Below are 70,633 nucleotides of genomic sequence, written 5' to 3'. Positions count from 1 at the left end.
GTCCAGCAAGAGTCCTCTGTGGAGGGTAGTGGCCTAAGTTCCAGTGATCACAGGGCTGGAGTTGGAGGGAAAATGTCTGGCCGGGGTGGGCAGAGGGATGGAGGGTGAGGAATGTGATCAGATATCAAAGGTGGCAGTTCTCGCTAAACTGACTTACCAGGATTCTTGTTAAAACTGGATTTGTTGTGTTTTCCTCTAATTTCATCTTGAGGTTTCTCTAGATATAAATCCTAGCCCTGCCCTGGTGGGTCTCCAGGGGAGGAGGTGGTGGATGTTTACAGTCTGCCTTTCATGGGATACTTACTTATTCTGGCAGATGGCTTAATGCCCAAGTGTTCGACCTGTGGCCAGGGGTCCCTCTCACAGCAAACTTGTTTATGCTAGCAGACATTCTTGTGGCTCTCAGCTGACCTATATCCAGTTTATCCCCACCAAAATAAACTCTTTGTAGGAGAGCCCTGACCAGGAGGAGAATCAGGTTTGGTTGTGTCAGTCAGATGAGACACAGAAGAAGATTCAAAATAGATGGTAAAGCCAGGTACAGTGAAGCACGCTTGTAGTTCCAGCTATTTGGGAGGCTGAGGTGGGAGAGCATTGCTTGAGCCCAGGAAGTTTGGGGCCAGCCTAGGCAATATAGCAAGAGACCACATCACTAAAAAAAAAAAAGAAAAAAAAACCAAAAAAAAAAAAAAAAAAAAAAAAGGATAATGAAGCAACATACAACTTACTACAGGATTTTATAACATCAAATAGTAATTCACTACAGGATTTTATAAGAGAGTACACAGATGAGCCTTGGAGAAGGTTCAGAAGCTCAACTAAAATTTGGCCATAGAAACCAGAATCCAGCATACTCCTGACATTTTCTTGCAGGAATTTTCCATTCACTGACCATCAAATGTAGGAAGTCAAGGCTTGAAGGAGATATATCAAGGATTCAAGGTAACTGGATGAAAGATCAAAGGTGGCACAAGGAGGAAGGAGGAGTAGAAGTAAATGGAAAGAAGAAGTCTTAGAGGAGCAAGTTTGGGGAGATCTAAAGCTTCACAAAGAAGCCAACGAAGTTCCACAATATTCTTTGCAAAAATCATGCCAAAAAAAAGGAAATGGAGGCTCAGGCCTGTCATCCCAGCACTTTTGGAGGCCGAGGTGGGTGGATCACTTTAGCCCAGGAGTTTGAGACCAGTTTGGGCAACGTAATAAAACCCCATCTCTAAAATTTAAAAAAAAAAAAAATTAGCTGGGTGTAGTGGCACACACCTGTGGTCCCGGCTACTCAAGAGGCTGAGGTGGGAGGATCACTTGAACCCAGGAGGTGAAGGCTTCAGTGAGCCATGATTGTGCCACTGCACTCTATCCTGGGTGACAGAGTGACAGCCTGTCTCAAAAGGAAAGAAAAAGAAAGAGGAAGGAAGGGAGGGAGGGAGGGAGCGAGCGAGTAGGGGGCAGGGGGCAGAGTATCTAGTCAGCAGGGGTTTGAGAAGAGGAGTTTCAATTGACTGAGAAGTTCCCATAGTAGAAGCAGGATCCAGTAAGGAGCACAGAGAGATCTTAAAAAAAAATTACTGGGATTTTGACTGGAATTGTATTATATCTACACAGTAATTAGGGATATTAAGTCTTCCAATCCATGGAAATGGTGTGTCTCTCCATTTATGTTGCCTCTTTAGTTTCTCTCAACAATGTTTAGGTTTTATACATATTTTGTTAGATTTATATCTAATTATTTCATATTTTCAGGTGCTATTTTTAAAAAAATTCGATTTCTTAAACTGACATCATGAATACACAGAAATATAAGATTTTTCCATATTGACATTGCAACCTGAGACAGCATTACCCTCACTAGTTCTAATAGCTTTTTTTTATGGATTCCTTAGGGTTTTCCTACATACATGGTCATGTAGTTGGCAACAAGGAGAGTTTTGCTTTTTACTTTTTAATGTTTCTGCCTTTTTTTTCTTTTTCTTGTCTCATTACATAAGTTAGGATTTCCAGTTCCTCATTGAAGAGGTTATGAGACTGGGCATCCTTGCTTTGTTCCTAAACAGGAGACGAAAATATTCAGTCTTTTGCCATTAGGTATGATGTTAGCTCTGGATTTTTTACACTTTTATTTATTTATTATGTTAAAGATGTCTTCTACTCTTAGTTTGCTAAGAGTTTTTTTAAACATCAATGGGAATGTTTTCAGAATCTTTGCAATTTTTTTCTACATCTATGGAGATAAGTTTTTGTTCTGTTATGGTGAACCACATTTGTTTTCAAATGTTAGCCAACCTTTAATAACTGAGAGAAATCCACTTTCTGTATGTTGCTAGAGTCAACTTACTATTATCTTTATTCTTGAGAGATATTGATCTGTACTTTTCTTTCTTTGTATAGTTTTGGTATTGGGGTAATGAAGACCTCATAAAATAAGTTGAAAATGGTTCCTTCTTCCTCTATTTTCTAAGAGTTTGAATAGAACTGGTATTCTTTTCCTTCACCAGTGAGACCAGTTGGACCTAGAGTTTTCTTTGTGGGGAGGCTTTTAATTAGAAACTTAATTTCTATAGTAGCTATAGGAATACTTGGATTTTCTACTTTTACTTTAGTTAAATTTGATGAATTGCATTTGCTATGGTTTGAATGTGTTCCCTCCAGAATTCGGGTGTTGCTAATGTGATAGTATTAAGAGGTGAGGCCTTTAAGAGGTGATTAGGCCTTGAGGGCCTCTCCCTTGTAAATGGGATAAAGGCTCTTAAAAAGTAGCTTCATGCAGCATTTGGCTCTTTTTGCCCTTCTGCCTTCTACTGTGTGAGGACACAGCATTCCTGCCCTCCAGAGGACACAGTGGCTAAGGCTCCATCTTGGAAGCAGAGAGGAGCCCTTGCCAGTTAGCTGGTGCCTTGATCTTGGACTTCCCAGCCTTTGGAACCATGAGAAATGAATTTCTGTTCTTTTAAAAATTACCTGGTCTCAGATATTTGGCTATAGCAGCACAAATGGACCAAGGCATGTGTCTCTCAAGGAGTTTTTCCATTTCATCCAAGTTGTTAAATATAGGTGTCAGGTTTTTCCTAATGCTTCCTTATTAGGCATTTTACAGGAATCTGTGTGATATCACTTTGCACTCCTGCTATTGGTAATGTGTATCTATTCTCCCTGTGTCTCTTGATCACAATAGAGGCTTAGCATTTTTACTGATCTTTTCAATTAACTATTTCCTTTTCAATTAACTGTTTTATTTCCTTGATTTTTATATTAATATTTACTGGTTTTGGCTAGGCACAGTGGCTCATGCCTGTGATACCAGCACTTTAAGAGGCTGAGGAGGGAGGTTGGCTTGAAGCCAGGAGTTCAAGACCAGCCTGGGCAACAATGTAAGACTTCCATCACTACAAAAAATTTTTAAAAATTAGCTTGTTGGGAGGGCATGTGCCTGTAATACCAGCTACTTCAAAGGCTAAGGCAGGAGGATTGCTTGAGCTCAAGAATTCAAGGCTGCAGTGAGCTATGATGACATCACTGCACTCCAGCCTGAGCAACAGAGTGAGACTGTCTCAAAAAAAAAAAAAAAAAAAATCATTGTTTTCTTAGTTCTGCTTACTTCAGTTTTAATTTACCCTTTTTTTTCCAAGTTCTTAACATAAATTGTTAAGGTAGAATATTTATTTTAGAGCTTTCTTCCTTTTTAATATAAATATTTAAAGCAAATTTCCCTCTAATCATTGCATTACCTGCAATATAAATTTTAACATACCATGTAACCATTTTTCAATTGATTTAAATTATTTTCCAGCTTCCTTTTTTTAATTGGATCTCCCTGTTGAACCTTTGCTATTTGGTGGTATACTGTTTTGTTTCCAATTATTTGGGGATTTTTCAAATAGAGAGGTGTAGAGAAAGGAAGACCTCCACAGGGCTCACTCAGTTTACTCCTTATGCCTCTGGGCCCCTCTCAAGGATTCAGTAAGACCATGACTTTTCTTTTCATCTGGCAGCTCATGTTTCAAAGCCTAATTTTTTTCCCTAAGACCCAGGTGTGATGTCTTCCTACTGAGGACACTTTGAGGCTGGCCACACCTTGAAGGGCCAAGTCTTGCTTTGCTTGTGACTTGCTTTTTCTATGGACAATGGGAAAAAGTGCCAGCAGAGGGGGCCAGTGGTGCAGGTAATGGGACATCACCATCCAGCTTTAGAATGTCCAGTTCCGGCTGACCTCAATTGTAACCAAGCAACCATGCTATTCAACCCCAAGGACCAAAAGAGCCACTTTTTGTATACATTTGAGGTGGATAAGACTTCTGAAATCATTCTGAGACTACTCATCATCCTCACATTTATTGAGGGGTCTGCCTATTCTGGACGCTGGGATTGGTATAGAGACTCTAAAGACGAAACTTACAGTCTAATTGTGGAGTCAGGATATACATGAGAAAAGAGAACCACCTGTTCAAAGAGGTGGAGTCAAAATTAAAATAGAGATAGGTAGAGGGAGAGAGAGAGAGAGAGAAGATTGGTCAATGGATGCCTGAAACGCCCTGCCCAGGGACTCTCACTGAATTGCTCTGGAGTCAGACTCTGGCATGGATAAATGTTTAAAACTCCCCAGATGATATGTTTACACTTAGCAATTTAAAGTTTGGTAACTAATTTCAAATTGGCATTTGGACTGGTCCAGAAAGAGTGTCACACATCCAACTCCTGAGGTTGTGGATGTTGCTTAGATGGCTTTTGTTGTATATTCTTTGGTTCCAATCATTTGTCCATTCGGGTTTTGAAAAAAATACTGACATAGGTTGCATTATTTCTTGAACCTGAGTTAAGAGTAAGCTAAGAAATCCTTTTTAAAAAGTATTTCAGGTCAAAGGGATACAAACTCTGTTAGGGACCTGTCACAGGAACCTTGCTTGCAGGGGTGATTTATGTCTTGGCATGTTTCCAGGGATAATGAAGGTGCAGAAATACTGGTGGTTTGCACAGAAGGTAGCTATCTGGAGACAGGCGAGCAAACCAGAAAGGCATCTTCTCCTAAAGGTAAAAATAAAAAGCAAGCAAGGCCATAACAAGATGAACTGAGACACACCTAACTGGGGAAAATTTGTTACCGGGAAATTTATAAGAACAGATGGCCTTTTGTGAATGTAATCTTTTTGCTTCTGATTCATGGGGAAGAAAGGCAGCAACAGAGACGGGCACCAGGAAGACTGAAGGGGCAAACCGGAACATTTGGTAATGGTCCCAGACAGTTGCCCCCTTGAAGAGACAGCCAAGCTTTTAGCTGCAAGCTGATAAAGATACCAAAACCAGAGCTTTGAAAGGGGTGAAGCCAAGAGGGTGAAATCTGAAGTCTGATGGTGGTGGTGGGGGTTTAATATATGAAAACAAGTGATAGAAAGATGCAGGGATTTCTTGCTTTTCAGTTGTAATGGGGAAAATGGCTACATTATTTAGGAACTGTAGCTTTTCAAAATTAGAAGGAAAGCCCTAAAGTAAGTAACAGATTAAGAAATATAATATGTTAATAATGGCCATCTATTTTCTTTATTAAGACTGGGTTCCAGGCCAGGCACAGTGGCTCACGCCTGTAATCCCAACACTTTGGGAGGCCGAGGCAGGTGAATCACCTGAGGTCAGGAGTTCAAGACAAGCCTGGTGAGACCCCATCTCTACTGAAAATACAAAAAAATTAGCCAGGCGTTGTGGCGGGTGCCTGTAATCCCAGCTACTCGGGAGGCTGAGGCAGGAGAATGGCTTGAACCTGGGAGGCGGAGGTTGCAGTGAGCCGAGATCATGCCACTGCACTCCAACCTGGGCAACAGAGCGAGACTCTATAAAAAAACAAAACAAAACAAAACAAAAAAACAAAACAAACAAACAAACAAAAAAAACACTGGGTCCCAGAGCGAGATAAAACATGAATTTCAGTTTAGATGTCATGAGCAAAACCAAAGCATTCTATGTGTTTTCAGCATCTAGTCATTGTGTTTCCCAGAGCAGACACCAGGCTTGGCAGGCACAAGATGCTAAAAAGTATTTGTAGAATTTAATTGAATTGTGCAGAGTACTCCAACCATAAGTTTTGGGTTTGAGCAGTGGAAGACGGCATCTGAACTTTCAATTTTTCAGCAAACATGGCAAGTGACAGCAATTGCAAATGCCAAGAACACAAGCAACTATTACCGGCGTTTTTCAAACTGTTTCTCAGAATGCACCTCTAAAGCGATCTCTGTGTCTCCGGCAGGGGGCGCTTTAGGATTTCCTTAACACAATGGGTCTGCAGGATACAAGTGAAAAAACCGTTTGTTTAAGAGGCAGAAGGGCAAGACCAGGACAGATTTGTGTTCTCAGACCTCCTCCACTGCGGCTCTGGCAAGGAGAAGGTGGAGGAGGCGCTGCAGGGAAGAGCGAATGAAGAGTTCCGACCACTCCAGCGCCTGGACCTGCTTCTTGTCATAGGAAAAGACCCCCGATTGCTAAAGCCCTCGGGCTCTGACAACAGGTACTGCTCTAAGTCATGTGTCCCACCAGCTCGGGGACGATATAAGGTCATGCCTTTATTAATATTTTATGCGATATAATTCTGAGCCCCATTTCATCACGACAAGTCTTTCTCCTCTCCCTTTTTCCACCAAGACTTGCTTGTCCTTGGGGCTGCCCCTCACAGGTCTGCTCTGCCCCTTGAAGTGGAGGATGTCACCCCTCCATGGCCTGGGTTCCCAGTGTCATGGCCCCTGTGACGGGGCTCACCCACGTCCCACAGTCTGGCCCGTCTGGGATCACAGCGTTCGGGCAGTTAGAGATGCTTCAGTAGCGTTCATCTGGGAAGAAGCCAGGAGCCCTTTCTTCTGGAAGGCTTCTTGGCCCCAACACAATCCACCCCTCCCTAGCAATCTCAGTGGGGAGTGAAGGGTCTGGCTCCGGCAGAAGAAGAATCCTGACTTGGCTTTCCTCTCACTCATTGAAAGAGGTCATGTCGGTGTTTCAGGGAGACTCACTGTCTCATCTGCTAGAAATAGAAGTGGCTGGAGTCTTTTAAACAGAAATTATCTTGCTTAAAAGAAATCAAGTTCTGCCTCTCAGGGTGCCCTGCAACATTTTCATGATGGTTCCATCAGCTGTGTCTTTTCTGAGTGAGAGAGAGAGAGAGAGAGAGAGAGAGAGCGAGCACAGGCAGCTTTGCAGAGCAGAGTGGCTGGATGGGAGCCCGGATCCAGGAGGTGACCCTGCTGTCCTTTTGTCCCCTGCAGAAAGTGGGCAGTGGGGCCTCCTGCCTTCCTGCTTTGGGCCCCCTGAAGGGCTGTGCTGTGTGAAGGTGACCTGCCATGGGCCCGTCCAGAGATGAGAGGGGACTGCAGTGACCTGCCTGGCTGAAGCTAGCTCTGGGTTCACATGGACAATGGGTGATGGCAGGTTGCCCTGGCTGGCGGAGTGGTGTGTCAGGGAATGGGGGCTCTTGCAGGGCTGCTGGGTCTTGCATCTGCTCCTGCCCCTGAGTCTCAAACTCAGAAGCTATGATTTCTAGGCCCTGTTCTCAGACTTGACCAGAACATTCTGGAAAGGGGAGAGATGGGCAGTGAGGGAAAGGAAAGCTGGTTCATGTGCTTGGATTTGGTGCCCATATCCCATCTTAAAAATAACCTCCTGCGTTTCACTGTTTCTTGCACCTTCCCTCTTTCTTGGCCTTCTCCCCATTTCTCTCTCTCCCTTCCTCTCTTCCTCCCTCTCTCTCTCCCCACCTTCTGTTTTCTATCCCTGGTGCTTCTGACATGGGCTTCATTGCAGGTTTGAGACAGGAGTTGGGCAGGGCTGATTTTGCAGGGTACAGATCACAAAGACCCTGCTGATAAAACGAGATGTGGTCAAGAAGCCGATCAAAACCCAGCAAAACTAAGATGGGAACAAAAGCAACCTTTGGTTGTCCTCACTGCTCATGATACGCTAATTATAATGCATTAGCTGCTAAAGGGACACTCCCACCAGCACCATGACAGTTTACAAATGCTGTGGCAATGCCTGGAAGCTACCCTATATGGCCCGAAAGGGGGAGGAACCCTCAGTTCTGGGAATTCCCTGCCCCTTTTCTCGAAAACTCATGAATAATCCACTCCTTCTTTAGCATATGATCAAGAAAGAACCATAAAAATAGCTAAACAGCAGACCTGGGGCTGCTCTGTCTAAGGAGTAGCCACTCTTATTCCTTTGCTTTCCTAATAAACTTGCTTTCGCTTGACTCTGTCAGCTCACTCTTGAATTTCTTCCTGTGCAAAGCCAAGAACCCACATGGCCTCCCAGGCTGAACTCCAGTTTGGGGGTTTGTTCTGTGACAGGTCTGTCAAGGGGAACAAAGCCCAGAGCAGATTGGCAGAAACATGGTGCTTTTTACCCAGCGACTCAGGTGTGTGCAGACACCGTCTGTGGCCACACAGGGGCAGCAGGACATTGGGCAGAGGCTGTGCCCGTGCCACCTCGCCGGAGGAGGCATCGTCCCTCGTCCCGTTGGCACAGCCTGAGGCTTGGATGCAGGGTGAATCCAATACGGTGCAGGCAAAGGTCGGGCCTCACCCTTGTCTGACTTGCCCTCTATCTGTGAAAAGGTTTGTGCGTTCCCCAACAGATGTATACATTATACAGCATGTCTGTACCAGTGTATTACACATATTTAGAGCACATTGAAAGCAGAAAAAGAGGTTTAAAACATTAATAGAAGTTCTCGTCTTTTTGTGCGTGTGTGACAGGGTCTCATTCTGTTGCCCAGGCTGGAGTGCAGTGGCGTGATTGTGGCTCACTGCAGCCTTGACCTCCCCAGGTGCAGGTGATCCTCTCAGTAGGATCTGTAGTCCTCAGTAGCTGGGACTACAGGCACATGCATGGCTAATTTTTCTACTTTTTGTAGAGATAGGGTTTCACCATGTTGCCCAGGCTGGTCTCAAACTCCTGGGCTCAGGTGATCTTCCCACCTCGGCCTCCCAAATTGCTGGGATTATAGGCAGGAGCCACTGCACCTGGCCTCTTCTTTTCCTTTCCCTCCATCCTGCATCATCTTGGTACTGCCCCGTGTCTACACTGCAAGTCAGAGTCCACTGGTCAGGGTGTCCTTAGGGCTGCAGGCTGATGGGGTTTTGCAGGTCCACTCTGGATGGGGTGAGGAAGAATGACAGGCAATCACTAAGATCCCATCTGGAAATAGTCCAGTTCTCCTCTGCTTGGGGGCCCGGGCTAAGCTGGTACTTCTGTACCCTTTGGAGGTCAGGTTTGGCCATCTGACTTGTTTAGACCAAGGAAATGTGAGCAGAAATGACGTGAGTCACTTCCAGGTGGGGGCTTTAAAAGCTGGGGGTGGGGGAGGGAGTCGAGGAAGAGGGGACAAAGAGGAAAAGCAAATATCCCTGTTGGCTGTGACTGCCATAACAAAATACCACAGACTGGGTGGCTTAAATAACAGACATTTATTTCCTCACAGTCCTGGAGGCTGGAGGTCCAAGATCAAGGTGCTGGCAGGGTTGGTTCCTTCTCAGGCCTCTCTCCTTGGCTTGGAGGTGGCGTCTTCTCCATGTGTTTCCACGTGGCCGTCCCTCTGTGCGTGTCTGTGCCTTAATCTCCTCTTATGCAGACGCCAGTCAGATTGGATTACGACCCACCCATATGACCTCATTTTACTCAAGTTACCTCTTACGTAGTCCCATTCTGAGATGCTGGAGGTCAGGATTTCAACATGTGAATTTTGGGGGACATAATTCAGTGCACAATAGCAAGTGAAGCTTTATTGCCGGTGGTGGCAGCAGGCAGAGGTGTGGACAGTCCTCTTGAGAATCCCAGGCTTTCCAAAGCTCTTCCAACTGCAGCGATGCAAAAAAGGTGCCCTGCTGAGCTGGCTGAAATCCGGGCAGCTTTGGGGATGAGCTCTGTGAGTCACCTCTTCTCACAGCCTCTTCCCAGACACTGCCTGTCCCTGCCCTTCTAAGGGTTCTGTGAACTCCTAGTTCCTGAATCAGGTCCTTTCCTTCGTGGAAGACTGAGGGGGGCTTCCACTTTCTTGACCAAACCCAGACTGGTACAGAGGCAACAGGTTGGAGACACATTTGTCCTGCTCCAGGCTCAGGCGCCCCTCCCAGATGAGGTCCAGAGTGCAGTGGGTGGTGGTGCAGAGGTGAGCTCCCTGAGAGCCCTCCCTCCAGGCCTAGGCCGGGCCCATCTGGGTGGGTGAGTCTCTGGGAGAGAGACAAGGAGTATGGCTCGTCTCTAACTCAGGTTTCCCTTGGGACTCTGGCTGTTCTTTAGCAAATGCCCCTTTCTTAGCTTCAGTAGTCTTTGCATGGAGAAGGGGGTAAGGAATGAGCAGTGCAGGGCTCTCTGTTTAACAAATGGTTCAGGAAATACCCTCTTGTCCTGCAAACCTGCACTGAGCCTCACCAGATTCTTTCCTGGTAACCACCCTGCAGGCCGGAATGTTCAGCATCGATTTATCTCCTTGCAGTGAGTGGTGGATGACGGATTCCTACAGCCTGCAAATGCCTTTATTTTTTCTGACTAAAAAATAAAAAAATAGACAAGGGTGGGGTGTGGTGGCTCATTCCTGTAATCCCAGCACTTTGGGAGGCCAAGGTGGGTAGATCACTTGAAGTCAAGAGTATGAGACCAACCTGGCCAACATGGTGAAACTCCATCCCTACAAAAATACAAAAATTAGGCAGGTGTGGCAGTGCACACCTGTAGTCCCAGCTACTCAGGAGGCTGAGGCAGAAGGATTGCTTGAACCCAGGAGGCAGAGCTGAGATCCTATCACTGCACTCTAGCCTGGGCAACAGAGCAAGACACTGTTTCAAAAAAAAAAAAAAAAGATGAGGTCTCCCTGTGTTACCCAGGCTGGTCTTGAACTCCTGCGCTCAAGCAATCCTTCAATGTCAGCCTCCCAAACTTCTGGGATTACAGGCATGAGCCACCATGCCTGGCTCAAACGCCTTTTTCCCCTTTTAATTAAAAAAAAATTGATGTATAATAATTGTACATATTTATGGGGTACATAGTGATGTTTCTGTACATTCCATGTCTAATGATCAAATCAGGGTAATTAGCATATCCATCACCTCAAGCATTTATCCTCAAAGAAATGATAAATGTTCCAACACATCTGAGGTTTCTCTTCCTGAATCAGTTTCCTTTGGAGACCGCCTAGCTGTCTCCACTGCTGTTTGCTTTGAGCCTATGAACAGGGTACTTAAAAACAGCCCTGTCTGAAACCTTCAATCTGCTGAGCAGCTCACATCAGATAGGGCCTGGTTACGACACTCCTGTCTGCTCTGGTCACTGCCAACCTCCTCCTCTTCTGCCCGCCCAACTCCTTCCCCGAGTCGTCCAGGCCACAGACTTCAGGCTTTGACATGGAGAAGAAGCCCGTGGGAAGTGCTTCTGGTCTTGAGAAGTCAAAGGGGTGTGTGTAAACAGAGTTTACCCCCTTTCCAAACATAAGAGAGATGACATCTCTGAGAGGTCAAGGAAGCCACAGTTTGACTGATATCACCAGCCATGGGGCAGGGCACCTGGCTACTCTCAGCAGGGTGCCAGCAACTAATGTGGCAGCAGGCCGAGTCTCTGAATGGAGAAGCTGCACCACATCTGAATTGTCGCTCCCACTCTCCCCATACTCTGGTCACCACCTGTTCAGTCTCGGTCTCTCCTGGACTTACCCTGGCAACCCCAGGTCGTGTGGAGACGGCTGGCCACGCACCTACCTCCAGCTCTGTTGGCTCTCCTGGCCCGTGGCCTCTCGTCCCTCTTCCCGCCTGACTCAGTCCAACACTAAGACTGCTCCTTTGCAAAAAAAATTCACTTTTGCTGTTTCTATCCTCTGCCACCTGCTTGGCAAATCCTATCTCCCACTGCCTGCCTGGTCTCTGTATTGGAACGTCTGTATTGGAACTTGTAAATATTGCTGAAAAAATAAATCACTCCACCAGGCTTGCTGGACACACCCCACATTTATGACCACAACCTCAAGTGGGCAACCCCGCCACCAGACCAGACAGTCCATCTTCCCTTTCCTAATTAACTCACCCGTTCTCAGGTAATCATTTCAAAAATGTCTTTGCAGACCTCCGATATCCCACCCCCTCCAACTCACTTCCCTATTTCACAGACAAATAGGCTCCCTTCCTCTACGCCACTGATGTTGTTATTGAAAAGGGGTCCTGATCCAGACCCCAAGGGAGGGTTCTTGGATCTTGCACAAGAAAGAATTTGGGGTGAATCCACAGAGTAAAGTGAAAGCACGTTTATGAAGAAAGTAAAGAAACAAAAGAATGGCTGCTCCACAGGTGGGGGCTGCTTGACTGGGCACATTTATAGTCATTTCTTGATCCTATGCTAAACAAGGGATAGATTATTCATGGGTTTTCTGGGAAAGGGGTGGGGAAATCCTGGAACGGAGCAGAGGGTTCCTGCCCTTTTTAGACCATGTAGGGTAACTTCTGGCCTTTGCCATGGCATTTGTAAACTGTCACGGGGCTGGTAGGAGTGTCTTTTAGTAGCTAATGCATTATAATTAGCATATAATGAGCAGTGAGGGTGACCAGAGGTCACTTTCATTGCCATCTTGGTTTTGGTGGGTCTTGGCTGGCTTCTTCACCACATCCTGTTTTATCTGCGGGGGCTTTGTGACCTGTATCTTGTGCCGACCTCCGATCTCATCCTGTGACTAGAAATGCCTAACCTCCTGGGGATGCAGCTCAGCAGGTCTCAGCCTCATTTCCCCCAGGCCCTGTTCGAGCCGGAGTCGTCCTGGTTCCAACGCCCCTGACAGTATCAGTGACGGGCACCCCTTTAGCTGCACCCTGCACCCTGCCTTCTTGCCCCAAGGAGGAAGTGCCCGGCCCTGTTCTCGGAGCCCGGTCTTCACTCGCACTTGCCGGGGACTCTCTCCCCTCCTCCAGAGCTGCACTGCTGTGGCCATCCTCTTCCCTGTGCACATCGTCTCCCTTTCCACAGGCACTGACCTATCTCAGATGCCAACACCTTCAATATATTATACGTTGTGCTGAGAAAACCCCAAGCCACTCTCTGGACCTTATCTATGTCCTTGTCCAACTCCTTGTCTCTGCTCCCTTTATGGCACATTGATGCAGCAGGATGGTCCTTATTTCCAGCCTCCATATCCTCACTTCCTACCTCCTCCTCAACCCTGGCCTTACCACTGTGCTGAGATGGCCATCTCCACCATCACTGCCATCATGGGGGAGGCGGGGGGCGGGGGGCTCCCTCTTGCTGAAGCCAGTGTCCACCTCTCTGTCCTCTTCTTCCTTGATGTCTTAGCAGCATTGGTTTAGACGACTCTCTCATTGAAACAGTTTCTTCCTAAAGGCTCTCAGATGCCCTGCTTTTCCTTCTACCTTACTAGCTGGATTTTTTGTTTTGTTTTGTTTTTAGTTTTCTTTTTGATTTTTGAGACAAAGTCTCCTTTTGTTGCCCAGGCTGGAGTGCAGTGGAGCGATCTCAGCTCACTGCAGACTTAACCTTCTAGGCTCAGGGCCCACCTTAGCCCCCGAGTAGCTGGGACTACAGCTACCTTTTTTTCCTAAGTATCCTCTGACCATGCCTCTTTCTCTGTCAGATCTTTAAATGTCAGGGTACCCAGGCTGCATGTTCACACTTCCACGAAAGCAAGCTGACTCAAAGAGGCAGGGGGCAGAATGGGGGGACTCGAGGCTGAGAGCAGGGGATGTGCTGGTGCAAGGGCTCAGGGTGTCAGTTAGGCAGGAGGAATAAATAATGAGCATTTGAGGTGATGGCTATGTTAGCTTGTTTCAGTCATTCCACATTGTACATATAGCAACACTTTGTACCCCATGAATACATACAATTAGAATTCGTCAGTATCCAGTGAAAGTAAATAAATGAATAAACACACGTTGGAGTCCCGAGGTTGCCGAGTGCAGCCTTCTTCTCTCCTACACTGCTTTCCCTTTTTTTTTTTTTTTTTCCTTTTTTTTTTTGGACAGTCTCGCTCTGTTGCCCAGGCTGGAGTGCAGCAGTGCGATCTTGGCTCACTGCAACCTCTGCCTCCCAGGTTCAAGTGATTCTCCTGCCTCAGCCACCCAAGTAGCTGGGACTACAGGCGCCGCCACCACACCCGGCTAACTTTTGTATTTTTAGTAGAGACGGGGTTTCACCATGTTAACCAGGATGGTCTCGATCTCCTGACCTCGTGATCTGCCCACCTAGGCCTCCCAAAGTGCTGGGATTACAGGTGTGAGCCACCGTGCCTGGCCGGTACAGTACTTTTAATATTATCTAACATCTGAATCCAGACTCCCAAATGTATGTCTCCAACATTGGCCCTTTCCCTGAACTCCAGGCCCTGTGTCCAACTCACTCCCCACCTGTATTAAATCGACATTTAAATATACCATGAACCAGCATCACTGCTGCCACCCCTCCGCCCCCATTCATTCTGAGTGAATGGCACCCCCTCTTCATCCAGCTGCCGACCGGAGGGTCATCCCTAGTTCCTCCATTTCCTTCACACTCCACATCTTAATTGTCCCCAAAGTATGTCCCCAAAGATGTCCCTAAGCAAATACCCATCGGACCACTCCTCACCCCCTCCACAGCTACTGCCCCATCTAGATCATGCTCACGTCCACTGCCCATGCCCCTAACTGCCCTCTGGGCTCCACTTCTGCCCCTCCTCTCCACTTACTCTCTACACGGCAGTAAGTACTTTCTACGTCGATCTTATGAAAGTTTAAATCACATCACATATCATTCAAAAACCCCAGAAAACTTCCTACACTACTAAAATACAATCCCAGCTCCTGACTCTGCCCTACCAGGCTGGAGAGCCCCCGCCAGCCTTTGCAGCCGCCTGCTGCGCTGGCCTCCCTCTGCAGACCTCGGGGCCTGGGACTGTCTTTTCCTTCCTGGAGCACTGTTTTTCCTGACCTCTGCACAATTGCCACTGCTGCCGGAATAGCTCTTCTCCAGGAAGCTTTGACTATCTGGGAAAAGCACCCCCCCGCCACACGGGGCGCTGTCTCACATTTTATCTTCTCCGTGGCACTAATAATGGCTGGATTTGTTTGGATGTCACATTCTCTTCCCTCTGGGCTGAAAAAGTGCGTGTGTGGTCCCACTGGCAGGGTGGAAAGGCCCTGGCTTCTTGAATGCCCTTTGAACCACATGGTCAGGGCAGATGGCAGATTCCCAAGTACCCACTCCCCACCCACCTCACACCCCATGCTCCCCCCAGCAGCTTATACTGTGTGCTGTGTGTGGAAAGAGACATCACAGGCACTCCTCTTGGTGTAGGCAGGGGATATCATCTCAAGGAATAGACAGAGATCTGCAATTGTTGTTCAGTTGTTCCTTCTACAAAATGGGATTATTGACACCTGCTTTGACCCTCTGACATAGGCCTTCGCTGAGAACACAGAGATGGGATCAATGAAAAACAGTGCCTTCCCTTGTCTGCTTTGTCTTCCAAAGGTTTCTCAAAGTGTCTTTGGACCACCTGTGTCCATCACCTGGGGCGTTTGTGAAGCCTGGAGCGACACAGCCAGAATCCCTAGGGCTGGAACCCAGTACTTCTCCTGGGAATATGCATTTGTGACAGCAGCCCAGGTGATTTTCATGCATGCTCGATTTTGAGGTTTAAGAGGTGCTTTAAGTGGCTGAAAAAATTTCAGGCAATATGATCACCTTTGGAAAAGGCCACTGGAGGAGAGTAGGTTTACTTTGGCTCTGGCTTCAGTCAAATTCAGGAATAAAGACTGCATTTTTTAACTCTACATCAGCTCGCCTGTGGAACTCCTGATGGTAATAACCACCAAGTAGCTTCCTCAAGGGAAGACACAAGAAAGCAAGAAGAGTGATTTGGGTGAATCCTTTCTTTCATCCCATGCCTCCATCTGGTTGCAAAAATCCTTCCTTCCCTCCCTCCCTCCCTCCCTTCCTTCCTTCCTTCCTTCCTTCCTTCCTTCCTTCCATCTGTTGTCCATCCACCCATCTGTCCATCCATCCATCCATCCATCCATCCATCCATCCATCCATCCTTCCTTTCTTTAAGTGCTTGGCCCTGTGTGTGCTATAACACGGAAAAGCTAAAAGGACAAGCATTTTTCTCTCCTTTTTTTTTTATATGGGTATCTTCTATTGAAGTATTTTTATTTCACTTTTTCTAACAGCAATATAGAAACAAATAATCATAAAAAATAAAAGTATAAATTGTCCATCGATTATGTAATAGCACTTGGTATTGCTACAGGGAGTGGGTCTTGGACTCGGTCAGGCATTGTCAAGCCTGCCCAGGCCCTCCAGGCCTCTGTGATGGCTACTGAGCCCCTGAAGGCATCAGACATGACCACACACAGCAGCGTTGGTGGAGACTTCACGTTTTATGCCCGGGGATGCTTGGGGATGCAGAGAGATGGATGGATAATGAGTACAACTGCAAACAGCACTGTACACATGGTGAGCCAGGAGGATGGGACGGAGGTTAGGCCAATGTTGCTGCTGACTCAGAGACCCACGGAGAGCAGGGACTTCACAAAGCTGAATGAATGTGGTTCGTTGTGTTCACTGTGGAAAGTAAGGAAGCCAGCCAACACTGGATGATGCTTAGAAAACATCGCTGTCCCCTCCACTTCTCATCTGGGGTCACCTCCTCATCCTATAATAAAGTTCTCTTAGGATAAGCTGAGCAAAATAGCTCAGACATTTAACCTATCCCCAAACATGTGTCTTGATCTTAGTTTCCTCCCAGAGAATGAAGAAAGCAAGCAAACACTGGGTTACCCGAGCAACTAAATCACTCAGTTGCATCCAACTTAATTGGATTGACTATATTCAACTAAATCTTTCCGTTTTAGTTGAACCCAGTGGTTTCAGTTACTGTAATGACTGATCTCTAAAAGAAAGAAAAACCTAATTTGGCATTTTTTTCAGAATATGGGATGGGCTTTCCTGCATGGGCTCAAGGATGTTTACGGTGTGTTCTCTGTCGTGTGAGTGGGGGTGTGTGTGTGTAGGTCAGCCCGAGACCTCAAGGGCTCATCTGGAAGGAGGCTGGCAGGAAAGGAATGCCTCTTCAGGACTTGGCAGTGTTTGTGCCGAGCTGTGAGGAAGGACAGCAGTGCATGGTCCTCAGGCCTGCAGACTTCATTGCATGGAGCATGGCAGACAGTAGATCTCGGCTGTGTTCTACCTACTTTGAAGGAAGCATAGAACTTCTGGCTCTTTGAAATTATAAAAAAGAGACCAAGTTCTTTTCTGTCTACTAGAGATCCTTCATTTGCATTGTCCTACTCTCAGCCCACAAAAGAAAAGGAACCTCTCCCCTATGTGGGTCATGATGTGTGGATGGACACGGGCCCCACTGAGATTACACAGGAAGAAGTCACAGTAGACAGAGCAGCCAGATGCCGTGCATAGACCATGGGACAGTGATTAGTGACACATGCCCTGTGGGGCCACTGTCCATGCCTTGCTCCACATTGACCCAAATGTTCTGAATTGCAATACTCTGGGAGATGTGGTGGGGGCTGAGGTGGAGAGTAGAGGGGTTGGCAGTGTGCGGGTTTGGCAAAGCATCAAGACCATCTTTGGGGTTGAAGTTCATTGACATGTGATCTACTAGGCATTATGAACAATGGTTTCACACATCAATATTCTACAGCCTGAACAGCTGTGCAACCTGAGGGAAGTCCTTCTCCCCCAAGTTTCACTTTGCTCCTTTACTAATGAGAGGACTCGACTAGATGGCATCAAAGGTCAGAAACACTTCTGATCTTAGGATTCTACCAGTCTGGCCGAGGTATGACCCCAGGTTGACCTCCCTAACCTGCTGGGGTCTTAACTTGCTGATCCTTAAGCCTGTTGTGAGGGATAAACTCTTAAAATCAAATCCTACACACTGTAGTTGACCTACACAAGTGGCTTCCCTATTTGGACAAAACTCAGTTATTAACAAGTGAACAACACATCAGTAACAGTCTTACTGGATTAAAACTAGTTGTTTAGGTCAGGCACAAAATCTAAAAGGAGGCTCAGGATGGGCCTCTGGGCTCCCTCGATTGTCTTTCCGGAGAGGGCAGTAAGGTGACACCACCAGAATCCACCAGGAGGCCCCGGTCACGCCCCTCCAGGAGAATTCAGTTATGGGAAATGCATTCAGGACCTGCCTGGTTCAGTCACCAGTGGTCTCCTAGGCTGTCACCCTGGGGTGTGGGTGGCAGTGAAGAGGCTCTTTGGAGATGCATGTGGCCAGGGGAGACAACAGGGACATCTGTGCTTGTTGCATCCAAGCTACGCTAGTGCCCCCATCACATGTCCCAGCACACGCCAGAATTTACAATTTACACAGCCTTGTAGTGCCAGGGTGGGAGACTGACAGCAGCCTGGGCCTCAGGCTCACCAAAGACTGGCTGCCAGCCATCGGGGCTGCATCTCCAAGTGCCCATTTGTCATAACTTTCGATTTTCCTTTCCTAGTAGGTCCCTGTCAATGTTGCTGAGTCATGTACTTAGGGTGAATTTGAGACAATACTTAGAGGACAGCAACAGCACGTGAGACAGGCACATGTGACATATCTAATTTCCCCAAGGCTCTTGCGGGAGAGCCTTCTGCAAGAACGACAGCTTTGTGGGGTAGCCTCCCTTTGGGAATCCCAGTTCATAGCACCAGTGATTCCAGGAAACAGGAACGTGACCACGGAGAGATGGATTATGGTGGGAACCCAGGTCTCATTTAATATCTGGTTGGAGCGGCCCTTCTGCAGAGCTCTTTGGGTATTAAGCAAGAGCCAGTCACAGAGACACTGGCACCCACACACAGGGCCCCTGGGAGAGCACCACTGAATAGGTCCTGGGGCCCTTGAGTCGCCAGTCCCAGGGACCCCTGCCTCTGGGAGACCCACTGGAGTAACTTGGCCTCAGCTTCCTCCAACACCCTCCAGCCCAAGCCCTCCGCTCCAGCCCCTCTGCCCAGTCTGAGGGCTCCTCAGCAGAGAGAGAACCTCCGAGAGTTGATGTTCATCTTGGTCACACCAATAAGCTTGAGTGGAGTGGAGAGGCTGAAGGAGGAGGCAAGAGGGGAGTCGCAGAAGAGGTCGGCCAGCTCGTCCCGCTCCTCCAGCTCGTAGGTGGCGTCGTTGAGCATCCTCCTGTGGAGGCGGCAGGTGTGCTCGATTTTCAGCTTGTTGATGTCGCTGCGCAGGCGCATGAGCTGTCTGGCCAGCTGCTGGTCCTGCAGCCGCATCTCTGTCTGGAAGGGAGGGGGAGCAGGCAGGGTTAGCAGAGAGTGGCTCCAGAGTCCCTGACAGGCACAGACTGGTTAGCGGGGCCCTGACTAATGTCTTAGATCATTAATTGGTCCGTCTAGAAATATGAGCACTTTCCCTGCTCAGGGAGGTGAAAAGACACAGAAAACAAGGTGACAAATGAAGGTGTACTTGCAAAACAATACTTTGTGCTAGGCTAGTTGCTATATCTAAATCTTTCTGAAAGACATGCATATTAGTCCTGGCTTGAGGATACTTCCAGTGCCTTCTCATTGTTTAGAGTTGCATTCAGATGAAGAGTATAAAGGAAAGCATAGGGTGACAGCTATCAAATTCAGGAGCATGGTTGCCTCTAGGTGGGAAGGAGGGACTGTGATTGGGAAAGGTATATGGGGGCTTTGACTGTGATGGCCATGTTTTCTTTCTTACGCTGGGGAGTGTCATGTTGTTACATTACTCTTTAAACATTTTAGAATGCCTGAAATATTTCTTAGTAAAGCTTTGAAACAGCCAAACAAAAATTGGTTCCTAGGTACTGGATGTTTTATTATGAAACAGTTCTAAGCCCTTTGGGTCTATTAACATGCAACAGTTAACCATCACTACAACCTGTGAAGTGACGTCACCATCATCACCTGCAGCTTATAGAGGAGGACGCAGAGGCACAGCCAGGGAATTAGCTGTGTCAGCTCACAAAGCTCATCCACAGCTGAGCTGGGCTGAGGAAACTGGACAGCTGGACTCCAGAACCCAAATGACTGACAATTAAGTTCTCCTGCTGCTCAAGGACGAGCTGCAGTATGGTGTATGGAGCTAGCTGAGTGCTTAGTGACCTTGTAGAAGGTTCCTAATATTTTTACTGACTTGATGTTTCCTACTGACGTGTAAACAAAAAATAAAATCCTAAGCCCCCCCCAACTGACTGAACAAGCCCCCTCTTAATCAAGAGGACCCCAGAGAAACCTGAAAACTGATTTCCCAGCAGTGATGGGATGGAGTTCAGACATGCTTTGTTATACCCACCTTGCTTTTGGAGTTTAGGCACAGCAGATCGGCATTAACATTGAAACAGATATCATAAGACTGACAAAACAGACTCTTTGTGGCAATAAGATACCAAATTCCTGCCTCTGGTATAGCATCATATAACAGATAGCAAACCCTGAAGAAAATACAAATATTTTACCCCAAAATATATTTCTTTGACATAGTTTGAAAGGCCCTGCAAAGCCATCTCTTGTGGGAGATATTTACATCTGTAGGGCATTTCCATTAATACAATCAAGACTTCCCTTTCTAGGCCTTTCCAAGATCTAGGAGAGATTAAATGAGAGTCTGGCAATTTTAAGGTCTGAAAAGAGACTTTTACCATCTATTTTCTCTAAAGGCTTCTAGCTGGAGGCTTCATCTACATAACAAGAACCTTGGCCTCCACAACCCTCCTTTGTCTTAAACATTTCTTTCTACGGACTTCAAGTCTTTAGATAAAACTTAACTCTTTCAATCAACTGCCAATAAAAATATCTTTGAATCTACTTAAGACCTGTAAGCACCCCCACCCTCCAAGCACCTTCAAGATATCCCACCTGTTTAGGCTGAACCAATGTATACCTTCTGCGTATTGATTTATGTCTTTGCTTGTAACTCCTGTCTCTCTAAAATGTGTAAAAGCAAACTGCAACTGGACCACCTAGGGCAAGCTTTCTCAGGACCTCATGAGACCGTTCCCTGGCCCCTGGTCACTTATATTGGCTCCGAATAGACCTCTTTTTTACAGAGTTTTTTCTGTTAACAAAGAGATGTGATAATAATTTCTCACCTGGCTTCACACTCCCAGTTTCCCAAACCCACTGTAAACCAAAAGTGTCTGAGACAGGTATCAACAATTTAGAAAGTTTATTTTGCCAAGGTTAAGGACGCATGTCTGGGAGGCAGGTCTATAACTTTCCTCAAAGATGATTTTGAGGGCCTTAATATTTAAAGGGGAAGGAGTGAATATTGGGGGAAGAGGAATAAATTTTTTAAAGGTGTAGGTAGATAAGAGACAAACGATTGCATCCTTTTGGGTCTTTGATCAGCCTTTGGTTGATCAGTCTTTGATCCACCGAATACACAATTTACCTGTGTGTTTAGAGTAGAGGAAAAGTCACTTATGCCTTAGTCTGGCTCACGGAATCTGCATTTTTATAGAAGATAACATAAACACAGGGCACGTGAAGCAATCAGATATTCATTCGTCTCAGGTGAGCAGAGGGATGACCGAGTTCTGTCCTTTGTCTCACACCTGAGAAGATCAGCTGTCAATTTCCTTTGCCAGGGTGAAATTCAACAGAACTGCTTTAGGGTACAGATCTGGGGGCCCAACAGGGAAGTTCCTTGTGGGTCATTTGTGAGGGAGGTATGTAGGTTTTATCTTTGCAGCTCTCTTATTTAGAAATAAAATGGGAGGCAGCTTTGCCTGATGCAGCTCCCAGCGTGACTTTTCCCTTTGGCTTAGTGATTTTGGAGTCCTGAGATGTATTTTCCTCTCACACCATCCACATGTTTAAGCCTGATGGGCCTCACAGCCACTCCTGAGGTACCAGCAGGACAGTCTGGGTCCGTATTTTACCAGTCAGGATGCTAGCTGGAGCTCAGAGGGCTGGCTTCTCAGTTGTGACATGGTACAAAGGGACTGGCTTAGTGCAGAGCATCTTCTGTAAGCAACACTTTGTCACTGAGACAGGTTGCCAACTGCTCCTACTTGACTCGAGATCTGAATCCTTCTCACTATTTCCTCTGTCTGCACTTGTAAGTGGTTATTGTTTTAGTATTTCTGCGACGTGCTCGGCTGTGCCATTTACCTAGTGCCTGGAGCCAAACCGATTTAGAAAAATGAGCCCTGAGATGCCCTGCAGTTATGCAAATGAAGGCAATGTTCTCACTTTCTCCCTGTTAGGTTTATAATAGAGCACGTTGCAGGGTAGAAAAATGAAGGGACCTTGCCAGCGAGCATCTCTATGTTCTTTTTTTCTCTTTCTCTCATTTTTTATGCACTTGTACAGATCTCTTTTCTCCTGTTTTCAGATATGAGAAAAATCAAGATAGAAAGTCTTACTTGGGAGCCAGCAAGGTATCTGATGGCAAAATTGGGATTCAAGTTCATAGCCACATTCATTAGTTTACTTTTCAATCCTTGGACCTCAAGGATTGAATAAACTCAAATTTACTGCCAATTAAATTCTATTGATCTAGAATAGCACCAATTAATGATGATAGGGTGGCTGGTCATTTGTTTTTTTGTGGTGTCCCTAACTGAGCTAGGTGCTACCTAAACCCTTCTGAAGGAGATGGGGGTCAAACCTGCCTGAAAGATACTGTCTGCGAACACCCATTGCCTAAATACAGTCATCTGTCACTTCTCTTTGGAGTGTTCTGTAATTTGACAATAGATCTTTTTGAAAAACTAGGAACCCTGTGCCTTAGATTTGAGCTATGGCCCCAGGAATTGCATCTTTGGTGTGAAAAGATCCTTTAAAGTCGGGGAATTGGGGGTGTGGCCAGGTGTCTAAGACTGTGAGATGCAGGCTGTGGTGGACACATCTCTGTGGGGCAGCAGGAAGGAAGGGGCTGTTTTTCTGTGGCTGACAGATCTGGTCAAAGGTCAGAGAACAATCTAGGCTTTAAGACCCATCAGAGGCAGCTAGAAAGAGGGCTGACGGTAAGGCCTGTGTCAGTTTCCATGGACTGGACAAAGGCCGCCTGGATGGCGTTGCCTTGCACGCCCCTGCTGTGCAAATGCATTCAATTCTGTGTAAGGGTGAAAAGAGAAAGCAAGCTGCAGCTTCAATAGGGATGGCGATTCCAGCCAGTCTCCCTGCTTGGGCCCTGAGAGAACACGAGGAGGGGGCTGGGAATCGCAACTTCCTCAGTGGGCTTTGGTTCTAAGGGCATCTCATAGCGTGAACATCTCGCTAGGATGCACTGTGGGTTCTAACATTTAGATGCTCACAATATACACTGTGTTGGGACCTCTGCACACAAATCAACAAATCCCTCTCCTGCCCCAAAGAACAGGGTTTGTTCCCGGGCTGCGGGAGCTCTGGCTGTGCTGGGCCCACGCTTGGCTGCTCCCTGGGCCACACAGGCATTTTGCAAAGGTGACTTTGCACCTTAAACACTAACTTGAGCCCCGATTAAGAGGTCACTGTGCTGTAATTGAACCAAATCCACACGAGTTTGGTTTTTCCCACAGCCTCTGAAGAAATCTGAGCAAAGTGTACAGGACTAAGAGGCTTAATTTGTTTCCAGAATTTTTTCTAGTTGTGATAAAATCCATACAATATAGAAGTTATCATCTTGACCATTTTTAAGTGTACAGCTTGGTGGCGATTAAGTACATTCACATTATTGCGCAACCTCCATGCATCTCCAGTGCTCTTTTCATCTTTCCAAACAGACTGCACCCATCAAACACTAACTCCCCATCCCCCTCCTCCAGCCCCTGGCACCCACCCTTTTACTTTCTGTCTGTATAAATATGACTCCTCTAAGAACCTCACAGAAGTAGAATCACACAGTATTCGTCCTTTATGACCGGCTTATTTCGCTTAGCATAACGCCCTCTGGTTTCTGATGACTAAGAAGCTTTTCATAAATTAATCTTTTTAGAGATTTGCAATGAACATATGTCTTTGCTGGTCCTGTGTGGAGTTAGTCGGGAGGATGGCGGTTGCCAGGGAAGGCACAGAGGGCTGTGCCAGTTCAGGAGAGCAGGTCTGAGCCGGGGCTGGAGTCCCTCCTCCTGTTTTCCCTTCAAGCTCTGCCAAGGGGCCCCTTGGAGGCGGGGATGACAACACAGCCCTGGCTGTGACCACACATGTTTGACACAGATTGTTCCATCGTGTTTTCCCACAACTCTAGATGGCAGGTATGATTTCAATCTGTCTTACAGACAAGGAAACTGTCTCAGCGAAGTTAAGGAACTGCTCAGGGCCAGCCAGCCTATGAATGGTGGCATCTGGACCACACTTGGGCCTGTCAGCACCCAGAGCGGGAGGACTCTCCCGGGCTCCTGTCTGCTCAGAGGAGAGCTGGGCCCAGGGGTGGCAGAAAGGGAACATCCACAGCCCTAGGTTAGAACCCAGGTTCAAACTGAGCTCCACTCCTTACTCCCTGCCACCTGGAACTTCTGTGTCCTCATCTGCAGAAAAGAGATAAGGCCTCTTCTCACCTCTTCCAAGGACAATGAGAATGAAATTCAACAACAAATAGCACGCCAGAAAATATGAACCATGCTGGCCAAATCAAAGGAAGAGGTGCTCCGTCACTTAAGTCCTTTCTCTCCAGGCCACGGCACAGAACATGGAACCCGGCGAGGACCTCCCAGTTTTAAGCCCTCATTAAAGAGCCCGAGAAGCTGGCCAAGGTGGCTCAACTCTCAGTGTGGGTTTCATGCCGTCCCTGGCAAAGGCTCTACCATAGGATGTGCCGATTTCCAGTCCCCGCTCCCAGCGTGGCCTGGTGTCTGTCTGAGAACAAAAGCACTTGCTGAATTCTCAGAGGTGCAGCCTGTAATCCCAGCAACCCCATAATTAGGGCACAGAACTTGTTGAAAGGGAAGAGATGTCATTGGTTGGGGGCTGTCAGAGCACTGTGGTGACAGGGTGTCCCCACCAGGGTTGGAAGAAGTGACGGGTGGCAGCCACACGTGGCCCCTTTGAAACAGCTGTGCTTGTGATCTGTGCTACAGATGTTTGGTTTTTTGAGGCAGACAAGAATACTCATTAAGATGTGAGCCACTGCACCTGGGTGAAGTGTTGAAATGTTCTAAAATTATATGTGATGATGGTTGCACAACTCTGAAAACACGAAAAACCACTGAATTGCACACTTCAAACGGGTGAATTGTATGGTATGTAAAGTTTATCTCAATAAAGTCTTTTTGAAAACATTTTAAAGACCAATTAAAAAAAAGAGAGCGAGTGAGCCAGGTTGTTTCTCAAGGTAGAAGGCAAACCCCCGAGGGCAGGATTAAGTCACTAAAGACAGTAATTAAATGGCTCTGGAAGAGGACAGAGATTTCCTTACTTCCAAGCTTTACTTGGTGAGGGGAGGGCATGGCAAGGGGGCTGGAGGAGACGGGCAAGGAGGCCCTGGAAGAAGGGCCCAGAGAGGAAAAATGCAAGGGGAAGGTCAGCTGAGGACATTCAGGTCATATTAAAGTCTAATGCATCAAGCCAGTGGTTTGCTGGGGGGTCTCTCTGGACCTGGGGATTTTCCTGGGGAGTCAGAAGAGCTCACTCCTACCTTGGAGGTGGGTGGAATAAAAAAAGCCGTAGAAAAGGTGTGGGAAACAGCATGGTGGGTCCTGGAAAGTTAAACAGAATTACCACATGACCTGGCAATGTCACTCCAGGTACACACCCCAAACAAAGGAAGGCAAAAGCTAGAACCAGCATTTGTACATCCATGTTCACAATCGTGAATAGGCAGAACCAACCCAGTGCCCTCCACGGATGAATGGATCCACGCACTGTGGTCTATCCATAAAGTGGACTATTATTCAGCCTTGAAAAGGAAGACAGCTCTGGCACATGCTATAATATGGATGAAGCTTGAGGACATTATGCTAAGTGAATCAGCCAGACGTAAAGGCCAAATACCGTAGGATTCCACTTAGAAGAGGTTCCTAGTGTAGTCCGATGCATAGTGATGGAAAGCAGGATGGTGGTGCCAGGGGCTGGGGAGAGGGGATGGGGAGTTAGTGTTCAGTGAGCACAGAGTTTCCATTTGGGAGGATGAAGTTCTGGAGATGGGTGGTGGTGACAGCTGCACAGCAATGTGAATATACTTAGTGAACTGTACATATACAATTGTTAAAATGGTACATGTTATATTATGCATATTTTACCACCATGTAAAAAAACAACAGTAGAGTCTGCAAATTTAGAGTGATCAGTTCAACCCAGTTTGCCCAGGACCTACCTGGCTCTAGCACTGAGAATCCTGCATCCAGGGAACCTCCTTAGTCCTGGGCAAATAGAGATGGCTGGTCAGCCTGCCTGTAGCAAGCATGGCTGCAGGCGCTGGGGAATGCGGGCCCAGCCTGGACAGCTGGAGGGTGGTCTCAGTGGTGCTGTCTCTAGCCTGAGTGGCACTGGAAGCTGACGAGACCCTGAAGAGTAGTCTGAGAGGTAGAAGGGCCTCTCTGTGGGGTGATTGGAGATGGAGGCCACAGAAGGAGGGTATTGGACCAATTGGCAAAAAAAAAAAAAAAAAGAGTATTTTGTTGTTTGCCAAAGGCCCGAGATGCTGGCTGGGGTGACTCAACTCCCAGTGTAGGTTTCATGCTGTCCCTGGCAAAGGCTGTACTGTAGGATATGCATTTGGGAAAGGCAACATTTGAGTGGCATTTGCGTCCTTACTCAACATCCCCTGGCTGATCTGTGTTCACTTGCTTGGTCTAAAACACTGAGTGATTTCTTCATATTCAAGGGAAGCAAATACTTTTATTCTTAGTCGCCAATGAGATCTGCTCGAATACTTTCTCTGATCCCAGGGACTGATGTCTATGGGTCTAAAACCACCCAAAGATTTTAGGAATTAAAATTTTAAAAAAGGACAGGTACTATCATCAGAGCGAAGAGGCAACCTACAGAATGGGAGAACATTTTTGCAATCTATCCATCTGACAAAGGGCTAATATCCAGAATCTACAAAGAACTTAAACAAATTTACAAGAACAAAACAAACAACCCCATCAAAAAAAGGGCAAACGATATGAGCAGACACTTCTCAAAAGAAGACATTTATGCAGCCAATGGACACATGAAAAATGCTCATCATCATTGGCCATTAGAGAAATGCAAATCAAAACCACAAGGAGATACCACCTCACACCAGTTAGAATGGCGATCATTAAAAAGTCAGGAAACAACAGAAGCTGGAGAGGATGTGGAGAAATAGGAACGCTTTTACACTATTGGGAGTGTAAATTAGTTCAATCATTGTAGAAGACAGTGTGGTGATTCCTCAAGGATCTAGAACTAGAAGTACCATTTGACCCTGCAATCCCATTACTGGGCATATACCCAAAGGATTAAAATCATTCTATGATAAAGACACATGCACACTTATGTTCATTGTGGCACTATTCACAATAGCAAAGACTTGGAACCAACCCAAATGTCCATCAATGATAGACTGGATTAAGAAAATGTGGCATATATATACACCATGGAATACTATGCAGCCATAAAAAAAGGATGAGTTCATGTCCTTTGCAGGGACTTGGATGAAGCTGGAAACCATCATTCTCAACCAACTATCACAAGATCAGAAAACCAAACACCACATGTTCTCACTCATAAGTGGGAGTTGAACAACAAGAACATATGGACACAGGGAGGGGAACATCACACACCAGGGCCTGTTGGAGGGTAGGGGGCTTGGGGAGGGATAGCATTAGGAGAAATGCCTAATGTAGGTGACGGGTTGATCGATGCAACAAACCACCATGGCATGTGTATACCTATGTAACAAACCTGCACATTCTGCACATGTAACCCAGAACTTAAAGTATGATAAATAAAATAAATAAAAAATAAAACAAGACATGTAATCGTCAGACCACTGGGAGCACAAGGAGCAACTCTATGAAGGCATTACCTTTAACCCACCACGGTTTCTGCTTCCTAAAATAAAGGCAATGCACAGACCGCCAGACAGGTCCTTCCCTTTCCAACAAAAGTCTTACCTGAAGCCCTATTAATAATTTGCCTTTCTTCTGTCATCTAATGCTTCCATTCTCTGAAGAATGTGGCTGTGTGCACTTTGGCTTATGGAACCCTCTGTTCTTTTAGTTTGGTGAAATAAGGGTTGTGATGGCAGCAAATCTGAAAGCACGTTTGGGGCAGAGATTTCTGGATGCATCTTTAAAGCTGGCTTGAGAGAAATCCCAGTGCACAGGGGCCAGCCAGAGGTGAGAGAGCGCTGTCCTGGACAGCATGGTAATTAGCCCAGAACTGGGCAGCAGACAGAAACCCAAGGTGGCGAAGGGCATTTTGTCTGGTCCCTTCGTCTCAGGCTCTTATCTCTCCTATCCCAGCCTAATAGCTATAATGAGTCTCTGATGCATGCTGAAAAGAGGCTGCGTGTAAAATCCAGGCTGTTTTTGCCAGCTGTATGTGCAGGCCCAGAACATGTTCCACTGTCCCACGATTTGGGAATGAGACTCACAGTTCTTGAACCCTGGAAACAATTTGTGTAATCACTTTCCTTATCTTATTTAACTTCACCTGCAGGTCTGCCTTATTATTTTCATCAGTGTTGTGTAGGAGAATCCACTTAGAAGCCTGGGTAAAATTGTATTACATGATGTCAGGTTTGGTCCCTGAGAAAGAGCCAGATGAACGCTGGCAGGAAAGAAAGCAGGAGTGCCCTTCAAGTGCGCCGCTGAAGGGCAACCGGAGGTTCCGGGGAAATGTGAAGAAAGAAACGCAAACACCCCTAGGAACCAGGCTGGTCTTGTGAATTGATTTCCACGGGAAGGCTGGAGCTTGTTTCGCAGAGGTCTCTATTCTGGGAGGCTGTAGCCCAGCGGGAGGGAGCTGGAGCTGACTCTCCTGGCGAGTGGAGGCCGCACGCACGTTCTGCGGCCTGGGGCCCGCAGGGCGCAGACTCTGAGCCTGGCTGGTCCTGGGTTCTCTTTCGGGCCCCTGGCCAGGGGCTGTGGGTGGGAGGGGGACAGGTGCAATGGCTCCTGTCACTGGGCTGACTCAGCATGCAGGAAGGAGACAGCAAGATGACTCCATCTGAGCCAGTCCTCCAGGGATCCTCCCTGCCAGGGGCTCCTGTGCCCCCTGGGGAATCATGAGTCTACTGGGAGGGAGAGACTACAGCCCCAGAGCTGGGCAGAGAGCAGGAGGCTCTTCGGGCCCTGCCGAGGACTCCACAGCAAGAGCCAAGCTCTACCCCTGTGATGAGGCCTTTGATTTTTCAAACTTGGAAGGTGTGCGCCAAACTACACCTTCCGGGGTGAGGCTGGCCTTTGGGAAGGACAGGGGTGCATTCTGAAGAGCCCGTGATCTGCCGCTAGGGGCTCTGGGTTCCAGGCCTAGTGCAGCCTCTGATGACATGAGGGACTCTGGACAGGCGGCATGTGCCCTTCGCAGAGACAGGGTGGTGATCACCTCCCTCCCCTCCCATCAGATTGCATCTTGGAAGTGAGGGGGTTCTGGAAGCTGTACACCCAAGAAAGGCATTATGTGCCCGAGAGAGCGCAGGAGAGATGTGACTGCTGCTGGCAGGGTGATGAGAGGCCCAGATCAGTGTCACTGGCACCCACCCCTGCACCTGGGTCCCCTGCACCTCAGCTCCCAGCATCTGGGACTCCTCTCTGCCTGCCTCCCCCTCACTCAATCTGTCTCCACTCAAGAGGCTGATGGGCAGGTCTCCTCACTTCTTCAAACCTTTCAAGGTATCATGGGACCCTCCTGTTCCCTTGACCTCTCCAGCCTCCTCTCTCCCACCCTGATGCCCGTGCCCCCGCAGGGCAGCCACACTGGGCTCTGTCCCCTCCTCTGTGGTCCCTTCTCCACCTGTCACCCTTCAGGACCAGCTCAGCCTTTGTCCCCCTCCCTGCAGAGGGGATGACAGCCCCATGGGCGCCTCCTACCACTGCCCCTCCGTGCAGCCTCCACCATGGCACCTACGTGTGGGCATCCGTTTCATCTTTTATCATGTGTCTCCCACTAGATGACAAAACACCAGAGACACAGACTGTGTTTTCCAGGGGCCACCACAGTGCCTGGGGCCTGCTCTGGTGATCAAAAGCCATTTGTTAGATGAATGAATCAATGAATCATTCCATTACTTAAATTTCCCCAGAGCCAAGTCTTGATTTTCCACACTCCATTACCCAGTACCTGTCTCCATGGCTGGGACAGTCCTAGAGAAATCACTCCTCCCTCTGCTACCCGGGCTGACCGCTACCCTCTGGGATCTCCCGCTGCCCCCAGCCCTGTGGAGAGGCAGCCAGTAGAAAGGACAGAGGAGCAGCCCCTGGTTCAAAGTCCTTCTCCACAACTCGCTGGTGACGCCATCCTGGGCGAGCCACGCCACACCTAAGTCTCAATCTCCTCATCTGCTAAATGAGCATAATAGTACCCACTTATCGATAATAATTGACAATAAATAAATGGGCACACTACTGATCACTTGTGAGAATTAAATAAGCCCATATACACACATTTAGAAGAGGACATTGAGTTCCAGAATTACTAGTTCCACTGTATCCCGTTTTCATACACAGAACCACACAGCAAACCCTTCAATTACGTTTTCACTTCCCATGTGGTGCTCGCCCCACCTCCTGGCTGTGGGGTCCCTGTGGGAACCTTTTTTGCTACTCACGGCCTGGCTCAGCGCGGTCCCCAGCCCAAGCTTCACCTGCCTTTACTGAGTGCTCCCTTATCTCTGACGACTGTACTGCCCGTCGCACGTCACCAAGCATGTTCCGGGGTTGGGTAGGGCTGTGTTATCGTCTCTATCACCAAGTGTTGCCAACGTCAGAGAGCCGGTAATGCCAAAGCACTTCAGACTGGAGATGCGGGGGGGACCCTCCTGCTCAGGGGTGTCCTTAGCTTGCACATAAGGAGGGCCAGGCCCACCACTAGGGACCAAGGCCTTCCTCAACTTCCCTGCCACTCCTCTGGAGAGCAAGTGGGGGCCCCCGTGAGGCCAAGCAGCCAGTCCCAGGACTGCTGCTCCCGCCAGGCTGTGAGCACGGCCCAGGCATGGCTGTTCCTGGTGGGACCCTGGCAAGACCTGCAGGAAGACCTGGCCCCCTCACCTCTGTGCGCTCGGCCATGCTGCTGGGGGCCTCTGGGCCAGTCGGTGGAGGGAGAGAAGACATCCCTAGCAGGGGCCGCCTTCTTGCTCTGACAGGAGCTCCCCTGCGTGGCCTTCTCAACTTCACCTGCAGGAAGGCCTCCCCCATCTGCAGGCAGGAACTGGAGCTTCATCACATGAAACTGGAAGCTTTAGCCAAGGTGACAACTGTCCTATGGAAACAGAGGGCCTAAGTGCCCTGGGGTCACCCAAGAGCCCTCAGAAGACCCTGGGGCGCAGCTGGTGGGATTTCTAGGCTTTTCTCGGGTTCTCTATCCCCTGGTTTGGAAACAGATGTAGCGGAAGCTTCACATCTGATGCTGAGCGAGAACCAGCGAGGAAGGTGTCAGCAGGCTGCTGACCTCGAGGGAGGGAGAGCTGAGGGCAGGACATGAGCTGCTGGAGTGGGACCCTGTGGGAGTAATTAGGGGTCCCAGGCACCTGCAGTTGCTATAGATTCCCGCCTGCACCTCCAAAGGGAAGTGAAGCGAATCTATTTTCTGCCTCACCCTCCAGGCTAGTTTGAGGCTGCTTTGTTCTCCGAAGTCACTTCATACTCCATTACTCGGGTACCTGTTTTCTTGGGAAGAACATGCTTTGGGCTTCAGCTGCCAGGGGCCTCACAGTTTCCTACAGCATTGTGGGTGAATCCAGACCCACTGCAGGGCTTTGAGGTCAGGCAGATCTGAGTTCAAATTCCTGCTCTGCTGGTTGATCTCGGGCAAGATTTTTAACCTCAGTTTTCTCATCTGTGAAATGGGGATAGTAATCGTGCCTACCCAGAAAGGTTGCTGTGGCTATTGAATGATGTGAGGCGTGTGTATAAACATGTGTAATACAGCATCCAACCATCCCAGGGCCCCAGCAACTGCTCAGTGCCCTAATGCTGCTCATTCCCCTCCTCCCTGCTCAAAGAGCTGCCAGGTAGGGATTTATTATCCTCATTTTACAACCACAAAACCAAGAAGGCTTGGTTAATTGGTTTACCTAAAGTCACACAACTAGGATATGGTAGAATCTGACTTGAAGTTGAATCTAATTACAAATAGTATGCTTTTTCGACAGCACTCTTGACCAGTTAATGAGCCAGTTGCATTAGAATCACGTGCAGGTACTTGTTAACACCTCAACACCTACCCAGGTTTATGGAATCTGAATTTCCATGGAGGGCTGGGAGGGATCTGCACTTTTAGCAAACGCTCTGATTGCCTCACCCCATAGTCCCTACCCCATATTGTGGTGTGCTGTTATAATGGGGAGGGTGCCCATCAGAGGAATTGGGTATATTATTATAGAAGAAACGTGAATGGGAAATAAGAAGCTTAATGCAATTACATGGACAGGCATGGATCTGGCTGCCGAGCAAGTGAGGAATTTGCATACTTCCCTTTGGTTAATTTCATCATCCACTCAACACGGCCCTCAGCTCACCAGATCATCTCAGAACTCAACTTTCTCATTTAACCTCAGTTTTCTCATCTGTGAAATGGGGATAGTAATCGTGCCTACCCAGAAAGGTTGCTGTGGCTATTGAATGATGTGAGGCGTGTGTATAAACATGTGTAATACAGCATCCAACCATCCCAGGGCCCCAGCAACTGCTCAGTGCCCTAATGCTGCTCATTCCCCTCCTCCCTGCTCAAAGAGCTGCCAGGTCAACTTACTGCATCTCTATTAAAACTTTTGTCACACCGTGCCGCTGTGTTTATGTGCCTGTCTTCTCCTTGGAAGGGAAACTCCACAAAGACAGGAACCCTGACCCATCCACCTTGGCCTCACCCCACCCCAGCGTGGAAGCCAGGCGGCTGCTGAATGGACATGGGGCTGGATGAAAAGACTCCCACCTGCCTCTCACAGCCCCAGGATCGCTATTGCAGTGCTATTGAGCTGCTGTTCCAGTGAGGTGCTGCCGTGGGGATCCTCCAACTCCCTTCTCCTTGACCCTGCAAGACAGCCAGGAAAGGGAGAGCGGGCAGGACCTCCCGGTTGGCGTCAGCTGCAGCTCCCTGGCCAGCAGTCCCACCTCATCAGCTCTCACATCCAACAGGAATGTTGGGAGACTGAAGGCCTTATTTTTTTAATTCTAGGAGATTCTATGCCTTAAAAAAATCTGTAGAGTACAAGGTGAAAAATGCACACCGAGTACATTGGCAAGGGAGAGAAGAGCCTGGCGCTGGCGCTTTTGTTTCTTTGCTCTTTTAATATTCTCTTTTCCCCTTGATGATACATGATATATTCCTATTTTAGGAATTTTGAAAACTATAGAAACGTCAAAAGAATAATATTACCACTCAGAAATAACGATCATCAAGTTATGGTGTATTTCCTTTGCTGGTTCTTTTGTTTATAAATTCTTTAGTAACTCCCCGAAAGGCCTCATCTGCCCAGATGAATAGAACAGGAATCTTCCTCCTGTAGGGCTGGTGCCAGACAGGCTGAAAGCCCCGGGCTATGCAGAGAAGACTGAGCCTTGGGTGAATAGAGGCTGGGACTAGAAATTCTCCTGTGAACCAAATCCCTGCTCAGCCAGTGCCTTGCTGATGGCTCTGAGCAACTTGCTATCTTCATCCTGAAACAGTACAGCTGCCCAGCCCCTGCTAAATGGTTACGAGGCATTGCTAGCAACCTCCTGTGTGACCTTTTGCAAGTATCCTGTTCCGAAGGGTTGAAGCACAGGCTTTCTGGCAGCTCAGGGCCTCCTGACTTGGACATCTGATGTGCCTAGAGCAAAGGAAAGAGATCTGGATCCAGAGCCGAGTGATGTGTGTCTGTGTCGTGGCGTAGCCACATCCTTGCATATGACCTTGGTCAAGCCACTTTAAACTTTCTGTCCCCCAGTTCTATCACCTTTCTGAGCCTCAGTCTTTCCTCTGTAAGATGGGAATAGCAAATACTTCCAAGTCTTCACAAAGGATAGTGTATATGGAAGTCTCCCTAGATGGGGGGTATCAACCTGGCTGCATCGCCCATTTCCCATCAAAGGACGCTTGGTGAGTATGACCTGCCATTTGGCCATACTGCTTAGCACACACGGATGACACCAGCCTCAGAGGGCTGTCCCTGGACATACCACTCTTTTGCATACCAAGCACGCAGCACGGGCAACAGAGGGTTAACGGGGAAAGGGCGCTCCCTCGAAGCCAAGTGGTGCGTGGGGTGGGGGGTGGGGGGGTAGGCGGGAGGAAGGTGTCTGCAGGGATCACACACCTGTGTGAAACTAAAAGAAAACTACTGGTTGGTGCCCAGGGCTTCTCACTACAAACTGCCCATTAGGAAGCCAGAATGTTTTGGTATTCATTCTGGCACTGCATAAACCATGCAGAAGACTTTATTGCCCTTTTTCTCTGTCTTCCAGGTTGGCAAAGGGAACTTGTGGGTGTGACTGAAGAGAGAAAACAGAAAGGAGGGTCCCTGCTCCCCTGTGCTGAGTGCCCAGGGCTCCATCCCAGGGAGTTGGCTGATGGACCCAAGCCCGGGCAGAGGCGTGTGCGAATGCTCTGAATTCCCGACTCAGCTAGAGAGGAGAAAATCCCACAGCTCCAGGTCATGCTCCTTCTAGCTCCCCTGCTTCCTGAAGCAATGCCCTCCCCCCACTCCCAACCAGGCTACTTGGCTGCCTGGAAGGTGAAAGCTGGGGGCTGTGACCTTCTGGTGACCTGAGCAGCCTAGAACTGCAGCTGCACAATGGCAACTCCCTTAAGCCAGTGTCCCAGAAGCAGAGAGACTGGGCCTCGCCTGGAAGAGTCAGGTGGCTGCAGGGCTGCCTGCCACAGCCAGAGAGCCACACATCTCCAACTCCGCCCAGGGAGCCCAAGGTCAGCCCGTCTTAGCTGGGAGTCGCTCTAAGAGGCTTGGGGGATCTCCACCAGCCTTGTATCCCGAACACATTAGCCTGAAGGAAAATCTGATCTACTTGCCAGTCCCTGGGGGGCGTCAGGAGTGACAGTCAGTTCCTTGAAAGCTGAGAGGGAGAGCTGACCCCTGAGAGTTGTTAGGATCCTTCCCAGCCTCAGAAATCAGCCACGGTCAGGTAGTCAGTCTGCCTTTTAGCTGGTCTTGGAGGAGGCGGGAGCAGACTAAGACGATGCTTCCAGACCCAGCACTGCCTGCCTCTGGATGGGGTGACATTGACCACTGCCTCCTGGGAGAGCTGCTAGGTGGCCAGAGCACAGGTTAGAGTCTGCCTTCTCCTGTGGTCAAAACTCCCATTGAGCTATGGAAAATATCCACACGACTAAGGGAATTGCAGATTTCCAATCGATTTCCTTGGCCACGTGAGAACAAACAACACATTTGCCCTTGAGCCTAACAAATCTGTAGGAAGGGCTTGCCTAGGAGTAGAGAAAACCTGCTTCTGGGCTTAAAATACAATAAAAAAGGTTATGCACATCACTTTTACTGAGTTAAAGAACAGCTTAATTTTTAAAGGTGCCTTCAGTGAGTGAAGACGATGAATGAGGGAAACCATGGCATTAAGCTTAACGTTTTGACTGAGACTTAAATAGAGCAGAATGTGTTTGTTCTCAAACGTTGAACTCTCAGTTTTCAATCCAATCAAAGGGTTTTGCAAGTTGCTGTCTAATCCTGGCAGCAGGCGGAACCGCACGTCCAGCCTGCCTGCCTGCCAGTCTGTGTCTGGTCTGCTTTGGGCCTCAGAGTTGCAATCTTCTGAACGAGTGTGGTTCTTGGACCACTCAGAGTGCGATGCTGTGAGTTCGTTCACTGAGGCCCATTCACCGATGGAGCCCCAAGCCACATGGGCAGCTAGGACAGAGACAGGGCTCAGAGAGCTCCCTTTTGGGGATCCCTGGGTCTGTCCTCTGAGGTCCCTTATTGATCCCCTGGCCCTAGTCTTGCCCTCCTTTCATTCCCTGATACTCTAAGTGTGGCCCAGGCACTAGCAGAATAGTGTCAACTTAGAGCTTGTTGGAAATTTGAAAGCACAGGCTCCGTTCCCAACCAAAGGGACCAGAATCTTCATCTGCACAAGAGCCCCAGTGACCTACAAGCATGTTAGAGTTTGGGAGTCAATGCTCCGAGAGATTCTCTAACCTGCAACCAGTATGGTTTCTGGAGCATCTCCTTGGTTGCTGCTCTTTGCACATGCTCAATGGAACCTTCTGTGTTGGACCACCTCACGAGCCTCACCTGCTACCTCTCTCCCCATTGCTCTCTACTCTGTATGAGTTCCAGCCCCAGCTCTGTTGCTCACTCATCATGTCATCCTAAGCAAGTCACCTGACTTCTGTGGACCTCAGTTTATTCGTCCATAAAATGGAAACAGTGAGGGCAATCACGCAGCTTTGTTGTAAGAATCGGAGATCACAGAATGAGGCTGGAACTCATTCAGTCCTGTTTCTTTCTCTGCCTCCGACCCCATGCATTCTGTTGCCTGCTGACATTTTTGTGATTTACATTTTAGGAATCAAACAGTAAAATCAATTGCCTGTGGAGGATGCCATGTCATATGGTGGCTGAGCAGAGCAATAGCAATGTGACCAAATGGGCCAGGGTTTAAATTTCAACTTTCTCACGTATGACTGCATTCTTCTCTGAACCCGTTTCCTCTTCTGGAAAAGTAGGGGTGTTGGGAAGGTCATCTGACAATTAGAAGAGGTGAGTAATGCCTGCAAACTGCCTGGCACACAGGACACACCCTTGGTGGCACAGGGAAGTGGCTAGAGGAGTGGAAACAGTGCAAATATAAAGCATTTTTAATAATGCTAATATTCCCTTTACCCTACATATGACAGTCTTTGGTAGTCAGATTAGTCCTGACAATTTCTGCTCTGCTGTTGGCCTATGGAGACTGGCTCTACACATCACCCATGGTTGCGCCTCACCCTGGGCCACCCTCCTCGCTTGGCCAGCACACTGGGCAGGGCACCTCATGCTGCTTGGCTCAGAGGCCTGGCAGGAGATGTGAGCATGACTTGTGGATTCAAGGCCCAGGCTGCACATTAGAAGCACGCAGGAGCTTTAAAAATCAAATGTGTGGTTATTACCCCTAGACATTCACTGGATTGGTCTTCGGTGTGGCCTAGGCTCTGGGAGTCCTAAAAGCTCCCCAGGTGGTTCTAATACACAGCCAGAGTGAGGGGACTAAAGGATGATGAGCAGGAAAAGTTCTAGGAAGCTCCATCCTACTGGGTGCTATGCGGAATGCTAACTTCCTTAAAAAGTAAAAGCCTCAGCTCCCACAAGCAATAAAATCTCAAATGAACTTGAAACCAACAAATTTTATCTTTGATGAACAGGAATGTTTTTTGTTCCTCCTTAAGAAAGCAAATCAAAGCGGGTTAGCCTCAGCCATTCAAACAGCAGCTGGGGGCTGTGAGCGGTCTGTCCTGGGGCACTGTCCATCTCCCCTCACCTCTTATACCCCCAACCGAGAGCACCAGGGGTGACAGAGCACCCCAGAGATGTGGCTCAAATCCACAGGTGCCTCATCTTCTCCAAAGCCGACAGCATGTGCACCGTCTCATTACTAGAGATGGACATAACAGAACGGTGTGTTCTGAGAAGCACTCTAGGCATCAAGTGTTAAAACCCAAACAGGTTTCCAATTAATCAATCAGATCCCTGTGTCCCTGAGCCCCACCCCACTCCAAACCCCAGTGAATTTTCTCAGCCCCTGAGGCATTCCAGGCCTCATGGGGATTTAGTTTTCAGGATTCTGCAAAACAAACCAAGCAGGCCTCAGCCTACCCTGCTGACCCCAGAGCCACTGCCGGCTCTGGAAGGCAGCTGCCCCTGATGGCCGGCTCACCTGTGGCCAGAGTGGCCTGACTCGAAGGTGTCACCTGGGCCTCAGGGGACGGGATGAGGCAGGGCTTGAGAGCTGGGGGAGGGTTAGCTTCATGTCTGGTGCTGCTGAGAGGCTGTCATGCCAGACATAGGTGATTCTCCCCTGGGGGGTGGGAGGGGACAGGGCACCCAGCTCTGCACCCCCACCCTGTTCTCAGGCTGAGTCACCATGCACAAAAGATGCTCCTATTGGGAATCTGCCTTGCCTATGGGGAGGAAAGTGACTGCTGCGGTCCCAGCTCAAACACAATGTGCCTTTCTCTCGCACCTGGCCCCGCCCTGACTTCTGAGCCAACTCCTCCTCTGAGCCTCCTCACCGAGCCTCTCCCCAGGCAGGACCCATCCCGCAGGCTCTGGATGGCCCCACCACTCCTTACCACTGGAGCACATTCCACGCCAAGCCAGCTCCTTACAGGAGTGCCCTGCACAGCCACACCCCAGCCACTGTGCCTCATGGAGCCACCCAGCCAGCGCCCAGCACAGGGAGAGGCCGCCCACCTGCAGAATGGGTGGTCCCCGGAGTGGCAGGCAGCTGGGGTGGACAGCAGGGTGGGGAGGTTCCAGCGCAGAGGGAGGGGCAGTCACACCCCAGGAGCCCCCTTCACAGTCCAGGGAGAAGTGTTTGAGACTCCAGTACTGGGAGCAGTGTTGAGGGGAGAGGGGGACACCTTAACATGAGTTCAAGTTCTCCCAGAAAACACCTGCTTCCTCCATTAGTGTCTGCAATTAGGGGCTGATGACACCTGGGTCCCCCCAACCACATACAAATGAGGCCTGCCCTCAACTCATGGGAACATTACAGATGTGCACTTGGTGGGTAGAGAGAGGGGAAGAAATACATGGTGGGGGTGGGGAGACAGACATAGACAGACGGAGAGAGAGACACACAGAGACAGAGAGACAGTGGCATCTTCTCTTTTCTGGGGATTCTCAGGGGCAGCCACTCACCAGTTCCTTCCTGAGCCAGGCTATAGCTTCATCGATGCTCTGAAAGCCTTCCAGCTTGCCAGTGGACAAGGGTGTGGTGCCCCGGCTGGCACTCCTGGCAGGAGGGGCGTACTGCCCGGGTTCTCTCAGCGGGAGCAAGGGCTCCTGCCCCCCATGCTCCCCCTCCTCCAAGCTCGCCTGTGGCTCCGCAGCCGGCCTCGGGAAGGGCCAGGTCTGCTCCTCCAGCCTGGCCTGCCATTCCAGGTAGGAGGGCCTGCGGGTCTCCAGCCTCAGTTTCTCGGTGAGGGCCTTCAGGCTCCGGAGGTGGTCATCGGGTGGTGCAGCTGCTCCTGCCCCCTCTTCTGCACCCACTTCTTCCACGTGGATCTGGGGCACAGACATTCTACAGTCTGCCCTGGCAGCAGGACATGCGAGGGGGCAGGGGGCACAGGGGGAGGGTTGGTGGGTGGCACAGTTGGGTCCCGCTCTGGGATGGCCTCATCCAGGTGCCCGAGGGCATTTCCAGGATGGGAGCCGGCCTTGGAGGCTGGGTGGCAGGGGAGCTGAGAGGGACTGTGCAGGGAGCAGCACAGGGCACCCTCCTGGAGGCTCGGGTCTAAGATCCGTCCTGGAATCCTGTGGGTGCCATGCTCCACAGAAGGCAGGAACAGACAGGCATCGCAGGAATCTCGGGACAGCCTGTGCCAAGGTCTATCTGTCCTGAAGGCACTCGAAGACCAGACTGGCAGGAAGAAGGCCCAGAGCTCTCTCCTCTCGGGAAGGGCAGGTGGCTGGAGACCCTGTGGGAGGGATGAGAACCACATCAGTCCCGATCCCTGCCCTGCCACTCGGAGGCAGGCACGTCCACTCCACAGGAGGGGAAACTGAGGCTCAGAGTGAACTAGTGACTGCGCTTCTCATGGCTAGTCTGAAACAGAAGTGAGGTCATTTCAATGCCTTAATTCAACGCAGAGAAGTTAATGACCAATTGATAAATTGTACAGTGTTTTTACCATTTATAAAAACGACTCCGCCTCTACTATCTCATTTAATGCCCCCAGCAAGTCTGCAGGGATTTGTTTTTATTCCCATTTCACACACGAGGGACCCACATCTCCTCGAAGTTAAATGACTCACAGAGATCTCCCAGCAAGAAACTGGGGGGACAAGCTCAGGCTGTCTGAATCTGAGGGCACAAGTCTCTCTTCTATGTGGCAACTGCCGGAGGGTCCTCAGTGCCAGCCAGCAGGGCAACCACACCCCATGCAGGCTCAGGTGTGTCTGCTCCATCCAGGTGCCACTGCCCCCTCACCACCTCCACCCACCACAGCCCCTGTCCTCCAGCAGCAGTTTCTACATCCAGGTCTTACTCCTCGCTCCTGGCTTCTTCCTCCAAGAACAGCACCTTACCTCACCTCTTCAGAGACACAAGCAAATAAACCTGCAGCTGTGGAGGGAAGAAGGCGGTGGCATCTGGGCTGGATGGCTAAGCGAGCAGGCTGGGACTCACTGTTCTAGAACGAGGCTTCTTGTGCTCACCGAAGTGCCCGCATGGCAGCACCTGTTTGGTAAGGACTTCAGCTACGGGATCTGATTTGGCCTCCTCATCTCCAGAGAGGAGGCATAAGCCAAGGCTCCTACGTTAACATCGGACATAGGGTGGAAACCTAACTCCCAGTAAGAACTGACCGCAGCCTCCAGACTCTGTGGCCCGAGGTCCATGGGGTAGGCAGCAGAGATGGGTGAATCAGAGTAGGAGATATTTGATTTGGACCCAAGCGGTAAGCCGTGGACTTTCAGGGTGTGTTTAAAAAAAAAAATCTGTGCTGGGGGACATGCAGCTATAAAAAAGAATGAATTGATATGGAATGATGTTCAAGATAAAGGTTAAATGAAGAAAAGTAAGATTCTCAGCAGCCTGGAGAGTAGGCCACCCTTGGGGTGAAAAAGGAGAAAGAAAGAGGGATTGTTACTGACTTGTAAATGACTAAAAACATCCCGGCCAAAAAAAAAAAAAAAGAATGGAGTAGCCATAGCCATAATTACTTGTTTGGAGTGAGGGGAACTGGGCAGAAGGGAGGTGAGAATAGAAGGGAAAATAATTAAGATGAGGGTGGCAAAAGCTGAACAGTGAGCAGGACCACCTCGGGGTGTCCTGGGATTCCTCTCCGACATGGCACGCAGATACTCAAGAAGGAAGAGCAGAATTTTGCAGTCTAGACCTTTTCCTTAGCCCCAGCCTGTAGTGGGGATGTGACTGGAGGACGTCCTGCTGCCTGACCTCTGCCACCCTATGCTATGAGCCTGCCCTGGCGAGGGGCACCCATGGAGAAAGAGAAGGAATAGTCCACCCCAACTGGTAAGCAGAGAAACCCGCTCTCACCTCCAGGTCTGCTTGGAGCAAGTGAGAATCCCCCTGAGGAGCTGGATTCTGGTTCAGTTGGTCTGAGACGGGACTCAGACAGCAGTGTTCCGCTCCCCGAGTGGTCTGAGCGTGCAGCCAGGTGGAGAACCACTGTCTCCAGATGCAGACACTAGACTTGGGATCAGATGGCCTAGCTCTAGGTCTTGTCAGGCTTGCTAAGCCTCATTTTCTTCATCTGTAAAATGGGGGTGATAAATACCAACCTCCTATGCTCTAGCAGATTGGCAGAACTAAAATTCACAGGCACTCTCTGAAGACTTAGCACGCTAAGTCTGCAAACGCAAAATGTACTCATGGGAGTCTTCTGTGCAGTTTCACAGTCAGAATCTGTCCAAATCTAAAGACTTATCAGCTGCTTTCTGAGGCCCCTCCCAGGCGCCGTCTGCCTCTTGGCTGAGGTGCCAGGATCTGTTTTGAGCGTGTCTGGGGCAGCTGCACCTACAGGGCTTCCTTCTCCTTGGCAGGGGGGCTCTGATTAGATCCATCAAAGCTTCCTGGAGAGGATTCAACTGCAGGCGGATGAGCAGCACCTTCCCTCCCTGAGTTCTGTGAGCAGATAACATGGATGAGGAGCCATGGTGGCCCACCCCTCCCCCGCCAGGGTGTCCCACCGCTGCTACCGCTGCTGGGTGAGGGGCTCCTCTTGGGTAGGAAACTGCTACAAGTCTGTAACTGTATTGCAGGGAATTTACTTCAATCATTGGTTTCGGTCTTTTTTGTTTGTTTTTGTTTTTGTTTTGTTTTGTTTTGTTTTTGAGATGGAGTTTTCACTCTTGTCACCCAGGTTGGAGTGCAATGGCATGATCTTGGCTCACTGCAACCTCCGCCTCTTGGGTTCAAGCGATTCTCCTGCCTCAGCCTCCCAAGTAGCTGGGGTTACAGGCAGCTGCTACCATGCCCAGCTAATTTTTTGTATTTTTAGTACAGACGAGGTTTCACCATGTTGGCCAGGCTGGTCTGGAAATCCTGACCTCAGGTGAAGGCCTGCGTTGACCATGTCAGGACTATCTGGTAGGGGTGGCAACCCCTGTGAACTGTGACCAGCTAGTCCTCAGATCTGCTGAGCTTAGTGAAGTGCAGAAAACCTGGTGTGCACATCGGCCCACGTGAGCCCCAAAGTAGCCCCCAGAGGCAGGTGAATCACTCCATTTCACCAAGGAGAAATCGAGGCTAGGGCAGCTGAAGCGCCTCACCCCCGGTCACAGGCAGGTGCCAGCAGCTGGAGCTGGGCACAGTCATTTGACTCTGTCTCAGCCTCTTTCTACTCCAGAGTGTGGGCTCTGGGGTTAGAGCTCCAGGGCAGCCATTGGCTTTGTGACGTTGGCACATTGCTTCATGACCACTCTGGGCCTCTGTGTCCTCTTCTGAGAAATGAGAACAGCCGGAATGACTACATAATCCGCAAGGCTCCGTGTGAAGTGAAGATGCGGAGCTCCTGTTTAAAAAGTTCTAAGAATTTCAAGACAGTGACAGCAGAGCGTGAAGCCACGCGAGGGGCCCTGTACCACTGCCCACGACCTTGAGGCCAGTTTTGGCGATACTAACATCTACCTCGGAGGTCATTCAGGGGATTGAATAAGGTTACAAATGGGAGCTCTCAGCACACTGCCTGGTCTACAGGAAGCCCTAGACACAGTCATGTAGCCCTAGTCACGCTGTTTAAAATTAAGATGATGTAACCAATCAGAGTTATATCACCGTCACATCACAGATCATGCCCCTCCAACTGCACTGAGCAGCCGCCCTGTCGCTCTCGGACCTGCTGGGTGGCCGGAGCCAATCCCTGCACCCTCACATCCTTCCCTGGACACCAAACGACATGAAGTCAGTTGATCCCACCTCCCCCAGATTTTCAGGTCTCAAAACTTAGTGGAGTCTGTTCTGCCACAGAAGGGAGAGAACAGCTCCACTTACTAAAACCATTCCATGCCCACTCCCTTCCCTCTCTGCTCACATTGTAAATGCCCCGACCACAGCTCGGGGTGTGGGGGAGACTCCACCATGTGCTCTTTGCATGGCAGACCAAGGCCAGGCCCCAAAAGCCTGGTTTCTGGTCCCAGCACTGCTGACAAGCCGAGCATCCAGACTCAGTCCTCTCCTCGTGGCCTCAGTTTCCTAATCTGTGGAATGGCTGAGGATCTATGGAACCTTGTATGTGAAAGCTCTCTTTAAACTGTAGCGCGCTGTACCTACCTGAATAGCGTGTGTGCAACGTGGAGAGGCCTGAGTTAGGGAGTCACCATTTTAGAGCACATGGTCACTGTAGATGGCAGGAACGGGACGGCCGCCAGCACAACCAGGCCGTGAGGAGCTGCTGAGTCAGCATGTGTTTTCCTGGTCGTCAGTGTCTGGGGAGCACTGTCCCCCTGGGTGTCCTGGTGCCTGAAGAAGCCGAAAGGGGTTTCTTCCCTCCCACTAGGCACAGGAGTTGAGCTGGAATGTCACCCACACAGGCCCAGGGACGTGACAGCAGAAAAGCTTGTCACTGCTCACTGGGCACTGAGCTGGACCCGGCCTGAGCTGGCAGAGAGGTGCTGGCTGGGTGCCGGGGAACAGATGCCAGCACTGGGCAGCTTCTTGGGCTGGAAAAGCAGTGGAGGTCTCCCTGCTTGACAAACCAAGGACTCCTGGGGCCCAGTCCCCGGGAGGAACGGGCTTTCTTTACACGTAACCTGGGTCGTTCCTAGGGGTGGAGGAGCCAGAGAAGGAAGCCAAAGGACGCTGCCAGACCTGGGACCCAGGGTGTCTAGAAAAACAAAATCAGACCCTGTAATCCCACCAGGCCCAGGCACGCCCCTCCAGGCAGGCCACCCAGCAGCAGTGGGGACAAGCCCTTGGGAGGCGTGTCAGCCTTTCTGCAGCTCTGTGTGCCAGCGCCGAAGACCCATGCCACACACAGGGACTGCTGTTCCAACACGCTCCCTGGCTCCCTGGCCCACAGCGGCTCCTTGAAGGAGCCTTCGCCAACCATGAGCTAATTCTTTGGGCTGCTGGAGGAGCCAGGTGGGGGCAGCTCAGCCAACACCTTGTCTCATTATGACCTAATCTGTTCACCTGGAAAACTGTCAAATCCACTTCCTTGATGGGCTCCCGGGGCAGGGGCAGATGCAGGCACTGCTGACCCATCCCCTCCGCACCTCCTCTCTCCTCACGCGCTCCTGCTGTTCCTTCCAGCCTAGCATTCTCCACTAGAATCCTTTCCTTTCTTCTCCATAAGACACAACCTTTCCAAGCCCCGACCCAGCACTCCTGTCCCGCCGAACACCATGCTCTCTCACAGCCCTCACTCCGCACAAGCTTTCCTCCAGCCTAGAAGGTCCTTGCCTCCCTTCTATGCCTTAGTTCTCAGGGATTTTCTCCTGCAGGAAGTTTTGCTTGATTTGCCCAGGCTGAGCTGTGTGTACCCAGGACAACCGGAGCACATTGGAGAAACAATTACATCATCGCAACATTAGCTAACGCTTACACCACACAACACGAGGGGTAGTGCTAAAAGCTTTACATGTATCAACACATTTGATCTTCACAACAGCCCTATGAATCTGGGGTATCATCGTCCCCATTTTACAGATGAAGAGACTGAGGCACAGAGGTTCGGTACCTTGCCTGAGGCCACAGAGCTTGTAAGTGGTGAAGCTGGGATTTGAACCTCTGCAGTCTGTCTCTGATCTGGCCCCTAACCACTGGGCTTACTGCCCCTCTTAAGCCGCAGCACTTACACCCAGGGGCTTTGTCAATGGTTGCCTCTACCAGACTCTCAACTTCAGGGCGAGAACCAAGCCTTTCATGCTGGACCCTCCAGTACTTAGCACAACACTGCTCTCTTTAAATGCTGTGGAATGAATGAGCCAATAAAACAGATTTCCTCCCACTCACAGCGACCTGTCCTTACTCAAATCTGAGCCAGCCTGGATGGCCTCAGAGAGGTGGAAAAAGAGACCCAGCCTTCCTAGGATGGTACCTCCCCTCCTGTCCCCACAGATGCCACCCACCCTGTCTGCCCTGACCACAAGTGTCCAGACACAGGTGTGCAGGCTCTGGGCCTACAGTGGGACAAAGACAGGAACAGCCGCAGCTCATGCCAAATCCCAGAACTGTGTGCTGGAGTTGGAGGGGACAGTCTGGTGTGACAGACCTAGCACGAGGGCCTCCTTGGGGTCCAGTGCAGGATGAGGTCATTTCCATCCAGCAGCTTCCTCCCTCTTCTGGAAAGTGTACCCCCTTTCCCATGGGAGCCCATCCCTGGGGTTCCCTTTCTCCTGGGGTGTGGGGAGACACTGGATGAAGTTTTGGTGCCAGAACCACCCAGAGGCCAGCCTTGCTCTGAACTGGCCGGGGCCGCTGGGGCCACCGTGCTCACCACATACGGGGAAAGGGTCTACCTGGCGAGCCAAGCCAAGCCGAGCAGACAGTGTGGCAACCTGGCCATCAGAGCCCAGTGGCAAGGAGCTGGAGGCTGGCAGCTGGGCCCCGTGGAAAGCCACCTGCCCTGCCTGGATTACACAGTGTATATCTTCCGCCTTTTATACTTCAGCTACTTTGCGTGGGGTTTCTGACATTCATAACTGACTGACACGGCACGCACTGGGAAGGAGTATGAAAGAGCACAGTGGATGCTTGCTGTTATTTGTCTTTTGTTGAACTGTCTGTCTGTTTGCCATATCCAACCCCCTCTCCTTTCCTGTGTAGAGGGAGCTCCCCATTTTGTGCAGAGCAGCAGGCAGGCTGTGCAGCCTTCTCTGCAGCCAGAGGACCATGTCCTCCTCTTCCTGGCTCATGCCCTGGTGACCAGGTGTGAGCCTGTGACCCGAGCTTGGCCAGTCAGCTGCTCAGGCCCCGGCTGTGAATTGGGTGTGTGTGAGTCTCAGAGGAAGAGATGGGTAGGGCGCATCTGTGAACCAGCCCTGGAGGCAGATGTGCAGTGCAGGGGCGGTGGCATCCTCTTAGCCAAACTGTCTCTGCTGAAGGACTGGCCTGGGACCTCCTGCCTCTGCCTTCTGGATCTGCCCTGGTTCTGCCTGTTTTCTGGTCTTTACCTCCTGCCAATTCTGTGGGTGCCTGGCAGCCTTACAATAGTGTCATTTTCTCTTGCTCCCAACCAACAGCCCTAACTGAAATGAGACAGGAAGCACAACTCATTTGGGAAGGAAAATATATAACTGAGAGCAAACCAGGGTCATAAAATGTCATGACAACCCAAAGGCTCCCTCCCCCACCATTCCACCTGTGCCTTGGTGGTGGGGGGGCGGGTGGGGGGCGGGTGGGGGGACAGTGCGACCTCCCATGGAGAACCACAGGGTGGATGGTCACTGTCCTCCTAATGAAATCTTACTGAATCTGTCCACATTCAGAGTTGACTTGTCTCCTAACTCACAATCCATGACAGGCTATGCTTGATGAGGACAGAATGACAATTTCCCATATGAGTGAATTTACCCTTGCTCTGCTCCTCTGGCAGAAATGCCCCCCATGGTTCCCTGTGCAAAATGGATACATGCTGGGTCATGGGACCAGCCCAGCTGGGCTACAGCTGGACATCAGGGCAAACAACTGAAGGGCCGACCAGCCTGGCAAGCTGTGCTGTTTTGGGAGTGGCGCCTCTGGGCTGTTTCAGGACTGTGACAGTCCCCAGAGGGAGAAAGGGGTGAGCAGAGGCAGATAGAGTTCGAAGGAATGAGCCCGGGCTGCATCTGTCTCCTGCAGGCTGCTGCTTCCTCCACCTGCGGCTCCTTCCCTTCTCATCGTCAGCCTCCACCCCTCGAGGTTGCCTCAGGTCTGTTCCTGCAGCCTGAAAGAGGTGCACTAACCCTATTAAAATCCCCACTTTACAGGTGAGGAAATGGATAACTTTTCTCATGAAACCAGTGCCCAAACTCCCATAAACAGACATGATGGCTTGAGATCCTGGCCTAGGAAAAAGGGTGCTTTATTTAGCACCTGTGAATGCTGGGGGAATTTGCAGACATGTTCGCCAGCGCCAGCACGGGCAGAGCAATGGTAGGTCACCTTAGAGTTCACTGAGCATCAGCACACACGTTCAGGTCTCACGTCCTTCTGACTCCACACAGGAGAAAGCGGAGGCCACAGAGGCCAGCTGGTTCCCAGAACACAGATCTGCGGCAGGAAAGCTGGGGCGATCTTCACCCTCCGTCCCCTTCATCACAGCTGCCCCCCATACCCCTGCACTCCTGACCCCTCGGCCTGAGCCTGGGGACGTGGACGCTGTCCCTGTCTCCACAGAGCTTCCTCCTCCAGGCTTGCTCTCCTCTATCCTGCTGCCGGTTATCCTAAAATGCAACTCGAACCCTGCCCCTTCTTAATAACTTTCCTACTAAATAACTTTGTTATTGAGATGAGGTCTCACTGTTGCCCAGGCTGGAGTGCAAGTGGCACAATCACAGTTTACTGCAGCCTCAGACTCCCAGGGTCAGGTGATCTCCTGCCTCAGTCTCCCCAGTAGCTGAGACTACAGGCATGTGCCACCATGCCTGACTCTAAATGACATTTTAGTAACACGTCAAACAGCTAATATGTATCAAGCACTCAATATGTGCCAGGCACTATAAAGAGATAGCACCTCACTTATTTGCATGAGAATCTTGTGAAGTATACACTGATTGTCCCATTACACAGATGAAGAAACAGAGGCACAGAGATGATAAGGCACAGGCCCAACAGCACTCAGACTATACCTGGCAGGGCAAGGACTGAAAGCAGCAGGTGCACAGCTCCCCATGGAGTTGGAGGGGATGGCTGCAGCAGGAGCCAGGAAGCCTGAGCCGGGGACCAAGACCGGGTCAGAGGCTCTGTGACCCTCTCCACGGTCTACTCAAATAGAACAAAGCAAGAGTGTCCTCTGGGAATCAAGTTGCCCCCGGAGATAGCCAGCACTGTCTTGGTTCTGTGCTGACCTGTGACACTGGCCACTCCTCACCAGAACCACCTTCACTGAGTTTATGGAGCATGTCTACGCCGGAGCACATCTACGCTGCAGGGAAGGCCGGGTCTTCTTATCCCATCATGCAGCAAACCGAGGTGGCAGCCTATGTGACCAACCTAGGGCCCAGGGCTCCTCAGTGACAGCCCAGAGCCTACTGCTCATACTCCTTGGGGTTGCTGTGCCATCTTCTAGAACCTACTATCTGGACAGGACTGGCTATCACCCATGTGGAAAGCTTTCCATCTGCAGGTATAACTGGGTTCTCCCAGAAATTTCTGGAAGGAAGAATTAGCTACACTGTGACTTAGGGCCCTGCAGGATCCTCAGTAAGGCAGGTCTTGGGGGATGGGATGTCCTTAGTGCTGGTCCCAACACTGTCTGGGTTGCCCATGGCTCTGCTGCCAAAGCCAGGGTGGGCTCAGCTGGCGGGCGGAGGTCCGTGTGTGTGCAAAGCGCTCTGTTTCCTCTGTTAAGCCTGCTGTGCATGTTGCCAAGCCTAAAATTCCGCATCAGAGAGAGTCGTAGCTTTACTTAAGGACAGCGTCTTCTGACTCCTCCGTCAACACCTGTCGGGTGCAGCGGTGGCGGGAAGAGGCATCTCCACTCTACCTTGCCCTGATGGTGCAGTTTCAGCCAGGCCCGGCCCATCAGCAGAGGACACAGCCCTGATTTCAACCAGAGACAAAGGCAGGGGCCATGAGCTGAGACCTGGGGTGGCTTCAGTGGCCAGAGAACCATGAGGCCAGCCCCACAGCCAAGGGAGTGCAGAGGCTGTAAGTGGTTTCAGAAAATTCAGGGTGGTGCCGGGCAAAGCTCATGCCTGCATCTTTTCCTTTTGTTTTCTGAGGAGGCGAACCCCTCTTTTCTGGGTGAGAGGTCAGGAGGTCTGGGACACGGGTCCACAGTCGGCCTAGGGAGGCGGGCCTGGGGTGTGCAGGCTTTCCTGCCTGGGTTTAACCAGAAACACTTATCTCGCCCAGAGGTCCACGCAGGACTGGGCTGGCCTCTGGCTGGGCTCAGCACTGACCAGGCAGCAGCCAAGAGGACTGGGACACAGCCCTGGGCCCCACAGAGCTGCTGCCGGTAGCCAGGCTGCCCTAGTGGTCCCCTCCTCCTCCGGGGTTGCCTTGGCAACCGAGCAGGAGGGACCCTGCTGTCTGGCCCTGGCACTCATCTCTTGCTTTTCCAGCCTCATCTACATTCCAACCCTTGGTAAGAGCCGGTGTCGGAAGCCCTGACATGGAGATGACACCCTGCCGAGACCTGACCCTGGCCCCAGCGCTGCGCGTGGCAGGGATGGGTTGCTGGGGTGTGTGTGTGTGTGTGTGTGTGTGTGTGTGTATGTGTGTGTGAGAGAGAATGTGGTGAGGTTGTTGCCTTGCTGTGAGTGTGAGTGTGGGGGGTGGCTGCCCTGCTGGGTAAGTGTGGGGGGTGGTTGCCTTGCTGTGTATGAGTGTGTGGGATAGTTACCTTGTGTGAGTGTGTGTATGGGGTGGTTACTCTCCTGGGTGTGTGAGTGTGTGAGTGTGGGGGGGTGGTTGCTCTGCTGGATGTGTGTGAGTGTGTGGGATGGTTATCTTGTGTGAGTGTGAGTGTGTGTGGGTTGGTTGCTCTGCTGGGTGTGTGTGAGTGTGGGGGGTGGTTGCTCTCCTGGGTGTGTGAGTGTGTGAGTGTGTGGGGTGGTTGCTCTGCTGGGTGTGTGTGAGTGTGGGGGGTGGTTGCCTTGCTGTGTGTGAGTGTGTGTGTGGGTTGGTTGCCCGGCTGGGTGTGTGTGTGTGAGTGTGGGGGGTGGTTGCTCTGCTGGGTGTGTGTGAGTGTGGGGGATGGTTGCCGTGTTGGGTGTGTGTGTGTGAGTGTGTGGGGTGGTTGCTCTGCTGGGTGTGTGTGAGTGAGTGTGGGGGGTGGTTGCTTTGCTGGGTGTGTGTGTGAGTGTGGGTGTGAGGGGTGGTTGCTTTGCTGGGTGTGTGTGTGTGAGTGTGTGGTATGGTTGCTCTGCTGGGTGTGAGTGTGTGAGTGTGGGGGGTGGTTGCTCTGCTGGGTGTGTGTGTGTGTGAGTGTGGGGGGTGGTTGCTGTGCTGGGTGTGTGTGTGTGAGTGTGGGGGGTGGTTGCCGTGCTGGGTGTGTGTGTGTGAGTGTGGGGGGTGGTTGCTCTGCTGGGTGTGTGTGTGTGAGTGTGTGGTATGGTTGCTCTGCTGGGTGTGAGTGTGTGAGTGTGGGGGGTGGTTGCTCTGCTGGGTGTGTGTGTGTGTGAGTGTGGGGGGTGGTTGCTGTGCTGGGTGTGTGTGTGTGAGTGTGGGGGGTGGTTGCCGTGCTGGGTGTGTGTGTGTGAGTGTGGGGGGTGGTTGCTCTGCTGGGTGTGTGTGTGTGAGTGTGTGGTATGGTTGCTCTGCTGGGTGTGTGTGTGTGAGTGTGGGGGGTGGTTGCTCTGCTGGGTGTGTGTGTGTGAGTGTGTGGTATGGTTGCTCTGCTGGGTGTGAGTGTGTGAGTGTGGGGGGTGGTTGCTCTGCTGGGTGTGTGTGTGTGTGAGTGTGGGGGGTGGTTGCTCTGCTGGGTGTGAGTGTGTGAGTGTGGGGGGTGGTTGCTGTGCTGGGTGTGTGAGTGTGTGAGTGTGGGGGGTGGTTGCTCTGCTGGGTGTATGAGTGTGTGAGTGTGGGGGGTGGTTGCTCTGCTGGGTGTGTGTGTGTGAGTGTGTGGTATGGTTGCTCTGCTGGGTGTGAGTGTGTGAGTGTGGGGGGTGGTTGCTGTGCTGGGTGTGTGAGTGTGTGAGTGTGGGGGGTGGTTGCTCTGCTGGGTGTATGAGTGTGTGAGTGTGGGGGGTGGTTGCTCTGCTGGGTGTATGAGTGTGTGAGTGTGGGGGGTGGTTGCTCTGCTGGGTGTGTGTGTGTGAGTGTGGGGGGTGGTTGCTCTGCTGAGTGTGTGTGTGTGTGAGTGTGGGGGGTGGTTGCTCTGCTGGGTGTGTGTGTGTGAGTGTGGGGGGTGGTTGCTCTGCTGGGTGTGTGTGTGTGTGAGTGTGGGGGGTAGTTGCCCTGCTGGGTGTGTGTGTGTGAGTGTGGGGGGTGGTTGCTCTGCTGGGTGTGAGTGTGTGAGTGTGGGGGGTGGTTGCTCTGCTGAGTGTGTGTGTGTGTGAGTGTGGGGGGTGGTTGCTCTGCTGGGTGTGTGAGTGTGTGAGTGTGTGGTATGGTTGCTCTGCTGGGTGTGAGTGTGTGAGTGTGGGGGGTGGTTGCTCTGCTGGGTGTGTGAGTGTGTGAGTGTGGGGGGTGGTTGCTCTGCTGGGTGTGTGAGTGTGTGAGTTTGGGGGGTGGTTGCCTCGCTGGGTGTATGAGTGTGTGAGTGTGGGGGGTGGTTGCTCTGCTGGGTGTGTGTGTGAGTGTGGGTGTGAGGGGTGGTTGCTCTGCTGGGTGTGTGTGTGTGTGAGTGTGGGGGGTGGTTGCTCTGCTGGGTGTGTGAGTGTGTGAGTGTGGGGGGTGGTTGCCTCGCTGGGTGTATGAGTGTGAGAGTGTGGGTAGTTGCCCTGCTGGGTGTGTGACTATATGAGTGTGGGGTGTGTGTTCTGGGTGTGGTTGGTGATGAGTTAGGGATATGAGTGGGGCTGGATTAGGGGAGTGAGTGGGGCTAGGTTAGGGACGTGGGTGGGGCTGGGTTAGGGAAGTGGGCGGGGCTGAGTTAGGGAAGTGAGTGGGGCCCTGGGTTAGGGAAGTGGGGGGTATGGGTTAGGGAAGTGGGTGGGGCTGGGTTAGGGAAGTGAGTGGGACTGGTTAAGGGAAGTGAGTGGGGCTGGGTTAGGGATGTAGGTGGGGCTGGATTAGGGAAGTGGGCTGCACTGGGTTGGGGTATGGGCGGAGTTGGGTTAAGGAAGTGGGTGGGGCTGGGTTAGGGAAGTGGGCGGGGCTGGGTTGGGGAAGTGAGTGGGGCTGGGTTAGGGATGTGGGCGGGGCTGGGTTAGGGAAGTGGGCAGGGCTGGGTTAGGGAAGTGGGCGGGATCAGGGCTCCACAGGACAGTGCTCCTGGGGTTTTCTCCAAGCACACTGTGGGCTACACTGCCCGGCGAGCATTCTCTCCAGCACATGTTGTCCAGCCAGGCAGCACTAGCCTTCCCCCTTCCTGGAAGCCTCCTGTTTGCTGCCTGGGTTTCCCCTCCCTGCTGCATACCCTTGTGAGAACTTGACGGTCTCTTCTGAAGGAAGTTGATGCTGTGCCACAATGTCATATGCTGGCTGCTTCATGCCTGGTTCTGCTTGAATGTCACCTCCACGCAAACCCCAGCCTGGGCCACAGGATGGAACCCAGCACTCGCCTCCCTGGTGCTTCCTGGAGTTCATCACTCACTCCATGATGTTGGTTGGTGTCTGTGTGTCCCACCCTTGAGAATGCCAGCTCCTAGCAGGCAGGAGCTTCCAAAGTCTGTTCCTGACTGTGACCCCGGCACTCAGAGCAGTGCCCGGCACACAGTGGGTGCTCAGGAAACTTGCTGAGTAAGACAGTGAGTACATGAATGAATGAAGAGGACTTTCTGGGCCTTTGTTCTTGTCTTTGGCCCTCACTGGTGAGCTAGGGCCTGCACTGCCTGAAAGCTCATCTGAGGGCTCGCCTCCTCCCTGAAGCCCTCTCAGATTCCCCACCTTCCAGGCCACCTTTCTCTGAATTCTCCGGGCACTTGCTTTCCTCATGCTGAATGCACACTGGCCCGCATGACCTTGAACTGTGGGAGTCTGTGGTCCTGTCTTCCTGAGCAGACATGAGCTCCTTGAGGGGCAGGACACTGCTGCACCTTTTGTGTGCTGAGCACAGGGCCCTGCAAACAGCAGATGTTCAGTGTGTGCTGATGACGCTGATGGGGTGAAGTCAGTGAACAAAGTCCAGCCAGAGTCGTTCACAGCTCCAGATGACATCTCCCCAGCAGAAGGCCTCCCACAGCTTCATGGGTAAGACTTTCAAAGTCGGAATGCTTCTGGTGGCTGAGTCATCTTTCCTAAGCTGAGATGGGGTAGTTTAGGAGGCTGGTCTCAACTTTATGTCTCATCCTTCCCCGATAGCCTTATGTTTGAATTTGACTCAGTCTTCAAACCTGGGTCAAACAGCACCTCACTCGACAGTCTTCTGTGCTTTTCTAAATGGAGCTGACGGCTTCCTCCCTTCACACTTCGATCTGAGCGCTTTCCTGCCCAGTCTCAGGTGCAGCAGTGCACCTGCTGGACGGTTTTACTGAGTCACATTTCTGATGTGCCTGTCGGGTGAACAGATCTATCTTTTTCTAGCATCCCTTCTGTGGGCATCACTCCTGTCTAATTTCAGGTGGTTCTGAAGGGACCATGAGTCACAGCACCTGCCCTTCACCCCAGACCCAGGAACACTCACGACACCCAGAAAAAGACATTCATTTTAGCCCTTACTCTGGCAATAGTGACTGGACCTGGGGATGTGCACTGGGCTACAAAAGGCCAATCAGAATATTTTCATGGGATGTAAACACAGACACTTGGAGAAATAGGGTCTTTTCATCAGGAGCAGCTCAGCTGGGAGGATATAAGCTTGAAGTTTCCAGAGTTTGGAGAAAGCCCGTTTGCAGTAAAAAGGGAATAAGCCCGAGGTAATGAGAACTAAGGGAAAAACAGAGAGAGAGAGAAAGAGAGAGCATCCTGACATCTTCTGAGCCCTTAGGCCCAGCAGAACCTAAAGAGCTAAAGAGTGAAACACACCAGAAGATCTCTTGCTGTCAAGAGAGGCCAGAACGGCACTGCCCACATTAGACTGGGCTTCAGGAGGGTGGACTCGCCCCTAGCTCTTCCCCCTGCTGCTCATGGCCACCTGCTGGGTGTAACCAGTTCAACTTCTACACATACTTTCTGATAACAAAATCAATGCATGACTGACTAGTTTTCTCTCTATCATCCATTTCTCTATTTCTCATTTACACAGAAATAAATGAAAATTGTTAGAAGGAGGAGGAAAAGAAAAGACCTTTTTCCTATTGTGCCAGGCACTGTGCAATGTCTAGTTTAACACCTGAAATGACCCTGAGGCACGACTGGTATCATCTAGTATCTCGTATTATCTCTACTGCAGGCAAGGAAACCACAGCTCACAAGGAGGTCAGGGAGGGAACCACCATTCCAGCTCAAGTCTCCCCATCTCCACCATTGTGACCATCTTCCCAGAAGACTCCATTTGTACAGAAGTAACAGGCATGTGAGCTTTATCGTACTTAAAAAGTCCGGTGTTCCTAGAAACCTCAGGGGCAAATAACAACATGGAAATATTCCCAAGGCAATGCTTTGTTTTTCTGTAAAGTTGTTCTGGGCAGAAGAGGAAGAAGAGACTGAGCGCCTCGGTCTGCAGTGCCCAGCATGCGGGTGCTGAGTACGGCTGCTACGGTGGGAGGGCCTCTTTCTGAGGCTGGGGTCTTAGTCCTCAGGCAGGGCTGGGCAGTGAGGGGACCTCAGCCTAAGGGAAGTTCTGTCATTAACAACCTGTGACCCTGGACAAGTCACACGACTCTGGAATTCAACTGGAACAGGGACTCATTTCATTTCCTTCCTTCCTTCCTTCCTTCCTTCCTTCCTTCCTTCCTTCCTTCCTTCCTTCCTTCCTTCCTTCCTTCCTTCCTTCCCTCCCTCCCTCCCTCCGTCCTTCCTTCCTTCCTTCTTTTTTTTTTCTTTTTTCTTCCTTCTTTTTTTTTTCTTTTTTTTTTTTTTTTAACAGAGTTTTGCTCTTGCCACCCAGGCTGGAATGCAGTGGTGCCATCTCGGCTCACTGTAACCTCTGCCTCCCAGGTTCAAGTGACTCTCCTGCCTCAGCCTCCTAAGTAGCTGGGATTACAGACTCCCGCCACCACACCTGGCTAATTTTTGTATTTTTAGTAGAGACAGGGTTTCACCATGTTGGCCAGGCTGGTCTTGAACTCCTGACATCAGGTGATCAGCCTACCTCAGCCTCCCAAAGTGCTGGGATTACAGGCGTGAGCCACTGCGCCTGGCCAGGAACTCATTTCATTTGTTTGTTTTGGTTGATGGGGGTGGCTCCTGGGCCAGTCCCAGGGACAACTGTGATGCTGTCCCTGGGGCCACCAGTGTGAGAGGATGGGTACATGGCATGAAACCCAGTACAGGACTCTGGGAGGGGGCAGGCGCCCTAGTGGGCTATACCCCTAGATTGCCCTAATACTCTGACTTTGGGCAGCCCTGGGCGCCTCCCACCTGGGGTCCCAGCATTGCTGATGGGAGTGGGAGAAACATTTTAGACAGACCCAGCCTGGTGTGGAAGAGAAGAGAGTTCCTGGCCTGGGAGTCAGCTACTGGGGTCCCGTCCCACCCTGAGCCATGGGTTTGGGTGTGATGACCTCTGCGCCCTCTTCCACCGTGACACATGCAGAGTCAGCCCACAGCAGAAGGTAGGGGGACCACCATGTCATGGAGCCACACCCCTGGAGTCAGGGAGTAGAGGCGCCCACTCGCCCATGTTTCCCTGGGGACTGTCTCCCAGCAAAGCCCAGTCTGCCGTGTCCTATGCTAATGGTTGCACTTCAGCTCAGGATTGAAGCTTCCGTTTCCACACCTGGAGCAACAAGAGCAACCACATGCATTTTTTAATCACACTGCATTTGCAAATTTTTTCCCCCACACACACAATGACCTGAGCTAGGGAGGCCTCCCTAAGAATTATACCACAGAGAACTGCACACCAGAGCCATCGAAAGAACTGCCCCAGGTCCCACAGCTCCATGAGTGGGGCTGGCTGGGCTTGCACCCAAATCTTTTGACTCCAAGTTGAACCTTGCACCTTGCATCTATTGTCTAGGAAACAGGGAAACCTCGCTTGTCTTGCTGGGACATTATGAGGAAAGAATCTATAAAAAATACTTAAGACCTTTGCAAATGCAAAGTGCTGGGTCCATGCTGAATAATTGATGGGCTCAGGCTGCTTGGAGCTGACGCACAGTCCTGCAGGAAGGCTGGGAGCGCGGAAACCTTCCTTTTCATTTAGCCCAGTGAAAGAGGCTGCCGAGAAAATCGCCAAGAAAGACGACGGCTTCCCTGTTGGTCAGAAAGAGGCCCTGGCTCCTGGGAGCCATAGATCTAATTTATGGCCTCCCTGAAAGGCGGGGAGAAAGCCCAGGGCCACTGCAGGGAGAGGGGCTCTTGGGACACCCAGTCACTGGTGTGTCCCTTCCAAGGCTGTGGGGCTCTGGGAAAGGGCGACCCTGGCAGGCAGGGAGAGGTGCCTGAGAATCTGAGAGTTTGATTTTGGAGGAGATGGGGAGGGGGAAAGTAGCCATGGGAAAAGCAGAGAAGGATGTGGTTTTCCTCCCGGGAAATGCTCAACAAGGCATGGATGCTCAGAAGGGCTAAGGCAGTCTGCTGCCGCCCCGCCAACCGCCACATGAGACCCAGGGTTTTTCTGGCCAAAGGCCATGGTGGCAGTGGGGATTAGAGGGCAGAAAGTAGACACAGAGTGGCCTTTAGAGCAATCTGCAGAGATGAAAGCAGAATGCAGCGCAGGCCAGTGCCCCGGCTATACAAACAGGAAACACTTCCCAGCTGGCTGAAACTCAGACACCAGGGCACAGCTAAGGACACTGGGGATGTGTGCCCTCCCTCATGGCTCCAGCCCACCAGAGTGGCTCCTAACCAGCTGGCATTGGCCTCAGCCTCCAAACAAGGCAGATCTAGGACTATTCGAATCCACAGGATAATTGGCTCCAAGTTGAAAATAGGCAGAATCAACAAACTCCAGCTCAAGTGGGGATCTGTCCAGATGATCTGCTTTCTACTTTATCCACAGCACAAATTCCAAAGCCCAAGATTTCTAAAAGACTTCCTAAGGCCTTTCACGGTGATCCCTGTGCTTATGCCAACTGGGCACTTCCATGTTCAGGCTCGGGGTGCTGACGTATCAGGGACTAGAAGGGTCCTTAGGGTTTCCTGGTGTTTGGACGCAGTGGGGTCCCAGTGTGGCCTCAGCCCAGCCAGGACTGCCCAGTGCAGCCTGTAATTGGCTGCAGGCGCAGCGCTGTGCCTGCACTGGGGCTTGGCGGGGACATGTGGCCTGAGTGCCCGTGGGCAGGACAGAAAATGGGATGTGTGACTTTGCTTCCCTGCCGTGTCAGCTTGCATTGGAGGTACCGGGCTGCTGAAGCCTCTCGGGTTCACACCTCACAGAGGAAAGGAATCAGGAGCAGGAGAAAGGGATGGAGCAGGTTAGCAACAGGGCAGAGCCGGGTGTCGGGGGACGTGGGTTGGTTGACAGCTAGCCCTGCCACTTACTAGTTCTATGACCTTGATCAACAGATTCAACCCTCCTAGGCCTAGGTTCCACATCCATGAAACAGGATTGTACCTGTTTGTACAAATTGTACCTGGATTGTACCTCACAGTTTTGGAAGGACCAAATGAGATCAAGTTTACATGAATTTTTAGTTATACCTCTAATAGGACTGTCACCTCCTGCTCTTGACTGTGCTTGGTTGTCGCTCTCCTTGGTCCATCAAATTAGGAAATGGCTCCTGCACTGCGAAAGTTAACTGAAGCATGCAGAACAGCATCTTACTGTCAACTCAGGACTCTACTGCATAAACCGCCTTTCCTCATCAGCAGCCCTGCCAGACTGTACGCTCCCTGAGGGCAGGGCCTTCACCTTCTGCTTCCTTGGTAGGGTGGTGCATTTGGATCCTGAACTCCTTTGCAGAGATGGTGGGCTGTTCTGTGTGGTTTCATTATTCCAGCTGCAACCTGGGTGAATTCAAATCAGTAACACCCACCCCTACCCCACTCGCAGCCACTGCCTCCCAGCAGAAAGCATCTGCGTCAGAGGCGGCCGGGACAGGCACTTGGGCGTCTTTATCTCTGGTCAGCATTGGGCATTTGATGATTAGCAAAGTAAACAGTAGAAACGTGTTCTCATTGGTAAAGACAGAGGTATTCAACATATGTGGGTTGGCTAAACGAATTCAGAGACACTCTTGACTCAGGAAAGAGCAGGAGAAAGAATCCATGAGAGCTCCAGGGAGGTGTGGTCAGGGCAGCAGAGAGCAGATTGCTGGGCTTCACCGAGCCCCCAGGACAGGCTGTAGAGACTGCTGGACCCGTGTGCAGGTAAATATTTGTCCAAAAATGTGTACATGTCTGGCAGAATCTGCTCTGAGGCTGCTTTCATTCAAACTTGATAATGAGGTTGTCTTCACTTTCCTCCAAGTTTTCAGCAGCTGCTATCAAACAAATAAACAAAACAGCAGCAGCCACACAGCCAAACCTGGGAAGTGCCTTTGTGACTCGAGGGACTTAGGTTAGTTCACACCTGGCATGAGGCTTCCAGAGTGAAGTGTGTAGAGATGATCACAGGACTAGTGAGGTAGTGTCACTTTCAACTTGATGGTGGACAGTGGGGGCCAGGTCCCTGAGGCAAGGACCCTCATCCAGAACCTTCCTGGGTGGCCACCCCCTTAAGGGTGCACCTGCTGACCTAGGGGTTGCTGTGCCCAGCCAGCTCGCAGAAGCTCCGCTGGCTTCCTGGAATGAGGAAATGCTGCTCAGCCTTTGAGAAGGCCTGGAACTATAGCCAGTGCGCAGGTCACCGCCTAGGCTCTTTCCATACCTGCCACTGGACCTGGAAAATGGGGTCTGACCTGGGCCTGTCCCTCTAGGTCCCAAGGGATAAGCCCTGCGAGGGAGCCCTCAGGCATCTACTGCCAGCTTCCATGTTTGGATCAGGATGCCCTGGAAGGAACTTCTGGCCACACTGAAGAAATGGGGGCTTGGTCTATGCCCCCAGCAGGAGAAGGTGAACCCCATCCTCTGCAGGTCTCTGCAGAGGCCGCTGGGGAGGAAGATCACACTTACGGGTACCCGAGGGACCCTTTGGAAACTCCTCAGTGAAGGGAGCTTTGCGGTGGGGGAGCAAAGCCACTCCCCACTAGAGATGACAACTTGGGGGAAGCTACTGTGCGCTGAGGCCACGTGGCAGGGCCCTGGCGTGGGGAGGAGCCTGACGCTAGACAGCTGCTGCTAGAGAAGACAGGCCCCCTTGACGGCTGTGCCCACAGGAAGTCTGGGCTACTGCTCAGCACAGTCCTTCTCTTGAGAGTGGCTGATGGATGAGATTTGATGCTGCCTGGCAGAGCTGAGCAGGCAGGCAGTGCCCAAGAGGAAAGGGGGTGAGGTGGGAGCAGCCCCGCTCAAACTGCTTTGCTCACCTCTCTCCAGGCTTGTCCTTCCTCTCCAACACTTCTCCAGAGGGAAGTGGTACGGGTCAGGGTGGGGAAGAGTTGGCCTTTAATGGACAGGGCAACGGTCCTAACCAGGGAAAAGCTGAGACCTGCGGCCTACCCGACTCATCCTGGCAACACAGCCCTCGGTGGAAGCTCAGACTCTACAGATGATCGCAGAGTCACTGAGGCTCACCTGTTGCCCCTTCTAAACTCTTTTCTCACCCTGCCCCATCCTTCCTGCTCCCCACCTCCCCCTGCCCGCCGTGTAGCCCATCCTCGGCTCCTCAAGGTCTGTTTCAGACTGTGCTTTTCCTTCCTCTCTCCACATGACAATCCAAGTCCCAGGGTGCATTTGCATAATACGAGCCAGCCAGGCTAATCCTAAGGGATTTCCAGTTAGTGGCACGTGAGTGCTCTCCCATCCCTGGTCTGGAAACCGGGAGCAAAGTTCTCAGTTATTCATCTTCCGCCTTTGCAAGCAGCTCAAGTCCCTTGGGAAAGCACAGCTCCCAAAGGGTTCTGGGAATTCCAGGAGCTCCTGTAGGGCCAACCGGGCTTTCTACGAGCAAGATTTGCCTAGAGAACACAGCAGCCAGGGTGTGAGAAGCCTAGCAAGTAGTTTCTTCCTCATTGGCCTGGGGCTCTGTGGCTCTCTCTCAGCAAACAGTTAGGTACGGCCTTAATTTATTTCCCTGCCAGAGTCCCTCTTGGAGGGGGGCCAAGCTCGTAGACAGGAAGGCGGGGACCGGCAATTTAGTGGAAATCCATGCATGTAATTGGGAGGACCAGAAGAACAGGAGCAAGTGCGCAGGGAGTCTGGGGGTTCTGGGCAGGCAAGGAGGAGAACAGGGTGTGGGGGAGCAACCCTTTCTTCTGCTTCAGGTGAGAAGAATTGAGGCTGGCCAGGCCTGACGGCACAGACTTGCAAGCTCCTGATAGAAGAAATGGCTTTCCTGGCTCCACCAGGTTCCTCAAGAAGGCAGGTGACCTTCTCAGGTCATGAGATGAACCCCACCACACGGTCCTCATTTCATCTGGGTGTGAGTGGTTTCTGCCCCTCTCGGGGCCTTAGGTGCCTCAGATTTCCCAAAGCAGCCTTCCTTTGAGAGCCACACCAGGTCACTTAATTTCTCAGAGTCCCATTGGCAAAACAAGGATAATAGAGTCCCCTTGAAGGATGATGGGGAGGATGGAGTGGCCAAGGGATGCGAAGGGTTTCAAAGTAGTGCATGGTCCATAAATGCACTCAAGAAAGAAGAACTGTCATCTTTATCCACTCCAAGCACAGCCCATGGCTGCTTTCCAAGCTCCTTAAAAACACACTGCAGAAGTTTCTATCCTGCCTAGGCTCTCAGGCAACAGGCGCCACCGCACCTCTGCTTTCCCAAGACTTTGTCTACGCTCTCCAGGCTCCGTCCTGAGCTTAGTGAGGGGGCAGGACTGTGCTTACTGTATCAATGGGAAGCTGCTTTGGAGCACGTGTCCCTTTGGGAAAACCCTGTGGATAGGGACCTGATCTCATCTTCTGGGATTCTCCAGCAATGACGGGGAGTTTGTGGAAACCTGACTTGGGAGAACCTGCTTGCAGGCATAAGGCAGTGGCCAGCCCCCAACCTAGAGTCAATCCTCCTTCCAGATTTTCCCAGGAGGTCCCAGTCCTCAGAATTCCCTCCAAGCCCCACCGGGAACAAGAACCAGGTAGGAATGGGTTTGCAAAAAAGCAATACCTCCAACCTGACTGGGCTGAAGAAGACACCCCACCCCTTGTGGTCTGTGGCCCCGTGTCTCGGTGACTCAGGGTGCCCACCTTCAAGGCTGACCTGCTCATTCCCGGGGGCCCTTTGGGCTGTGCCGTTCCCTCAGGTCACATTGGCTTGGGTCCTTAGAGCACCCGGGTGCCCACGTGCCCTGGGCCACTTCTCCTGAGTTAGGGATGGCATCCGTGGGGACAGAAAACTTCCATCTCACTGAACCTGAAGACAGGAGCCAGGCTGGAATTGGAGGTCACCAGCTGCCTGGGAGTGGACCCGGAGAGGCTGAATGGGGCCCTCCCTCTCAGACGGCAGACCCCAAACCCCCACCCAGAATCCGAGCCCGGACAGGGCCAGCAGGGAACTGGGAGATGAAGTCCAGCCCTGGCTGCCCTGCTCCTCTGGGAGGGCAGCGAGCCCGCAGGAGCGGGAGCGCATGAGCGGCCTCTCCCTGGGGCGGTGGGCGCACGTCCCCTCCGGGGCGCTTTGGGATCGGGCTGCTCCGCGCCACCGCTCGCTCTGGGGACCTGCGACGCCTCAACCCCTGCCCAGCGCGCGCCGCTCGCCGCGGCCACACCTCCCAGCCCCTGGGAAAGTCCCCGCCGCCGGCGCGAACCCACCTTCCGGGCGCCCAGGGGCCCTGCTGGGGACTCGCCGGGGTCCCCGCTGCCTCCTCCTGGGCGGGTCCTCGCTGCCCGGCTCCAGTTCGGCCTCAGCTCGGCGCTACCGCCTCGCCTCTCCGAGCTCCGGTGAATTCTCGGCGCTGCTCCTTTCGGAAAGGACTTTTTTTTTCCCCCTGCGTTGCGTCAGGGCGGTTGCCTGGCGACGGCCGAGCTCTCAGCCGCGAGCCTTTCACCGCGATCCCGGCCGGGCGTTCTCGCCCCGGGTCCGAGAGCGCCCAGGGTCCTAGCGCCCCGTCGGTTCTCCGGCCCGGGCGGCTCCCGCCAGTGGAGGCGAACTGCACGCCTTCGCCAAACCCCAGATGAAACCAAACCCAAACATCCATTTTCTCATTAAACCCGAAACCAAGGCAGTTTCCCCCAATTGTGGCAACGTGGCTGCGCCACTGTCAGCAGTTTGTCCGCATGGAGGGGGCAAGGGGACCCCAAGCCCACGGCCTCACCCGCCTACACACGGTTGGAGTTCATAGGACCAGCGGCCACGACTGCTCCCGAGCGCCTACTGTGGGCAACACCCCCCGACGACCCAGCAGGGCAAGTGTAGGTATCTCTGGCTGCCAGATGAGGAAATTGAGGCGCAGAGACCTGAGCGTTTGCCCCACTAACCACAGGGTGCCTGTCCCGTCAGGGGCGCGGCATCGGCCACCTCTGGCTGTCCTTAGATTCTAAGATCCAGTCTCTGCTCCATCAAAGCCCAGAGCTGCAAACCCTAAGGCACACGCAGGACAGCAGCCCGAGCTGCCTGACCCGCAGGACTTCAGGACCAGTCCCAGCTTCTGACGAGGGGCGCAGGCCAGACACCGGAGGCCCCAAGGCTAGTTACTCGATGAGGATCTCTTACCCCAGACCTCACCAAGCACCTTTCCTAGATGCCCGGGACTGGAAGCGTCTTTCAAAGCGCTCCAATCTGCCATTCTTACGATACCCCTGGGCGTGCGCGCAGGCGCCGTCTACAGGGCAGACGCGAAGCTGAGTGGTGGTGGGGCTGCAAAGTGACTGGCGCCGGCTCCAGGCAGGTGCACGGCTGATGGGGCCTTCTGTGGGGCCTTAGCCCCTGCAGGGGCCCGAGACCCTTGTGCTGCCCTCTGGTGCCCGTGTCCTTCACTGCAACTCCGCATGCAGCCCTGACCTACTCCCTTCCTTTCTGACCTTCACTGGAAGGTCCTCTAAGGGACGTCGTCTAAGGAGACACCTTGCCAGTACAGACCTAGTCATGCCAATAATAAGCCAGCGGGTGTATTAACAGGCGTCTTTTGGAGAGTCACGGAGTTGATCCAGATCTTCTGATTCCAGCTCCTAAACATCACACCTTCCTTCTTCCTGCCCCCTGCCACTGTCCCTACCCAAGCCACCAGCAGGTTGCCCTACCCAGTTCTGGGACCTGCCACCCGGGTCCAAGCGTGCGCGTAGTCTCCTTACTGATCTCCCTTTACCCACTCTCAGCGCCTCCCAAGCCAGTTACTCCTCCACAAGCAGGGGAAACTTACGAATGGAAGTCCAATCTCAGCTACTTCTGCTTAAAGGCCTTCAACCGGCCCCCAGTCCTCGGGGGATTAAGAGCTAGCTTGGCTGCAGGGGCCTGGTTGGCCTCTGTCCATCTCTAGGGCCTTGTCTTGCACAGACCCTTGCTCCCCAGACAGATGCTCTTCCAGTCCCTCTGTACACCTGCTCCTCCCCACGGGCTGCTGCAGCTCTGCCTCCCAAGGGAACCCCAGGTTACAGGTGCTGGCAGCCCCCTGCCTTATCTCCTTCATGGACCAGTTATAATTCCAAGTTTACCTGTGAGGTTATTTGATTGGTGCCTGTCTCCCTCTGAGGCAGTAGGCTCCGGAAGGGCATGAACCATGTTTGCAGGCAGAAGCCTCAATCTGGACTTGGGGATGCAGCATCCTTCTGGGTGCTGGCTGTTTCTGACCGCAGCCCTGGTGCTGAGCCCTAGTTGGCTGCATTGCTCACTGGTGTGCCCATGGCCCTGGCACGTGGTGAATGCTCCAAGGTCTTTTTGGATGGGCCATTCAGCCCCATCTGGAAATGCTTTGTCCCACCTCTACCTCCTGGCTCCCCATTTGAACTGTGGCTTCTATTTCTGCGAGTGCAGATGCTTTCTCATGGGGGAATTGTCGCATGCCTCAAATGGACAGGCAGCCTGTCCAGGGCAAGGGTGGCATCTTGCCCTGTGGCTCCCATTCTGCCTGGCATGTGCCTATGGGCAGGAGGGTGATCAGTGATGGGGACCAGGAGGAGAGTGGGCCAGAGGAAAGAGGAAGGGGAGGAGGAAGAGCAGTCTTGGTTGGAGTAGACTCGACTCCAACGTCAAACCATATGGAGTGGTCAAATAAATGAGTTAGCACAGAATGGTATGTAGCCTTTGAAATAATATTCTCAAAAACTATTTGATCATATAGAAAAATACTAATGATTTAATGCTAAGTAAATAAGACTGGGACACCAGATCCTGTGTACATTATGAAACTTCTCATTCTAATATCTAATTCATATGCATGCATGGAAAAAAGATTGGAAGAGTACATGCAAATATTAGCTGTGGTTATCTCTGGGCTGCAGGATAATAGAGGATTTAAAATGTCTTCTGTACGCCTGCATTCGTTTTCTACAGTGAATCATTTTGTAATGAGAGACATCAAGAAACACTACTCAAAAGGGAAGATGGCACTGTGTTGGTGTTCCTGATAGCACTTCCTTTTGTATCAGGCACTCTGAAACTCGGTGATGGTGGGAGGATCTGGGTGGGCCAGAGAGGGCAGGGCCACCTAGAGGCTCCTCCTTCCCCTTGATTCCTTACAGAGAAGTTTTCTTTCAAGCGGTGCATGATGCATGAGACATTGGCTCTTACAGTCCTGCAGGAAGCTGTGAAATAGACGAGTCAAGAAAAATGCCCAGCCAGGCATGGTAGTTCACGCCTATAATCCCAGCACTTTGGGAGGTTGAGGCAGGAGGATTGCTTGAGCCCAGGAATTGGACACCAGCCTGGGCAACATGGTGAGACCCCGTTTATAAAAAAAAAAAAAAAAAAAAATGAGGAAGGAGAAAGAAAACTCAGCTGGGCATGGTGGTACATACCTGAAGTCCCAGCTACTTGGGAGGCTGAGGTGCGACGACTGCTTGAGCCCAGGAGATGAAGGTTGCAGTCAGCCATGATTGCACCACCGCACTCCAGCCTGGGCAACAGAGCAAGACCCTATCTCAAAAATAAAATAAATAAATAAATAAATAAAAGATTTAAACTTAAAATATTATTTTAGAATTTCTCTCAATTCATTTATTCATCTATTCAATAAATATGTATTAGCACCACTAAATACTGGACACTGTTCTAGGCTCTTGGGAAATGTTAGTGAACAAGTTAGATGAAGGACCTCGCCCTTGAGAACTGATACTCTAGCAGACGAAAGCAGGCAGACAAACAAATATGCTAAGTAAATCAGCAATATTGTGAGCGATAGAAAAACAGAACTGTAGACTTGGATTGGAAGTCACAGCAGAGGAGGGGAAGAGTGTGCGTGTTTTCAGGCAAGGTGGGCAGGGCTGGCCTTTCTAATAAGGTGGTTTTAAAGCAGATTTGAGGGAGATAAGGGAGGGGGTCTTGTGGTGTCTTGGGGAAGGGTGTTCTAGGCAAAGGGTCAGTGCAGAGGCCCTGGGCCAACAAACGTGCCTGCCACAATCAGGGGCCAGCATGGGTGCCTCGAGGCCAGAATGCAGCAGGCTGGGAGTGGAGCAGGCGTGGGTGGGAGATGATGTCGGAGACAGGGCAGGGCGGGTGCTGGGGATGAGCCTGTGGACCTGGCAGACCTCATGAGGACTGGCCTTCCTCCGAGGGGAGCTCCAAATGCACAGCTGGAACCAGACTCTGACCTCTTGGCACCCTCAGGGCACAAAGCCCTCTCTAAATCAGTCTCTCCTGTTCCCTTTTGAGTCTGTGAGCTACTTGAAGGCGATTCCTGGGTCCCCGGGTTACGAGAGAAGGAAGGATGAAATTTCTGTTGGACTCTGTGGGACAGAGGACACTAAGGGTGGCGACATCCCTGCACCGCTCCAGAGAGCAATGAAGACTCACGGTCCAGGGCCAGAGTCCACCGGCCTCTGCTGTTTGCCTGTGGAAGGGACTCGTCCAACCGTGGGCCCAGGGTTTCAAGAAGAAGGCAGAAGTGGCCATCTTAGGCATGTTGAACAGCAATGGCTCCTCCCTGCTCTCATCTCTCAGAAGAGGCTGATTCAGGCTGAAGCTCAGAAGGGCAATGAGGGCCGGCTTTCTGTCCTCTAGGGAACCTGTTACTTCCATTAGGGGCGGCTGGCTCTGTGCCACCCGGGGGCTGGACATGGGGGTGTGGCGCATGCGGCTTTTTGGTAGGAAGATAATTAACAGAACAGTCACCACACAGAGCATCCGTCCACCTTAGTGCTGGAGTAGGGAGGTGACAGATTCCACCCGAGCCTAGGTGAGGAAGAGGAGTGGGCTTCAGCTGGGAGAGGCGCCAGCATCTGGAAGGGCATGTGCGGAGGCGTTGTGCAGAGCAGGAGGTTGCTCAGCGGCTGAGCTGAGGAGTGGCAGGTGCAAGGGGCACAGCTGCAGGGCTCCGAGCAACTGCAAAGGCAGGGGATGAGGAAGGAGCGCATCGCGGCTCTCCCAGCTCAGAGGAGCTGGGCAGGAGAGGGGTTGAGACAGGAGGTCCACACAGAGGTTGTTTCTGTCTTTCTGCTGGCTCAAGGCGATGGGACCCCCTGCATGTCCCAGGTTATGATGACACTGGGATGGCAATGGAGGTGGTGACAGCTGGAGACCCAGAGTCAGACCCGGGTCACATCCTAGCTCCTCTGGTGATTAGTATGTACCATAGGCAGTCACTTAAGTTTTCTGGGCTATAGTTACTTCATCAATAAGAGGGAAATGATTTTACTATTCATAGTACTGTCTTGGTCCACGAGCAAGAGGGCTGCCTGGGCTGGGTTTTAGAGAACCCTGCCCTGTGCTTTCTCCAGGCAAGATGGCCCGGGGCCAGGGGGTGCTCTCTCAGAGTCCACTTCCTCCCTTCCACCTGGGACCCAGGACCCAGGGATCTCCTGCCCAGATAGGCCACGTTCAGGCCTGTGTGGCCTCTCCCTGGTCTATGGGGTTTGGATGAAGGCTGGGTTCTCAGGCTGCTCCCCTGTCCAAGCTCTGGGTGGGAAAAGTAAGAGGGGGGCCCACAGGTGGGGCCTGAGGCCTCACTCCCACTTCCCTTCTATGCTCAAGGGTCCAAGGATGCAAATCAGAGCCTCGCTTTTGAAGTTGTTATAAAGGTATATTTGTCAAGGCGGGAGAAAAGAACGAAACCTATTTTCCAGTTTATTAACTTGATTTATAACTTTCAAATATTTAGAGACACGGCATGTGGGCCTCCCTTTGTGCATTTGCTTTGGGCCTCTCAAATGTCAGGCTGGGACTGATTTGGGCCTTTCTTGCTGGTTTGTTTAAGGAACAAATGAGGCAGCACACCGCACACAGACATAGCGATCACCTCCCATATCCTGCTCCTCTCCATTGTGATGTCTTAGAGTTTATGGAGTTTGCTGTTTTATCTTGTGAACACTTGTAAGAACATCTTCTAGAAGATGCTGCGGAATGTGTTTCCAGGCCCAGCACCAGCACATCCTTGGTGACACCTGGAAGGAGGCCTCGTGAACATGCACAGCATTTGTTTTTGTTTCATTTCGTATTTTGTTTTTTTGAGACAAGGTCTCTCTCTGTTGTGCAGGCTGGAGTGCAGTGGTGTGATCTCGACTCACTGCAACCTCTGTCTCCTGGGTTCTAGTGATTCTTGCATGCACAGCATTTGAAGGGCACCAGAAATGTCACCACTAACAACAGAAGAGCAGCGACCCTGATGGGCAGGGGAGAGCCTTCTAGATGGGATTCTAAGTAGTCGTCTCACCCAGTGAGCCTGGCTGCTTTGAGTAATGGAAAGAGCCCTGAGTAGGAGCCAGGGGATCCAGATTCCAGGGCAGGCTCTGTTACTAACTGGAACTTTGTCAAATCGCTTCCTCCGGTTGGATGGCTTTCTTTTCCCTAGAACAAGTGGTTCCAGCTCCGCCATCCTCTGACCCGATTTCCATGATACTCTGCACCTGCCGAATAGACTCTCTCCTGCTGGGCAGAGGCAGGAGGCAGGACCAGGAACTGTCAATTAGTGGGGTCTGGCAGTTACTATAAATCAAGGCCAGCAAGAGAAAAGAAACAGGCTGGCTTTGAGGCTGGGATGAGAGCCAGCCGGGATGCTCAGGAACAAGGCGGCACCCCCATCCTGGGGAAGAGCCTGCGTGAACTCAGGGTGAGATGGCCCTTCCTGCAGGCAAGACCAGGATGTCCAGGGCCTGCAGTAGAACTCTGTGCCTTATGGAAGCCAGGACAGGGAAGCCCAATGTCTTCTCCAACTCAATAGCCCACGGCAACATCAGTGCTGCAGGAGCGAGGACATAGGAGCTCATTTCATCTCCACCGGCCAACCCCTGATGATACCTTGAGAAACCGAGGTGCAGAGGACAGATCGATGAACACTGGAGTTGGGGGAAGCCTGCTGCACACAGCGATGATCATTCTGTCATCAGGAAGGCCGAGATATGAGGCAGGCTTTGGAGGCATGAGTGAGACAAGGTGGTAAAAGGAAGGACAGCCTGTCATTCAGCAGTGCTGGGAGGGATTTTGGGGGAAACAGGCCTTTGGCTGTTAATATTCAACCCCTTTTCAAGAATTGTACCACGAAGAGATACTGGGGACAAAGCCTCCCTTATACGTAACTTCTCTCCTAAAATCAGTTCTAACCCACTGCCCCATAGATATTCAAACAAAAGGGGCGCACACCTTCTTTCCCATCCCCATCCTGGCCAGGGAGGTGAGGAGGGAGTGTATGCAGTGCAGGGTGCCGGGGCTGCCCTTTGCTGTCAGGCTGCTTTGGGCAAATCCCTTAGTCTCTTGAGCCTCAGTTTCCTCCTCTACACATCAGTGGTACCAAGAGCTACCAAGAAGGTCACTGTGAGGATTAGAATTAATGTCTAGAAAATGCCTAACAATCTTAGGCAGGGAGTAGCACACAGGCAACGGTGTGTTTTTGTTGTTGTTGTTGTTGTTTTGTTGTTTTTTTTTTTTTTAACAGAGTCTCTGTCACCCAGGCTGGAGTGCAGTGGCGCAATCCCAGCTCACTGCCAATCTTTGCCGCCTCAATTCAAGTGATTCTCCTGCCTCAGCCTCCTGAGTAGCTGGGATTACAGGCATCTGCCACCGTGGCCGGCTCATTTTTTGTATTTTTAGTAGATACAGGGTTTCACCATGTTGGCCAGGCTAGTCTTGAACTCCTGACCTCCGGTGATCCGCCTGCCTTGGCCTCCCAAAATGCTGAGATTACAGGTGTGAGCCACCATGCCCAGCCAACGGTGTTTTTTATCACGTCTGCGTGCCAACTGCTCTTGGCTTGTGCACCACCTGGAAAGAGGTGTGGCTTTCACTCATTCTGGTACCAGGCACAGCATGAGCAAATGTTCAACAAGCAAACTGGCAGCATTCCTGGCTATCTCAGCTGCCTTGTCTGTCTTCCCAGAGCGCGAGGTAGCCCTATTTGGAATCTGACACCAGCAAAACAGGACGGCGCATAGAACAGACAAACACGCCCCGTGGTTCAGCCACAGTTTTTGGGCACAGACTCCAGAGCACTTCCCGGCCCAGGAACGCAGCAAGCCACTCCAACCTGGTCGGCTGCCATGCTCTGGTTCACATCTTAGGATCGAGACTTGGTTTCTGCTTCACAGAGAGAACTGCAAGCAGAAAGGAAGAGAAAAATCAATACGGGCACCCGGAGATGGGCTTACCTAGGGTCCTGGAAGATACGAGAAGCCATGGTGCAGAGGACAGACTGATGAACACGCAGATAAATCACTTCTGCAAGAACCCACCAATGTTTCATGGTCTCATCAAAACGTTTCACAATCAGCTCTCCTGGAGAAATGACTGTGTGGCCATAGTTATTTCGATGACTAAATGATGATGCCATAGGCTTATGGGAAGGAGACAGGGAGGAGGAAGGAGAAAGGGAGAGGAAAACGAGGGCGTGAGGAGGAGGATGAGGCAGAGGGGGAAGGGGAGGAAGAAGAAGAATCACAATAACACCAACAGCAAGCCAACGTGAAGGAGAGGGGAGGGGAGAAGGAGAAAGGAGGAGAGAGGAAGGGAAGAGAGAAATGTTCAGAGTAAGATGCACTCTGCCCGACAGCCAGGTGTTCTGGAGTGAGGAGCCCGTGGGAGTCCCCAGGACACTGTCAAAATAAAAAAATGAGCAGGACTCTTCCCCTCTGACTGTCTCATAAAGGCCTTGGTTCAGCAGACTGGGCAGTCCAGTGGTTGCAGGAAGGGCCAGGCCAGTCTGGGGCTAACAGTTCTGCAGCCAAGGCCCTCTGTGGTGCCCCCACTTTAGGACAGGTTCCCCAGCTTTTCCTCTGGGACCCCCCTCCCCGCTCCCCTCCCTGTGCCCTTATGGCCTGGCCTGTTTTCCTACTCAGTTTCCCTATGGGCCTCTCTGCACCCTTGTGCACGCTCACAGAGTTGAAGGACTTGGATTTTCTTTGAAGTTTTCCAAGGGGGGAAAACAATCTGTTGGCAACTGGAAGTACCTTACAGTGTCTGCATAAAAGCCTCCCAACACCACCCCACCCCCAGCTGGGCCTTCTCACCCTGATGTTCAGCTGTGAAAGTCACTCAGGGTTGTAGAATCTCAGAGTCTAAAAGAAATCAG

General features: G+C 51.2%; 1 protein-coding gene across 1 annotated transcript; it reads right to left on the bottom strand.

Annotated features, from left to right (window-relative positions):
* Positions 1 to 16,060: 16,060 nt before the first annotated feature.
* Positions 16,061 to 62,875, bottom strand: FAM167A (family with sequence similarity 167 member A). The gene is made up of 3 exons (XM_007961651.3): positions 61,797 to 62,875; positions 38,882 to 39,660; positions 16,061 to 19,239 (listed from the first exon to the last, which is right to left on the bottom strand). Exons 2-3 carry the CDS (start codon positions 39,260 to 39,262, stop codon positions 18,976 to 18,978), a joined length of 645 nt encoding a protein of 214 aa, XP_007959842.1. The 5' UTR covers positions 39,263 to 39,660; positions 61,797 to 62,875; the 3' UTR covers positions 16,061 to 18,975.
* Positions 62,876 to 70,633: the final 7,758 nt, after the last annotated feature.

The sequence above is a fragment of the Chlorocebus sabaeus genome, chromosome 8, assembly GCF_047675955.1.
Source record: "Chlorocebus sabaeus isolate Y175 chromosome 8, mChlSab1.0.hap1, whole genome shotgun sequence".
NCBI lineage: Eukaryota > Metazoa > Chordata > Mammalia > Primates > Cercopithecidae > Chlorocebus > Chlorocebus sabaeus.
The sequence above is the reverse complement of the archived record's forward strand: the minus strand, read 5'-3'. Positions and strand labels throughout refer to the sequence as shown.

Excerpts from the sequence above, each read along its gene's own strand:
- FAM167A (XM_007961651.3), bottom strand. The coding sequence starts at position 39,262 with ATGTCTGTGCCCCAGATCCACGTGGAAGAAGTGGGTGCAGAAGAGGGG. Across the intron at positions 19,240-38,881 it reads CCTGGCTCAGGAAGGAACTG|ACAGAGATGCGGCTGCAGGA; the intron begins GTGAGTGGCTGC and ends CCTCCCTTCCAG.